The sequence below is a fragment of the Panicum virgatum genome, chromosome 6K (assembly GCF_016808335.1).
Source record: "Panicum virgatum strain AP13 chromosome 6K, P.virgatum_v5, whole genome shotgun sequence".
Taxonomy (NCBI): domain Eukaryota; kingdom Viridiplantae; phylum Streptophyta; class Magnoliopsida; order Poales; family Poaceae; genus Panicum; species Panicum virgatum.
In genome coordinates this window covers 4,043,736-4,114,524 of record NC_053141.1, presented here as the reverse complement: position 1 = coordinate 4,114,524, position 70,789 = coordinate 4,043,736, and the positions used below count along the sequence as shown (strand labels likewise).

General features: G+C 47.2%; 5 protein-coding genes across 7 annotated transcripts in view; 3 read left to right on the top strand and 2 right to left on the bottom strand.

The window, feature by feature from the left end:
* Nucleotides 1–9,434, top strand: part of LOC120711327 (ribosomal RNA small subunit methyltransferase B) — a 10,879-nt gene extending 1,445 nt beyond the window's left edge. For all 3 annotated transcript variants that reach the window (XM_039996809.1, XM_039996811.1, XM_039996810.1), the window contains exons 4-9: nucleotides 437–634; nucleotides 741–976; nucleotides 1,309–1,440; nucleotides 1,621–1,688; nucleotides 1,950–2,011; nucleotides 9,166–9,434. In XM_039996809.1, coding sequence (XP_039852743.1) covers nucleotides 437–634; nucleotides 741–976; nucleotides 1,309–1,440; nucleotides 1,621–1,688; nucleotides 1,950–2,011; nucleotides 9,166–9,299 — 830 coding nt within the window. In that variant the 3' untranslated portion in view covers nucleotides 9,300–9,434. The remainder of the gene's footprint in view (nucleotides 1–436; nucleotides 635–740; nucleotides 977–1,308; nucleotides 1,441–1,620; nucleotides 1,689–1,949; nucleotides 2,012–9,165) is intronic.
* A 27,242-nt stretch (nucleotides 9,435–36,676) lies between these two features.
* LOC120711326 (glycerol-3-phosphate acyltransferase RAM2-like) lies at nucleotides 36,677–40,507 on the top strand. Its single transcript, XM_039996808.1, has one exon. It carries the CDS (start codon nucleotides 38,763–38,765, stop codon nucleotides 40,245–40,247), a length of 1,485 nt encoding a protein of 494 aa, XP_039852742.1. The 5' UTR covers nucleotides 36,677–38,762; the 3' UTR covers nucleotides 40,248–40,507.
* A 2,024-nt stretch (nucleotides 40,508–42,531) lies between these two features.
* On the bottom strand, nucleotides 42,532–47,123 carry LOC120711325 (zinc finger MYM-type protein 1-like). The gene is made up of 2 exons (XM_039996807.1): nucleotides 46,883–47,123; nucleotides 42,532–45,250 (listed from the first exon to the last, which is right to left on the bottom strand). The coding sequence occupies exon 2, from the start codon at nucleotides 44,368–44,370 to the stop codon at nucleotides 43,261–43,263; it is 1,110 nt and encodes a 369-aa protein (XP_039852741.1). The 5' UTR covers nucleotides 44,371–45,250; nucleotides 46,883–47,123; the 3' UTR covers nucleotides 42,532–43,260.
* A 3,953-nt stretch (nucleotides 47,124–51,076) lies between these two features.
* On the top strand, nucleotides 51,077–65,808 carry LOC120711319 (DNA polymerase I A, chloroplastic-like). The gene is made up of 11 exons (XM_039996801.1): nucleotides 51,077–52,043; nucleotides 52,528–52,728; nucleotides 54,953–55,620; nucleotides 56,096–56,510; nucleotides 57,073–57,168; nucleotides 57,605–57,697; nucleotides 57,786–57,980; nucleotides 59,140–59,232; nucleotides 64,669–64,881; nucleotides 64,965–65,054; nucleotides 65,235–65,808. Exons 1-11 carry the CDS (start codon nucleotides 51,294–51,296, stop codon nucleotides 65,394–65,396), a joined length of 2,976 nt encoding a protein of 991 aa, XP_039852735.1. The 5' UTR covers nucleotides 51,077–51,293; the 3' UTR covers nucleotides 65,397–65,808.
* Nucleotides 65,809–69,034: 3,226 nt separating this feature from the next.
* LOC120639322 (non-specific lipid-transfer protein A-like) lies at nucleotides 69,035–69,448 on the bottom strand. Its single transcript, XM_039915290.1, has one exon. The coding sequence runs from the start codon at nucleotides 69,404–69,406 to the stop codon at nucleotides 69,035–69,037; it is 372 nt and encodes a 123-aa protein (XP_039771224.1). The 5' UTR covers nucleotides 69,407–69,448.
* Between the last annotated feature and the right edge of the window lie 1,341 nt (nucleotides 69,449–70,789).

Sequence of the window (70,789 nt, the reverse complement as noted above, 5' to 3'; positions counted from 1 at the left end):
TAGTTATGCCTCTGTCCTACGACATGGCGCGAGGCCTTACAATTTACATGTAGTGTTTGTTTTTCCCAGTATGTGTGCACGTGTTGTATACTGAATTTATTTTGTCAGATGTAACCCCAAATATAGGGTGGTCACCCATGAGACATGGCACTAGCTGCACTAAGCAGTCTTTCTCAAATACTTTTTCTAATAGATTAACTGTTAATAGATTATCTATTCCATTTAAAAGACTGCTAGATTAGTAAGTTCTACATCCTAGTGGCACCCAGTTGCATTCCTATTGTTTTTGGACTAGTACAGTCTCAAGCTCAGTAAACATGTCTAATCGTAATTTTTAGATGGGATTATCTTGCTGTTAGTCTTGTAGTTTGTGTTAGATCTTTCCTTGTTTGTGGTATTTTCACCATGCTGACGATGCCAATATATGATATGCAAGGTGCAAAACTTTGCATGCTTGCAGATATGCTTGGAAGCACGGGTTCTCTGACTGGCATTGATGTTGCAAAGCACCGTCTTTCAGCCTGTCGTACAATGTTGCAGAAGTATTCTCTTGGTGACCGTACTCGCCTCTTTGTTGCTGATGGAACTTTGTTTTCCATTTTGCCTGTGAACTCTAACCTGCGAAGAATGGAAGGTCTGGTTTTAAAGAACTCTTGCTCTTTTTATGTTTTTCTTGTGTTTGGAACACACGAAAGGATATTTCATTGTTGGTTGATACATCTTCACGATATCTGCCACAGGATCAATTGACCTTGAAGAAAGTGGAAGTACATTCTCAGAATGGACTTCAAGGAGGACATGGAAGGATCGACAGAAGGCTAAGAAAGCAAATGCAACTGGTTCACAACATCTACTGGCACCTTCAGAACCTGAACTAATATACTATGGTAAACATTCAGGATTGGTTGGACTGCGTAAATCTGATGTTCTTTGTCCAGCAGTTAATGATGAAGCCTGTACATCTGGCTATGATAAGGTATTGTATTGTAACCTCATAGCATCTTTGGTTTGGGTTATATTACATATTACTAGGTGTTATTGGATCTATGTAATTATTTTGTGACTTCAACTAATGGACTATAACATGATTTGAAGTGGAAATCGTTTGTGATTTAGTAGCACTCAAATTAATATCTTCATCTGCTGAAGGGAAAAATATCTTTTGTGATAATAATAAAAATATTAGAGTATCCTGTAGCTACTATTCTTCATAACTAGAAATAAGAAATAACATGCTGAAACTGGAAATTTGAAGCTCTCATAGCCAAATGTGCATTATCTCACTTCATTTGGATGAAATATATGCAGGTCCTAGTGGATGCAGAGTGTACTCATGATGGATCCATAAAACACATCCAGAAATTTGAGTTCTGGGGATGGAAAACTTTAGATCGCCGTGTACTCGATGCTGAAAGAACTGATAACCTGCTTCAGCTTCAGGTACCTTTTTCATTGATATTAGCATGGTTGGTTGGCACCTGATCCAGGCATCCTGTTAACTATATTTTACATCCAATAGATATCTTAGTATGTGCTTGCTATGAAGTTTCTGTTCCATCACTCTGGAATTGATGCTGTATATACTCAGCAGATAGTTTGATAAACTTCATTTGTATGCAGTTAAATCTTCTCTCCAATGGTTTTAGATTGTTGAAAACTGGTGGATCCCTTGTATATAGTACTTGCAGGTGAGTAATCTCTTCCACTATCAGTGCAACAGTTGATGCCTCTATCCCATCATGGAAGTATAGTCTTACATTTTTTGGGAATCTTGGAACATATTTGTAACTCCTAGAAGTAATTTAGAAAAAAACAATAATTATTCTGGGAATTTGGTCTTATTGGATTCCGACCTTGAAACATTATATATTTCAGTTTCATCAAATTTGTATCTTCTTTTGCATTTTCATGTCATATGTGTAACAACTTCTGCTTCTGCCTTCATATAGTTTGACAGTTGCACAAAATGAGAACGTGGTTCAGCAATTCCTTTCAACACAGCCTTCAGCTGGTAAGAACTACATTGCTCGCTTCAATAATTTCATTATTGTAAGCAATGTAGATTGCAGGGAATGAATGGATTGATTGATAGAGATGCACAAGGGTGTACATATATAGGCGGGATACCCTAGATGGTTTATAGAAACACCACCATCAGGGGGATCCCGACGCCATCTACCAAACAAGGAGGGGGCGGCGCCCCCAGCCAGGGAGGCTGGGCGCCGGCCACCCAAGGCTCAATGGGCCAGTTACTCATAACCCTAATTGCCTTGCTAACACGCCCCCGCAGTCTGATCATCGAAGCCCTGAACGTTCAGACTGGACATGAACTCCTGAAACAGAGAAGTAGGTAACCCCTTGGTGAAGATGTCGGCGTACTGTGCAGACGTCGGGACGTGCATGACACGGACATCACCAAGAGCAACGCGCTCCCGCACGAAGTGAAGATCGATCTCGATGTGCTTGGTGCTATGATGCTGGACGGGGTTGAAGGACATGTAGACAGCGCTGATATTATCACAATATAGCAGCGAGGCGTGAAGGCGCATGAAGCTCCAGCAGAAGTTGGCGCAACCAGGTGGCCTCGGCCACGCCATTGGCCACGGCACGGTACTCAGCCTCCGCACTGGAACGGGAGACCGTGTTATGCCGCTTGGAGGATCCGGAGACCAGGTTGTCTCCGAGGAAGACCGCATAGCCGGAGGTGGAGCGCCTGGTGTCGGGGCAGCCAGCCCAATCAGCGTCGGATTACACTGTCAAGTTAGAACTCTGAGAAGGCTGAAGCAGAAGACCCATATGCAGCGTGCCACGTACATAGCGCAGAATGCGCTTGAGGGCAGCAAGATGCGGCTCCCGAGGATCATGCATGAAGAGACAGACCTGCTGAACGGCATATGCGAGATCCGGACGGGTGAAGGTCAGCCACTAAAGAGCTCCTGCGAGGCTGCGATAATCCGAAGGATTCTGGACGGGCGGCCCATCTGCTGACAGCTTCGGATTAATGTCGACAGGAGTAGTGCACGGCTTGCACTCAGCCATGCCTGTGCGCTCCAGAAGGTCCACCATATACTGGCGCTTAGAAAGGAATAGGCCAGTGCCACGGCGCTGCACATGCATTCCCAGGAAGTGATGGAGCTCACCGAGATCCTTCATAGCGAACTCAGACTGCAGCGAAGTGATGGTGCGCTGAAGGAGTCCGACAGAAGAGGCCGTGAGCACAATGTCGTCGACGTAGAGCAGCAGGTAGATCATATCATCGCCGCGACGGAAGACGAACAGGGAGGTGTCCGACTTGGCCTCCGTGAATTCCAGGGACAACAGGTATGCAGCAAATCGGCTGTACCAGGCACGGGGCGCCTGCTTAAGTCCATAGAGGGACTTGTTCAGGCGGCAGACGTGGTCAGGATGAGCTGTATCCTCGAAGCCGGCAGGCTGAGCATAGTAAACTGTCTCAGAGAGAGTCCCGTGCAGGAAGGCGTTCTTCACGTCCAGTTGATGAACAGGCCAGCCGCGAGAGAGTGCCAGAGAGAGCACGGTGCGAACTGTGGCCGGCTTGACAACTGGACTGAAGGTCTCGTCAAAGTCCACGCCTGGGCGCTGGGTGAAGCCGCGAAGGACCCAGCGCGCCTTGTACCGCTCCAGAGTTCCATCAGCATGGAACTTGTGCTTGAAGATCCATTTGCCGGTGACGATGTTGGCGCGAGGCGGGCGAGGAACAAGATCCCAAGTCTCGTTTGCGAGCAGAGCATTGTGCTCGGCTTCCATAGCAACCCGCCAATTGGGATCGGTGAGGGCGCTGCGGAAGGTCTTCGGAATCGGCGAAAGTGGAGCTGCGTGGTAGAGCGCCGGCTGGCGGAAGCCGGACTTCGCCCTAGTGGTCATGCCGTGCTGGTTCACCAAGGGGGGAACGGGCACGGCTCCCATGGGCAAGGGAGGAGGACCAGCAGGGGGCTGCTGTCGCCGAACGTAGACGTGCTGGAAGGCGGAGAGCGGTCGGTGAAGAGCAGCCGAGCCAGCAGGCTGTGGCTGCTGGCCGGGTGACGGAATGGCCGGCCAGGGCTAACTGGACGGCGGAGTGGCTGGCTAAGGCCGACCAGAGGCCGGCGGTGAGCCAGCCATGGCGACGGGCGACGAAGAAGGCCGGCTGGGGCCGGCAGCTGGCGTCGGAGTTCCGGTGGGAAGCCAGGAGGCGGCCCGGCCCGTCGGGGGAGAGCCGGGGCGCCTGCTGGGAACGTCGTCGGGGCGTCGGGGCCTGCGTGTGGCAGCGCGGGGACGCCGGAGGCCGCGTGTGGCAATGTGGGCGTTGTCGAGGCGCCGAAGGCCGCGCGTGGCAACGCGGCTGCACCGGGGGCCGCGTGTGGCAACGCAGCGGCGTCGTGGGGAGATCCTGTAGAGGAAACAAGAGGTGACGGTCCAATGGGGGCCGGCGCGTTAGTAGTAATATCATCCAGGAACTCAAAGTCTGCCTCGCTGAGAGGTCGGGATGGCCCAGCAAAGGGAAACGAGGCCTCGTCAAAGGACACATGACTAGAGATGATGACCCGATTCGTGGAGCGATCAAGGTAGCGGTATCCCTTGTGATGAGCAGAGTAGCCGAGAAAGACAGTGTAGAGCGCGGTGCAAGCTTATGCGCGGCTGTGGCAGCGAGGTTTGGGTAGCATGCACAACCAAAGACCCGAAGGTGGTCGTATGTAGGCAGGACCCTGTGAAGGGCGAAGTGCGGTGTAACGAACCCTAGGGTTTTGGTTGGGAGGATGTTGAGCAGGTACGTGGCCACGCCAAGAGCCTCAACCCAGTAAGATGGTGGCATGCTGGCTTGAAACAAGAGTGAGCAGATAATATCGTTAGTGGAACGAATAACGCGCTCAGCTTTACCATTCTTGGAGGAGGTGTAGGCAGGGCCGTCTCCAGAAATTTGGGGCCCCGGGGCGAAATTAAAATGGGGGCCCTAAATAGGGCTTCAATTTATATTGTTGCATGCAATATTTATAAATATTAAAGTTAAAAGAAATAAACATTGTATCGATCTCATATTCTACTAAAAGGCATCATTCATATAGTAAATTTTGGAACAATTTATATCATTGGAAATTCCGCAAATTGGTCTATAGGATATTTCTGAATGCTGACAATAGTTAGATGAACTACAGGGGCAATTATAGAAACTAATCAAGTGCTAAAACAATTGCTGAATTGTGTCATTGATTAATCGATCAAGTATCAACTCACTTAACCATGAATTTTTTTAAGTAAACTTACCATGAATCAGTAATGGTGTGTGTATTGCGTGATGCCTTGAGCCCTAGGAATCAAGAGAAGACGAGGAGTGGATAAAAAAGAGAGAGGAGCGGATTAACATAAATTACGCTAGACTGGATCGGAACTCAGGAGTTATGATTGACGCGGCACAGAAGCTCCGGTGACGGGCGGACTGGGTGACTCTCTAGGCGGGCCAAGGAGCAGGCATATGATTTTTTTTCTCTCCAATAAAACTAGCATGGCAGCACACACAACAACATTTAATTTGGGGGCCCCACATTTTAGGGGGCCCTGTGCAGCTGCCCAGCTCGCTCGCCCTCGTCGACGGCCTTGGGTGTAGGGGCACAACATCCGAAGATAGGCGCCATGGGTCAGGAAGAACGTGCGGGCGCTGGAGTTGTCGAACTCGCGGCCATTGTCGCACTGAACTGCCTTGATGGTGGCGCCGTACCGTGTGGTCACATGAACAAAGAAGTTAGCCAGGGTAGAAAACGTGTCAGATTTTAGGCGCAAAGGGAAAGTCCACAAGTAGTGCGAGCAATCGTCGAGAATGACCAAATAATATTTGTAACCTGAGACACTAGCAACTGGTGATGTCCAGAGGTCACAATGAATAAGATCGAAATTATTGGTCGCATGCGGAGTGGATGAAGTGAACGGTAACCGAACATGGCGACCGAGCTGACACGCATGACATAAAGATGTGCTAAGTTCTTTATTACATGAAGGTATGACATAAGATAACTTGGTCATGACTTCGTGACCGGGGTGACCAAGACGGCGGTGCCACGGCGATGGGGCGCCCACAACGAAAGCGGCGGCGGGAGGGAGGCGCAGAGGGTATAGTGGGCCAGCACTATTGCACCTGACGAGAACTCTTCGAGACTCCAGATCCTTCACAGAACAGCCAGCGGGATCAAATTCAACAGAACAATTGTTGTCAGAAGTAAATTGGCGCACAGAAATCAGGTTCTTAATAAGACTAGGTGAAACTAGAACATTATTAAGTGAAAAAGGGCCTGGAAGAGTGGCTGTGCCAGTAGAGGTAACCGGAAGTAATGAACCGTTACCGACAACAATGGATGAGGGATACCGCGAGATAAAATTATGAGTGAGATTGGAAGAATCGGAGGTCATGTGGGAGGTAGCACCTGAGTCGAAGAACCAGTCAGTGGTGGGGGGCTGGTTCAAGGAGACGGTGCTGAAGGCGGAGGCGAGCGATTGCTGATCCCATCCGGCTGGTGAGACGGCTGGAGCCTGGATGCCGAGCGGCCAAGGAAAGTACGCCATCTGGCCCTGCGCCGCCTGCGCCTGGGCAGCCTGCGCCTGCTGCACCGCATGTGCCTGGGCGGCTTGGAGGGCCTGCGCCTGCTGGGCCAGCAAGGCTTGCGCCTGGGCCTGCTGGACCAGCAGCGCTTGCTGCTGCTGCGGCGGTCGGGGCGAAGGGGAGCGGCGTCGAGGGCCACGGGCCGGGCCACATCTGAATGGCCCCGGCCCACGGGTGGAGGAAGGACGACCAGGTGGCGCCACCAGCATCGCCTGTGCTGGGCGCGGAGGCCGGCTTGCCGCCCCCGGACGATCCGCTGCCGGAGGACGACGACCGCTCGCCGGAGCGAGGCTTGCCGCCCCGTCGGCGGCGGTCCTTGGATCGCCCGCCGGAATTCCCGCCCCCAGAGTTGGAGCCCCGTTGCAGGAGGCCTGGGGGGCGAGTGCCTGACGAAGACGGCGGCGGCGCCCCGGATGGGGCGCCCTTCCCAGCGGCGAAGAGGGCCATGGGGGGAGTCGGCGCTTGATGCGTCATGGTGAGCTCCTCCAGGATCAGCTCGTCGACGGCGTCCTTGAACTCGGGGAAGGGGTGGCCGCGGCGAATGTGGCGGACAACGTCGCGGAAGCGCTCGTTGAGCCCTCAGAGAAGGTTGAGGGTCAGCGTGCGATCCGAGACGGGTTCCCCAAGATCCGCAAGCTGCTGCGCCATGTTCTTGAGGCGCCTACAAAAGTCCGTGATAGACAGATCACCTTGGACAAGATTGTGGAACTGGACGTCGAGGTGGAGGGCGCGGGTCTCCCGATTGCCGAGAAACTGGTCCTCTAGGGCGCACCAGACGGTACGGGCGGTGGCGACACGGTCGATCACCATCTCGACGAGGTCGGTGGAGATCGTGCCGGCGATCCAGGACTTGACAACGCAGTCCATGCGTGTCCAGTCCGGGAAGTCGGGCGCGGGAAGGTCGACGAGGACGTGACTCTCCGGCGAGTACTTGCCGATGACGAGGAGGATCTGATCGCGCCACCGGGTGTAGTTCCCGGTGTTGATGTCGAGGAGGACGTGGACGAGGCTCCGGATGTTTTGCACGCTGATGGCCTGAGCGTGCAGGTTAACGAGAGCGGCGGCTACATGGGCCAGGACTGCGTGATGAAGTGTGTTCCCGTCGGAGTCGACGGAGGCGGCGTCCTCCTCCTCCTCGTCGCGATCGGCGTCAGGGGCGCCCTTGGCGACGAGGGTCCGTTCCTTGGCCGCGCTGGCGAGGGCGTCGCTGGCGCGCTGGGCAGCGGGCCAGCGGCGTCGCGCTCCAGCGCGGCGGCGGCGGCCTCCTTCTCCGTGGCCTCGGCCCTGGCTAGGGCAGCCTCGCGCTCCTTCTGAGCAGCGGCAGCAGCCTCCTGCTTGGCTGCGGTGGCGGCGGGGTCGACGATGCGCGGGGAGGAAGGGGGGTCCCAACCATGGTGGATGCAGTGGCAGATCGCCAGCGCACAGGGTTGGGGGCGCAGCCGGAATGGCACGCTATGGCAGCGGAAGGAGCAGGGAAGAAACCCTAACTCGTGATACCATGTAAGCAATGTAGATTGCAGGGAATGAATGTATTGATTGATAGAGGTGCACAAGGGTGTGAGATACCCAAGATGGTTTATAGAAACACCATCATCAGGAGGATCCCGCCGCCATCTACCAAACAAGGAGGGGGCGGCGCCCCCAGCCAGGAGGCTGGGCGCCGGCCATCCAAGGCCCAATGGACCAGCTACTCATAACCCTAATTGTCTTGCTAACAATTATTATTAGTTTGCAGACTAGAAACTCTTTCTCATTTAGAGTTCCATGCTGTTTTATCGTTCCTAATTGAAACTTTGTAAATTGTGTTCAGTAAGGTTCAGTGGAACTTAGTGATATAAAACATGGCTAGTTACATTACAATTACAGACAAATCTAATGTCCAAAGTATTGTTTTTTTTCTTATGTCCTCATGGGGTTGGAGCAAAATCAGCCCAGTTCATGCTCAGGGTAGGTGACCATATCTGGTCAAGCAATGTCGTCCCAACTAACTATGGTGTTCCTTGGCCTGATCCTCTTGTAGCTTGCCTGGAGGAATAGACCAATGTGTAAATAGTTGTGTCCAGCATTTAACTGGACTTGTCTAGAGCAGATTTATCCCGAATGCATTGTGGCTTAAATGATGTTTGACTAATTGACTTATAGCTACATAGCAGTTAGGGTATATATTGTTTAATGTAGGCAAGATTCAATGTGTTAACTAATAGAATAAAACGATATTGTACCCTATACTGTAGAACCAATAAGCAAAAACTCAAGAATAAAATAAAAAGGGGAAGACTATAGATATTTTTTAACTACCGACAACTCTAAAAGTGCAAATGTTCTTAGGAAATTATGGAAATTGGAATGCAAATCAGCTTCTTTTTCTGGTATTGAAATTCTTTCACCACGAATCTGATCTTGAAATGTTCAAAACAAGGTCTCAGTAATTTTTGGTTGGTAGAGTATGAAAGTGCTTTATGTATCATGTGATATTTGTCTTCAATCATTCAAGTTGATGACAAACTTCATTGATAGCCTTTATGGGATATGCTGCTTGTTTTTCCAATATCCCCTGATGTCACGTCTACAACTTGCAGATTTACGAAAACTTGGTTTGGCGAATACTTGGCCCTGCAGAAGTGGTGGCATCCCCAAGACCTTGCGATTTGATCCTGTAACTTCGCAAACCAGTGGTCTTTTTGTTGCCAAGTTCAGTAAACTATCGACATAAAGCATTTTCTGGTTTATCTTCCTGTACCATCTATGTCCTACTTACTCCCCTTTTCACTTGAAACACTGGCTTTCCTTGCCAGCAACAAAAATGATAAAATAGTACAAGTTGGTTTTCATGCTTTCTTTTTTCTGAGATATTCATATTTAACGCATGCCTCTGATTATGAGTGTTATGAAGAAAATAGTTAATTAGTGATCAATTAGTGTAATTATTTATATAAATTCTGTAATCAGTAGGCAAATCCTACTTGGGGAACTTCCACCCCCCAAGGGTGCCTTGAAGGGGCCATCCCAAAGGGACATGTCCCTTGGGATGGTGTCTCTTGGTCTTGTATATAAATAACAATCAATCAATAGGAACAGAAGGATTCCTCTCCATTCAATTTCTCTTTCATTTTACTCTCAACACGTTATCACGCATGCTAGCCTCTCTGCTGAGAACTCGCCGAGTTCTTCCCAATCCCAAACACAGAGGCATGACGTCTTTACGCCCCTGGACATAGACAACTCGCCTACTCTGCACACACAGAAAGCAATGAGTACGGAACTCGGCGTCTTTCTGGGAAACGAAGCCACTGCAAGAGAGTCCTCGCCGGCGTTCCCCGCCAGAATTCCTGCAAGAAGGCGGCAACGAGACCAGAAAACGACTCGCCAAGAACGCAAAAGCAAGAAGGCCTCACGCTCCTTGGGTATGGACTCCACTGAGCTTCAATTTTTTGCACTTGGAGACGGTTTCCTCGTCTTCCCTCTCGTCGCCTGCAATGGTCGTCGCCATTGTGGCCGCCGTGGTGGCCGCTTCCGTGGTGGTTGCGGCCGCCGCTTCTCCAATGGCCACCCTCGCCATCGGAGTCCAGGCCGTCGGCCTGCCCCCATGGCGCCTCCACCAGGCCATCAGCCTGGTCCTTCGACAACCGCTGCAGCGGCTTCGAGCAGCACTAGCGACTCCTCCGAGCGCACAGGGACGGCGCCGCCGCCGTACATGACCGGCATCGTCGACGAGAGGAATGTCGTAGCGCCGACGCCGCCGACATCCGGCAATGCCGGTCTTGGCCTTCAGGCCGGCCCCTCCACCAACATCGGCGGCACCACCATGGCGTTGCACTCGAGTTTCATCGTCGGGACTCGGGCGGCTCGTCGGGGCGCTCCGCCCTTCTACAAAGCCGGCAACCCCTCCACGGCGGCATCAGCGACATCGACGCCGCCAGCATCACCGGCCACGCCAATCGACGCCTCCGCGTCCACGGCTCCCTCGCTCGCTCGTCTTCTTGGCCACATGGCGGCCACCGACCGCCGATCCGGCATCCGCCGCGGCACATGGAGCCCAGCGATGCTGGGGCTCTCCTCCGGCCACTGAAGTGCCGGCCATGGCCGGCGGCCGGTCTACGACTACGATCGGCGCATGGGGCGGGCGCGGACTGGAGAAAAGGGAGAAGAAGAGGAGGCGGCGGTACAGCACATGCCGCGCACGGCACAGCAGCGGCGCACGGAGGCGCTCGATGCCGGCGGAGCGCCGGCGGCGACGCGGCGCGCCCAAGGAGGCGGTGGCGGCGGTTCCTGGGGTGGGGGGTTCGGGTCCCCAACCCTAACCGCCCTCCTCCCTTTTCATCGGGCCGAGCCAAGCCGGCCGCAGCCGAGCCGGGCCGCCGGCAGGCCGACCACTCGCAGGTGGGCCGAGCCGAGCCGAACGGGCCCCTTGCAGGCCGCCAACGGCAGGCCGAGCCGAGCCGCCAAGCCCATCCCGTCCTCTCTCCTCTGCAATTTCACATATAAGGCCCTCAGAACTTTATTTATTTATGGTTTTTAGCATATTCAGTTCTGTATATTTACATTTGAGGCCTTAGATTGTTCTGTTTTAGTCCTTAGACTATTCGGAATTTGCATAATTGTTGTAAATATCTATCTAGATCATCTGATTCGAATTCTAAGTATCATTGTAATATAGATATTATGATTAATGCAGTAATTGTATATATGTGATCCGCAGATTCCACATTGATTATGCAAATACTATCTGAACAATCTTTTTCATGTACTATTTATTTTATTTGAACTACTATCAACTTAGCAGACAAATTACATTCTACATCGTGTAGAAATATGTAAAATTCAAATTAAGGTATATAAATCACGTTTTGGAAAAAACAAGGTAATGGAGTCCTAAGCATCTGCTGCGATAAACTCTTCAAGAATTTATTTGCCCTGAGACCATGCTTTTAGGCAGCAAATTATTTGCCCATTACTAAATGTCTACATCTTATGAATATTACCTATAATGTGTATATCCAAATTATTCAATACAAATTCAATTTGTATATATTAAAACTACCAAGTAAATTATTCCCGCAGGAATATTATAAAATAGTTGCACTATTTAATCAATATACCATAAGTTTTAATTCAAGCATCGTCTTGATTTCATTATTTTGCATAAATTTACACACACATAAATTTTAATTTACCACAGTAAATTAATCCTATACATGATCTTTCATGTAGAAAAATGGCTCATCTAGTAAAAAAGGATTTCATAGATTTTGCAACTATCTATCCTGGACTATACATGTCAAAATATTGCTAACAAGCAAATGTCTTATTGACAGCATCAATGAACCTATACACAAGCCCGTATTTCAAATATAACCAAATATATAACATCATAATTCTTGAGACATCATCTTTACCCTATCTCAAGATATTGGAAAAGGATCACACAAATTTTGGGTTGCACTCAAAGAATATTATGATTAACATAGGGCAACATTTTTCCAGAAGCATGGTGCAAGTGGTCCCCACTTCGCATTATGAACTACAAATCTATCGCAGAATTCAATTCTGCAGTGCCCAAAATTTGTTGCAAACTTCAGTTTTGTGATCAGATTATAGATGATACATAAATGATCGAAAAGACATTATCTATATTTTCCCTTTCAAATAGGTTATTGCAATAGCAATACCGTTGGTACAACTACACCAAATATTCTGATCTCATACTTGAACTACTCCAAGCAGAAAATCACTAAAAGTGCAATAATGCCAAACATTTGGTTGATTTATATCTGAAATCCATTGTAAACAAGTTTAAGGGGACAAGTTTGAAGACCACTTCACTACTCAACCTATTGATATCAGTTGCTCCAAAGATGTTCCTACGGAACACAATAAAGACGTTCTACAGAATATGATAATGAGGAGATCCCATTACATGGAACTACCTATTGAGCACTGACAACATGATCATGAAATTTCAAACCAACGACATATTTGGAGACACAACCTCTGTCGGTACCTCTGGACTAGGGTACCCCCTCTTGCTATGTCAAAACTCGCGTAGATATCCGTAACTACGCCCTAAGGGGCTATGCGGCCGGACCCCTGGGGTCCGGCTCCATCTCACCCGGACGACGGCCCCGGACCCGTCCCTTGCTAGGGAAGGGTCGGGTGGCACCACGTGTCTCGGAAAAGGGAGCACTCAGCCAGAACAGCCGGGGGCCCCGGACCCCCCATGGGGTCTCAGGCCCCCATATACTATCCGGACCCCTCAGCAGGGAGGAAGCAGGCGCCCCGCCTGGGGGGGGGGTCCGGAGCCGCCATGTGTCCGCAGGCGCAGGCACGTGGCGCGGCCGCGAGGCTTTGGGAAGACTCGCCCACCTGCCGCATTCAATGCGGGAGACAAAAGTGCGCTCTGCCACAGTAGAGCCCGAGGTGACTTTTGCCAGACTGTACCTTTGACCGCGCGTTACCAAGGCGCACAGTGCAGCTTGTGGCGCCGCCCACGCCACGCGGGTCAGACTGCAACACCAGTTAGACATGACAGCTCGGCGACGGAGTATCATAACGCCTACGCGGTAGACCCAACAGTCTACGCCGCAACCTACACCGCCTCAACGGGTGCCTCGCCGATGGGACAGGTATCCTCAACCACTATAGCACCATTGATGTCTATTTTGTGGTATACTATACATCCTCATTGGGCCCACATGTCGGGGTCCAACACCTGTGTACGCGCCTCCCTTGCGCTATAAAAGGGAGACGCCCGTTAGAGAAGAACTCAAGTCTGAAAAGGGGCTTAGAGGCAGAGGATAGACTCATCCACGAACTCTAGAGCAATAGAACTCTCAGTGGACGTAGGGTATTACGCTCCGGCGGCCCGAACCACTCTAAATCCTTGTGTGTTCTTGTGTTCTTGCTTCATGAGTAGATCTGAGGAATAGCTTGCACTTTCCTGAGTAACCACCCTCTGGGATTAGGCGGGTGCACTACGCCACCCGGCTGTGGCCCTCCTCTTAGAGCCATAACAACCTCATCTCCATAATCCCCAGAAATTTGATTATCTAGCCATATTTATATTGTGTAGTAAATATTAGTTGTCAAGGATTATCCTTCAGGAACAATCCAAATCAAGGAAGGAATTCATTTAGTGGACATGGTACCACTAACACTATACTCAGGAAAATTAAATATTTTCAAACTCTAACTAAGAGTAAAGGAAAAGTCATGACAATCGCAGGCCGAGATGCCGTGGTTGTTGGTTCAGGACGAGCCATAATAATGCTCCCTATGGGTACACAATTAGTAATCGAGGATGCACTCCTGTATCCCGATTCAACTCGTACCCTATTGAGTTACAAAGATATCCGTCGTAATGGTTTTCATATCGAAACACATAACGACAACAAAGATGAATATCTATTCATCACCAAAAATGACGGATATAACAAGCAATTGCTTGAGAAAATTCCTTCACTATCAACTGGATTGTATTTCACATATATCAAACCCGTACAACATGTTGCATATAAGATAATTTTTCAAAATCTTGATATATTCAAGACTTGGCATGATCGCCTAGGACATCCCGGAATTGGGATGATGTGAAAAATTATTAGCAATTCACTTGGTCATCATATGAATACTTCAAAATTTCCTAAACCTTCAGATTTTGTATGCACCGCATGTGCTACCGGGAAATTAATCTTGAGACCCTCTTATCTTAAGATCAAGGCTGAACCGCTAACATTTCTTGAACGCATTCAAGGAGATATTTGTGGTCCTATTCATCCATTAATTGGGCCATTTAGGTACTTCATGGTACTTATCGATGCATCAACAAGATGGTCCCATATATGTTTGTTATCCACAAGAAATCATGCTTTTGCAAGATTCATTGCTCAAATTATCAAATTAAGAGCACATTATCCGGATAATCCAATAAAATTCATCAGATTGGATAATGCCGCTGATTTGATTCAAATTAGACTTACTGCATACAATACGGTTTCTCCGTTGCAGTTAGTACGTGGGAATCAACCAAGTATTTCCCATCTGCGAAAATTCGGTTGCGCTGTGTACGTACCGATTTCACCACCGCAGCGTACATCAATGGGCCCCCATAGAAAATTGGGGATTTATGTGGGGTATAAATCACCGTCAATCATAAAATACCTCAAGCCTCTTACAGGGGACTTATTCACTGCCCGTCACGCTGATTGCATCTTCGATGAGGACAATTTCCCGGCATTAGGGGGAGACAATATGTACCATAACGAATGCCAGGAAATAAATTGGAATGCCTCAGGTATTCAGTCCTTTGATCCACGTACTATAGAAACTGAACGTGAAGTTCAAAAGATTATCAATTTGCAAAATATTGCAAATAATCTGCCAGAAGCATTTACTGATTATAAAGGTGTCATAAAGTCACACAATCCTGCCGTAAACATACCAGAAAGAGTAGAAGTACCTACTCAAAATCTCCCAAATCAAAATAAGAGGGGGAGAAATACGGTAACAAAGGATAAGCCTCCACGGAAACCAAGGAAGCCTACTTCCAAAACGGTAAATGCAAATCAACATCACGTTGATAGACACCAATTAGATATTGTAAATCCAAATAATATGGATATTCAAGAAATATACCATATACCTAGTACAAATGCGCGCACAAATACAAGTGCTAGGACATCGGAAGACCCAGACTCAATTTTTTTGGGAAATATAGAAGAGTCACAAAGGTTAAATGAAATTTCCACTAATTATATTGATTATGGAGAATCATTCAATAGGAAAACTACAATTGTCGACATTAATTTCGCCTCCAAGATTGCAAGTAACCTCCAACTTGATCCAGAACCTAAGACCATGGCAGAGTGCATCAAGCGCTCAGACTGGATTAAATGGAAGGAAACAATCAAGGTAGAATTGCACTCGCTCAAGAAATGAGAGGTATTCTCATCGGTTATACCTACTCCTCGAAACATTGTTCCTGTGGGATCAAAATGGGTTTTCATCCGTAAAAGGGATGAAAACAATGAGGTGGTGAGATACAAAGCGAGGCTTGTAGCACAAGGGTTCACGCAGAGACCCGGCATCGATTATGATGAAATATATTCCCCAGTTATGAGTGGCATAACATTCCGATATTTAATATCATTGGTTGCACAGAAAGGTCTATCCATGCATCTCATGGACGTAGTGATAGCATATCTTTATGGGTCACTAGATTTGATTATTTATATGAAAGTTCCTGAAGGGCTTGATATTCCGAATAAGAATCTTTCACGCAACATGTATTGTGTAAAGCTTCAGAAATCATTATATGGTTTGAAGCAGTCGGGAAGAATGTGGTACAACCGACTAAAGGAATTCCTTCTTCAGAAAGGTTTTTCCAATAATGATGATTGCCCATGTGTATTCATTAAGAAATCCTTAAGTGGATTCTGCATTATATCTGTGTACGTGGATGATCTCAATATCATTGGGAGTACGAGATATAGATGAAGCACGCAACCATCTAAAGACGGAATTTGAAATGAAAGATTTGGGTAAAACCAAATTTTGTTTAGGCTTTCAGCTCGAACATCTCCCATCAGGGATATTAGTACATCAGTCTGCATATATCTAGAAAATTCTTCAGAAATTCAATATGGATAAATCATATCCATCAAAGACACCTATGGTCGTCAGATCTCTTGACATGAATAAGGATCAATTTAGACCAAAGGACGAAGATGAAGAATTATTGGGAACTGAAGTTCCATATCTAAATGCCATTGGAGCGCTAATGTATGTGGCAAATTGCACTAGACCTGACATTGCATTTGAGGTAAACTTACTAGCTAGACATAGCATAGCTCCAACAAAACGTCATTGGACGGGAGTTAAGAATATCTTCAAATATCTCCAAGGTAAAATAGATCTTGGTTTATTCTATCAGTTTGACCAAGATAAATCAATAATTGGATATACAGATGTGTAACATCCCAGTTTTCATCACTATTAAGGGGGAGTGTTGAAATATACAATGCAAACTTCTAGAAGGTTCTATAAAAATAAGGATAAACCATGGCATAATTTTGTTCACCATGACAAGGTTCTAGAATGTTCCACAAGAATCATAAGAAGACATGAAGCTTGGATATTTTCTTGTCATGGTAAAATTTAGAATTTCTAGAAATAGATATTTGTAGGGAACTTAGATATTTGTAGGAAACTTCCTAGAGTGTGACATGTGTCACTCATCCAAGAGGGTATGGGTGCCTATATAAGGAGGGTGCCACCCCTTGCCATGCCATACTACTCCACTCCATTCCACACACATCCAAGGGCATGGTAGAAGTGAGCATAGGTAGAGTGTGCTAGGTTAGCCACCACAAGGTGTGTGTTCTTTTGTAACTTTGTTGCTCCAATAAGGTAAGTGTCTTTATAAGTGTTAGTCTCCCGGTTAAATTTAAGTACTTAGTGTTGTTGTGATCCATTGAAGGTTAGCTCTGCCACCCGGGATCACAAAAGGGTCTGGGCTTCATCGAAGGTTGGCTCTGCCACCTGGAAGCCAGCTTCATCTATTGGTAGGCTCTGCCTCCCGGAAGCAAAAGGCGGCTCTGCCGTCAAAAAGGACCTGGTACACTAAGTAACTAGAAGCTGATCGACTCTGAAGTGAGTTGGTGTAGATCCTCAACTTAGTAGGGCCACCTCAATTTCCAACAATCACTAAAATAAAACTTATGCTGCAATTAAACTAGTAACGTAAAATAATACTAACGTCATATGAGGTATTACATAAATACTAGGCAAACTATTTTATACTCTTACCTTGCGTTAGTACATTCGTTCCCTCCAGTAACCAGCACACGCATGCTTGCACCTACGACAAAAATCATCTTGTCTCTTTCCATAAAAGCCTCTCGAGTCATCGTACCATGCCATAATTCCCAGACAATCATGAGAGCGCCTACCTCCTTTGCCATAACTTCATCATTCCCTGGAAGCCACAGAGTACCCACACCATTGACCTTGAAATGACCCGTCATGGCAGCACCCACCTCGCTAAAAATCGGGGTCGCCACGCACAGTGCCGGCCGAGATTTTTTCCGCCGAACTGCCTCACCCGCTCGCTCTCGGTCGCGCACGCGCGACACGCCGGCCCCACGACGGGACCGCGCACTGCCGCTGGCACCACGCCGTGCCGCCCACCCCCACGTCCCCACCTCGCCCACGCCGCTGCAGCGCCCTCGCCGGCTTTGCCGCCTCGGCGCTCGCGCCTTCAGTGCTGCCACTATTCACGTTGACGACGAGCTGCCGCAGCCCACACAGTCGCCGTCCCTGCGCGACGCCGCTGCTGCTCTCCTCGCCTATAAAAGGAGCAAGGCCGTGACGAGCCCCATCACCAGCCCAAGCACACCGAGCCGCTTCGCTCCGCTACCTGAACCACTCCTCCCGAGCCCAGCTCACTCATGAGACGAAGCTCCAACAGTTGGCCCTCTTCCTCGAGCTGTTCCGCGCCAAGGTGAGATGGCAGGCAGCTCCCCCGACCATTAACTCCACAACACTAATAAAGGCCCAAAACACCCACCAGGCCGTGAGCACTTAATCCAAATCATTCTACCAACCAATACTGTAAACTCAATATCTCCTTCATATCAACTTCTTCTCACATAACTCTTTTTCCTAAACTCTCCTCAAATCATATACTATCTATTCCTCCTATTTTCATCTCCATTTGAGCTTATTTTATTGCTTGCTTGTATTTGTTTGCCGGTTGTGCCGTTTTCGCCCGTAGATCACGGAGTGACCGAGGAGGAGCCTGCCAAGGAGCCAGAAGACCCGTACCGCGAGCAGGAAGCCGCCGCCGCCGACGCGTACGAAAGCGAAGGCAAGTTTCATCGACCCCTACGTGAGCGGTTGCGTCCATGTGAGGACGTCTAGTTGTAGCCCTGGTTTAGGATCGATTACATATACCGGTACTTGAGTGATTGAGTGTGTTCATACATGCATGAGTAGTTATGCATATCCAGAGTTGAGACTAGGATATGAAGGGATTTGGCTGAGGCTAGGGCAGCTGGGTATGCTGGAGCCGGCGCTACCGTGGTGGTAGACTGGCAGGTGAGTGCTACCGTGGTGGTAGGCTCGAGTTGACATGTTGAGGGATGGTTGCTGCCCTGGTGAACCATAAGGACCGAGTTGTTTTGACATCTCACCTAGCTTACTTTAGTACGACCACAGTTCCGGTATGGGCCGGACTTAGCCTAATCCCACTGGTTAGCCTGACAGTCGCGGGGATGGTTTACGGGTATAGACCATTGGGGTCAGGGCCCGAGGGTTTGTGCGGCCGGGCTGGGGCGTGACTACGGCTGGGTGTCGGCTATGTCGGTTGTCCGTTCGGGCAACCGAGCGTGTGGGTACAGTGTACGACCTCTGCAGAGTGTATAATCCATTCGAATGGTCCGTGCCCACGGTATGGGCAGGCTACAGTGTGGTCCTGACAACTAGTGAGCTACCTACTGTGGGTTGTGTCGGGAAGAGTTGCATACCATTAGTTGCATTGCTATTGCATTGTGCTTAATGTGTGCCGTGCATGTCATTCCCCTCCCGTAGGGTGAGGTGGAGCTTGCTGGGTACTTTTGTACTCACCCCTGTTGATTTTTCTCCAGAGGATCCTGACTTTGTGCCAGAAGACTACAAGTAGATCGTGTCCGCACCCAAGCTGATCGAGTGGAGCCGTGATGGATGAAGAGCTAGTCCTCCATGTCGTCATGCTAGTCGTTATCCTATGGTTGTTCTGTGTAGCTCTGTGTTGTCGCTTTACCCCTCGTGTACATGTTGAATAAAGCTCTGTATGACTCTGGACTCCACTTGATGTAACATGTATTATGCCGGAGACCTTATTCGGTAATTAATACATGGTTTAGCCTTGATCTTCGGGTCGGGGCGCTTCAGGTGGTATCAGGGCCATGCTTGGCTGTAGGACGCGAACCCATAGTAAACGATGACCGTAGGAGCCCTAGGATGGTCAATCCTTGAAAATATATTACTCCTTAAACTTTATCATTGTTATGCTAACCCTACCCTTGAAAATCAGATGGCTGATGACTGGACCACCACCTACTGCATCAACGAAGATGGATTCCCCAGAGTGCTTTATGCTGCCACGGTGCGACTTGGTATTCCGGAACGTCCGGAGTACGTGGGTCGCGATTTCATAGAGCATGGCACCGAAAGCTGTGAGGTCGCCATCCATATTGGCACCAGTGATAAGTACTTAGAGATGCAACCCTGGAGCGTCACCGCCACTGGAGCCCGTATGCCTGACACCATTCAACTTGCAGCTCGCAAGGCGCTGCGGTACCTTTGCCAGATGTTTGAATGGCACTTTGGTTCCACCCCCATGAAGTACTTTCCCCCGCTGGATCGTAACCGTCCTGCTTGGGCGGCGAGGATCCGCAACCTGGAAAGCCCCGCAGGGACAGAGAAGAACCCCACAGTTGTCGCTATGTCTGGCTATTTGCTTAGCCTCGATGATTTGTGTGACCAACTGCATCAGCGTGTGAGAGATTTAATCCAGCGTGCTGAGGGAGCGGAGTCCCATTGGCGTAGGGCTAAACTGGCCGTAGCCCAGGCAGAAGCCCGAGCAGCCGAAGCTGAAAGCCGCCTTGCCGTGGCCGAAGAGAACCTTAGGGAGCAGGCAGATCGCCACAGTCAGCTCCTTAGGGGTGTCTACCTAGGGAACGCCATCCCAGGACTGCCGCGGAGCCGCTAATATTAGAGGGAATTCCGCTGTATCCCTTGTCCCAACCACGCAGGAGGATTGGTGAATCAGTGCCACCCACACCTCCCGCGTCTCCCCGAGATCCCGGAAACAGTGACCCCGAAGATCGTGTTGTAGGGTTCAGTAGTCGAGTCGTTCCGGCCGACCCTTAAAAGTCGAGCCGCGTTATTGTAATCCGTCGTGTCATGGATCCTTGCTTGTTTGAATGAATGCTTGTGTGGTGCTTGAATGATTCATTTGTGTTGTGTGCTATTATATATACACAAATCTACCCCAGCAATATACTAGGGGAGTCACCTAATCTTGCCCTCCTTGACCGTAGATGTCTCGTCGTTCGAGCCGAGTCCAGGGACTCCATGCTCAGGAAGACGGTTGTGACGGCCCAGGTTTTTAAATAGCCCTGGAGCTTTTTAGTGTGGAAAAACAATTGATTAGTTCACATAGTGGCACGATTAATCTCTACCACTCATATACCATACCTTGTATTTGGATCACCTCTTTGCTATCCATCTTTCTCATAATACTCGTCCATGCATTATTTCGCTATCCATCTTTCTCATAATACCATACTCGGAAATTCTTGCTAGAGATATGCTCCTTAGTGGTGTTATTAGTAACGACTGGTAGTACTATGACAGAAACGAGTGAGAGCCTTCTATGAACAACCAACACCAGGTTCTATCACTTGGCATGCGCAGGTGTCGCGTGAGCCTCCCTCAACTCTGTCTTTATTGTCTGTCTGGAGATCTATATATTGGACCTTAAATGAAGTAAGCCATTCTTATGAAGTTGCGAAGAGGATAATCTCCGAAGGAACTAGTAATGGATGTGAATGTGGGAAGACTCCAAGAGGTGGTAGACAAGGGACTCTATTTAATCTGCTCAGATGCTCAAGCAATCTATGCCATTACCATTGGAACAAGAGGGCATAAAACACGCAAAGTTGGACAAGTTACCAATTGGATAAAATTGTAGGAGATATCGTGTTTCTTATACCTTGCTTTCTAAACTTTCTCTAAGTTCTCAATCCTTACCTGCAAAAGATCATATCGTTAACATCAAGATTCTCTATTGTGATTTTGTTCCTACTGGCTTTGATGGTTAGTCTACTCCTCTTCCCTTGAGAGTCTTTCGTACGGAATCTCGGGACGAGATTCTTTTTAAGGGGGTAGGCTGTGACGGCCCAGGTTTTTAAATAGCCAATTTAGAATAATTAGAACCAAAGCATGCATCATTAAATAGGAAACCTTGAATTAATGCGTGTGTATGCATGCATGTCTATATGTATGTGTGTCTATGTGTGTGTTGGAACACAGGGGAAAACACTTAAATAACTTTTGAACCGATGCACGTGTGCGTATGAACTTGATTAGGCGTCTCATTAACATCGTGATAAACCAAAGTTTAGTTGATGTCAAGGGGAGAAAATGAAGTTTTACACATGAAATGACGAGTTCTTCAAATTACAGCTTTTAAACGTTTAAATCATCTTTCGAATCGTAACGAACAGGTATTAAAAATGAATTTTAAACTGTTGCTCCAATGAATTTTTACCCAAAACCAATGTTATGGGTTTTCGAATGACAAACAACTTTCGTGTTCAAAGTTTTTCGAGTTGCCACACAAAAATGGGAGAAAAATTTGAATTTCGAAGCATATAGTATCTTTTCAAATGTACTCAAGTTTCAAATTTTATCTTTCAAACGAAGCCTCAAATGAACTTTTGCCTAAAACGAAAGTTGTAGATCTCAAAATTTTAAGCAAGTTTGGTATTCACAAGTTTTTCGTTTGAGGCCATGAAGAAGGAGAAAAGCTGAGTTTACGAACTGGAATTGGGAACTTCGAGTTATTTACAAAACTGCCCTCAACCCTATCACTCTCTCTTCCTCATGGCGTTCGCACGCCGGCGAACGTCGGGAACGGCGCCGTCTCTGGCCGCCGGCCACGCACCGTGTCCCCGGCCAAACCCGTCCTCGGCGCCCCTAGTTTTGTCGAAACCACCCTCCCTGGCATCTCCCACGCGCGACGCGCGTCCTCGATGACCTGGTGACACGCCACGCCGCCCGCGTGGTCGTCGACGGCCGTCGCTTCGCCGTCGCTCTCCTTGGTCGCATAGCCTTCCCTAGGCAGCACACCCGTGCCCAACTCGTCCTCCTCCTCATGCCCAGCGCCACCTACGGGGCCACGACCCCCTCCCCTCTGCTTGCCCAGGAGCTCGCCGTCGCGCCATGTAGGGCTGGAAAAAAAGCTCGTTAAGCTGGCTCGGTGGCTCGTTTCAAAATTGCTCCGATTACGTTCGTATTTTTTAAAAAATAAAGATTAGTTGATTTGGAAGAAAAGTCAATTTTGGCAGGCTCGGCTCGGCTCGTTATGCTCAATTTGAAGTTGCATATCAAACAACGCGGGAGACTATAATAAATACGAATATATTGATTTCGAAGAAAGCTCGAAAAAAGTCGAGGCTCGGCTCGATTCCACCCCTAGCGCCATGGTTGCCGTCGAGCCACCTCCACGCGGAGCCCCTCCTCCGCTCGTCCTCGCCCCCAACCAAACCCCTAGCGAGCTTCTTCTCGACGTTCCGCAGCTCCTCGGCCCGGCCATCGCCACCCAGACCCACTGGAACGGCCACCGCCGCTCACCATGGCCGCCGCCGAGGCTCGGCCTCCCGTGGAGCACCCCTCCCCGACCCTCCTCCGCCCGAGATAGTCCTCGGAATCGGTCCCCCACCCCACCCCGAAGCTCTCCAACCAGTCCTCGCCGCCCCTCCCTCGCCGGAGTGGCACCGCCACAGGCAACCCCAGCCCCCACCGAGACCTTCTACAGGTGCGGCCCGACCCCCTCTCCATTTTCCCCAACCTAGCCCCCACCACCGGAGCCTCTCCTCGCCGGGAAAAGCCGCACCCTTCCTCCTCTGTTCCTGGTCCGACCAAGGACCCACGCTGAGAAGAAAACAGAAATCTAGGGGTCCAAGTGTAAAAACGCCAGGAACCCAAAACAGCAAACTTTAAAAATTCCTAAAAAATCGTAGAAAAATCATAAAAATACAAATCCAAATGTTTTGGAATCCTTGCAATAATACCTACAACTTTTGTTACATCCACTTTTCCATTTGACCAATAGTTTTATCTCTATATTAAATATTAGTTTTATCCACATTTGTATGTATCTCAAGTTCTACCCATGATCTGTAGCTAATTTTTGGACAGTGTTCTATAACCTAGATGAATAGATTACTGTAAAAATGTGATGACATTTTGACAAATCTAGCTATAGGTTTCATTTTACCTTTGTTTATGCCTTTGTTAAATAGAATTAAATCCACAAGGTTCTACTTTAGTTTTCCTGAGCTGAAATTTTTACAGCAGCCTTAATTTAGTTTCTAGATGCTATATAAAAATGTTGGGAACTTTTAGTAATGTATAACTAGTCCTTTTGATTTATTCATGAATAAACTTTGTAAATCGAAACCCCTAGTTTCCTTCATTAGAAAAATATCATATTTTTACTAGAGCTTGTTTTTCAAAACACGATCATGCCTGTAAAATTTTAGCCACTGAAACTTAGTAGTTTACTCTATAGATTTTTAGTTAGATCTATGCCTTGAAAAAGAATCTTAATTCCTATGCTTGCTGTATAGCTCAATAAATTATGAAAACTTTACCACAAGCTCATCTTAAGGAATCTAACCTACTAGTCAAATTTCATTACCAGCACTTACATTCCCTAGCCTGGAGAATTATGTTTAGGTAGAAATGCTTTTTCTGTACTTATATAAAAGAAAAGCAACACACCCAGCTCTTTTATGAGTTAGTATAGATAAAATTACTACTCTATAAATGATTGCCCAGGAAATGTTAATTAAGAAGTTTCACATCCAAACTCACATCATGTTGGACTACAACTTTATCGTGAAGGAAAAATAATAACATTTACATTGTTGAGCAACTCGAAACTGCGCATTCATACATATGCATTGTTGCATTTCATTTAGGTACGATAGATGAATCACGTGAAGGACGCGACGTTGGAGTCGAGCCGGAAGACGGTGAATGGTGGACACATCCAGAAGATGGACGGATGGATCCCGATGTACACGACCGAAGGAAGATGCTCGCCGAGCACTTATCCTCTAACTAACACTGACTTAGTGTTAATTCCAGGCAAGCCTCGGAGCATGTCCTATCTATTTTAAATTTATGCAACTTATTATTATTCCTATCTACTTGCGCATTTAAGTTTATAGGAGTTGCTTGGAACTTTAGTTGCATGATCTTAGGTACCTATGCTTGAACACTAGTATGTGTAGGTCGCTAGTTGGCTAGGCTAATGGTTCGGTAGAAGTCGAGTGATTTCCTGTCACTCGCGAGAATTATAGGAGTTGAATGTCTACTACATACTGCAACTATAAGGCTCACGGACGGGGTTGTGGTACTTGTGATACCCCGTCTGTTTAGTGAAAATGGATAAGACCGCAGTGTGTGGTAGTGGTGGTTAAGCTTTTGAACGTACTAACCACATGCCGAGAAATATGGTAATCGGTAAGCTTAAGTGCTGGATTGCACCGAGGCCAGAACATACCTCCCCACCGTCTTTGAACGTTGTTCTCATGCGGCCACATGTGGGTGCAAGGAGGCTCACGACCCGGCGTCATACCGTTGCGTGGATTCTTGTAGTCGAGGGCGGTGGGCCTGTTCCGTGTAGCGGGAATTGAAGGGAAAAGTCGCGTGGGCGAAGCGAGATGTCGATCCCCATGCGTGTGTGTTAGGTCTGCCTGGCCAGGTTAACAAATTCGATTCGAATCGTCCGCTTCTCACGGTTTGGGGCTGCTTAACCCTTTTGCCACATAGAGTAAAAAAGTGAAAGATGGTGATGATGATGAATATGGTTGGTTGGTTGATGAAAGATAATTGCTTCCACCATGTATGCTATTGGATAGATGCTCACCTAGAATGGTTAATTGAACTAGAACCTGAAAGCTAAAATATGAAATTAAGGATCTACTCTTTATTGCTTTTCGGCAAACAAACCCCTCAAGCCAAAAGCCTTGCATGTCTAGATAAAGGGCTAAGTATACCCTTAGTCGGGTAAGCCTTGCTGAGTATTAGTATACTCAGCCTTGCTTGTGGCTTTGTTTTTCAGGTAGTACATTTGAGGATGGACGACGTCATGTACGGGCTTCATCATGACGTCTTGTTTCGTCGCTAGACCATCGTTCGTTTTCCGTTACTCTTGAACTCTGTTATACTTTTATAAATTCAAACTTGGTTTGTAATAATAATTCAATTTCATACTCTGTGATGTAAAATTTGTGGAATGTCGCATTCTCTGGACTGCTTTGTCGATCCTGTTTCAAGTGGTTTAATCGGGATTTTACCCGACAGCACTGTCGGATTACTCCATTTTAAGTGCGTGTTAACCCTGATTATCGTTTTGATGATGGTTAGCGCACTTAAGCCGGATTAATTTAGGCGGGACTGTCACAATGGTGACGAGGTCAATCCGAGAAACCAAGCCCCTCTGAATGTAGCCCCAGAAGCACCCGAAAATAGACACCTACCTCCGCCACCTCCCCGTACCCCAGCACCCATTGACTTGGCAGCCATGTTGCAGCAGCAGAACCAACTCCTTCAAGTTCTTGTGACCACTCTCACAGCTCAAGCTCAATGCAATCTTGGCAACAATAGACCTGCAATGCATCATAATGGCAATGGCAGCAGAATTGCAGATTTCAACCGCTTGCAGCCACCTAAGTTTGGAGGATCTGATAACCCTATTGAGGCAGATGATTGGCTGCGAGAGATTGAAATGAAGCTCGAAGTGGTCCATGCAGATGACAGAGATAAGGTTTTGCTCGCAGTACAATAGTTAAAGGGACCAACCCTTGCTTGGTGGATGTTGGCGCTCCTTAAGTATCCATTTTATCCCCTGTTTAACTTTGATAATGGCATGAATTTAATATCAGAATCACTACCCATCCTAACCTCGGCCCAATTATTGGTCGTTTTCGCGTTTGCACATATATTATGGAGGTACTTCGTTTTTGCAGGTTTTTGACCAATTTTGGAGCATGAAATGGCGAGGCCCACGATCACGCGATGACACGAAGAAAGACAAAGGCCAAAGCCCGAACAAAGGGTCGAAGGCCATGATGATTAGAGGCCCGTTCATGCACATCCACCCTCCAATGAAGCCCAAAGGACAAAGCCCACAAGATAAGATCAAGATACTTCGGGGCTAAGCAAAGCAAAGAGATATTTAAGGAAGGATTTTCCATCCTATCCTTTTCCTCGAAGAAATCTCGAAGATAACGACGTCTAATGGGGTGCAATCGTGAAAGACATAAACTCTAGAAGATTCCAGGAGACTTGGGGAGAAAGAAGAACACGAGACGGCAAAGGAATGAGCTAGGCCGGCCGGCCTAGGCCCATTGGGCCGGCCGGCCTAGCCCTTTTTTAGGTCGGTTCGACCTCCCCTTTGACCTAGGGTTCCCTGAGGCTATTTAAAGACCCCTCCCCAAGGTTCACGAGAGATCAATTCGGGAGACGACGCCAAGGAGCAGAGAAGATAGAGGGACACCTCTCGGAGAGCCGAGGGTCGTGCTAGTTGTCTAGGGTTTGCCCTAGCCGACGTGGGAACCTTGCAAGGAAGACCACGTCGGAGTTCTGGAGCTAGGGTCATCAAGATCAAGGTAGGGCCCCGGTTGTGATCTTGTGATGTACAATCATTCATGGTGAAGTTATTTGTGATTCCGAATGTTTAGCGACCATGTTCTCTCTTTCGATTTCGTTCTTTTCTTTGGGTTTGCTTCATCCTAGATCTATTATCGAGATAGATTGCTTAGCATGATCTTGTAGTCATGGTGGCTAGAGGTTCATGGCGGAACTACCAAAGGGAGTTCGACTTGCTTCAGGGTACTTTTGTCGAAAGGGGTGGCGTCGTGATAGGCCGTTGCCACTAAGTAGGTGGGGTATCGAGGGATCGGATTGGAGATTTTGAGTTTAAAGATGCTTTTCATTGAGATTCACATCTATCTTACTTCACTACATCTAGCTGGAACTACAATATATGCATGAACTAGGTGATCTAGATTGGTTATCTCTAACTTTCTCTTGCTACCTTCGGTGTTTGTCGTTTTTAATAGATTAGATTCGTTTTTCACCACATCAACACAAATAAATCTCTATGCTAGTAGATTGTTTCTTGTCTCTTTGGTTCCGTGGATTGATAACCTTGGGGGAATACTCTGAGGGAAAAGCTACACGAAACCGTGCGCTTGCGGTATATAAATCGGGGGCGCTAAGGAGCGTCAACAGTGGCAGAGTTACCGGGAAATAAATGAAAATGCTAATGAGATGGTATGGGCTGACTTTGTCAAGATCTTCAGAGAACATCACATTCCCAGCAGTGTTATGAAGCTCAAGAGGGATGAGTTCAGAAAGCTTCGTCAAGGTGGTATGACTGTGACAGAGTATCTTCATAAGTTCACAGAGCTGTCTCGTTATGCACCAGAAGATATCAATGATGACGAGAAGAAGCAAGAAGCTTTTCTTGGTGGGCTTAACCCTGAAATCAGGACCTTGGTTGAAGTCACCACCCACAGTGATTTTAATGCTATGGTCAACAGGGCTATCACCACTGAGAGAAATAGGAAGGCAGAACTCAGTGAGTGCAAACGTCGGTTTGAAAGCAAGAAACCCCAGCAGTTGGAGAAGTTTCAGAGGATTCAGTATCCGGCTCACTCAGGCCCGAGGAGCCAGAGTGCCTTTTCATTCAAAGCACACCCCGGTTCTTTCCAGAAGCCAACCCAATCAGCTCCTGTTATGAAGACCCAGAATACCTTATGAACCCAACCGTCGGGTGGAAGTCAAGTGACCAATGTGAAGACCTGTTTCTACTGCCGCGAAGCCGGACACTACAAGGCCAACTGTCCGTATCTCAATCAGCCCGCCCCTTCTATTTTCTCCAACTCTGTTCAAGGACCAAAGCAGCCGACTAGAGCCAACCGTGCAACACCAGCTAAGAGCCAGCAACAGTCCTTCGGCAAGGCAAAAGTGAATCATGTGAATGTTGAAGAAGCAGAGGATGCACCAGGAGTGATTCTCGGTGAGTTTCTGGTCCAATCAGCTCTAGCCTCAGTGCTTTTTGATTCTGGAGCATCACATTCCTTTATATCCTCCCACTTTGTGGAAAAGCATGATATACCTACTATAGCCCTTAAGAGGCCACTAATGACCTGTTCCCCTGGAGGTCATATACCCTGCCACTTAGGTGTCTTAGATATCCCTATAAACCTAAGTGGGGTAGTATTCCTTGCCGACCTAGTAGTCCTTACTTCCAAAGGGATAGATGTCATACTCGGTATGGACTGGCTCACCAAGCACCGCGGAAACATAGCCTGTGCTGAGAGAGCAGTGACAGTCACCAACCGCCAAGGGTTAACAGTCACATGCCAAATCCAGCCTAGCCTGTCAGACTCCATGGTGGACCACATCCAAGCAGAATCCCCCGAAGATGTGCCAGTAGTTCGGGAATTCGCAGATGTGTTTCCAGATGAATTACCCGGTATGCCTCCAGAAAGAGACGTAGAGTTCACTATTGACTTAGTCCCTGGAACCAAGCCTATAGCAAAGAATGCCTATCGATTAGCAGGCCCAGAGCTTGCCGAGTTGAAGAAGCAGCTTGAAGAGCTTCAACAAAAGGAATTTATTAGACCCGCTGCTTCTCCATGGGGAGCCCCAATGCTCTTTGTGAAGAAGAAAGATGGAAGCATGAGACTTTGTGTGGACTACCGTGATCTGAATGCAGTCACCATCAAGAACAAGTACCCTCTGCCTCGGATTGATGACCTATTTGATCAGCTGAAGGGAGCTAAGTTCTTCTCCAAGATAGATCTAAGGTCAGGTTATCATCAGCTCAGAGTGCGATAAGAGGACATCTCCAAGACAGCCTTCAGGACCCGTTATGGCCAGTATGAGTTCACAGTGATGCCTTTTGAGCTGACTAATGCCCCTACCTTTTTCATGACCCTCATGAATAAGGTGTTTATGGAAGAGTTAGATCGGTTTGTCGTGGTATTCATAGATGACATACTGGTCTACTCTAAGAGTGCTGAGGAGCATGGACAACATCTTAGAGTTGTGCTGGGAAAGCTCAGAAAACACCAGTTGTATGCCAAGTTTAGCAAGTGTGAATTCTGGTTGCAGAGAGTCAGTTTTCTGGGTGATGTCTTAACAGCTGAAGGTGTTGAAGTGGACCCAGAAAAGGTAAAGGCAGTATCAGAATGGAAGCAATCAACCTCAGCCTCGGAGATCAGGAGTTTCTTGGGATTAGCCGGCTATTACCGGAGATTCATAGAAGGTTTCTCTAAGATAGCCCGGCCTATGACCGAGTTGCTCTGGAAGGACACGAAGTTTGTCAGGTCTGAAGCTTGTGAGAGAAGTTTTCAAGAGTTGAAGAGGCGACTAACTTCTGCCCCGGTGCTAGTCTTGCCAGATAATCAGAAGAACTTTGTCGTTTATTGCGACGCATCCCGACAAGGATTGGGTTGTGTGCTTATACAAGAAGGAAGAGTTGTAGCTTACGCCTCAAGACAGCTGAGAACACAAGAGCAGAACTACCCCACCCATGACTTGGAGTTAGCCGCAGTGGTGCATTCCCTCAAAATTTGGAGACATTATCTAATCGGGAACAAGTGTAAATCTACACGGATCATAAGAGCCTGAAGTACATTTTCACCCAGTCAGATCTCAACCTTAGACAGAGAAGATTGTGACACCCCGGCCTAGGGCTTAATAGGATTAATAGGATACTTATACCAACAAGTTGCAACTTCTTTTCCGGAAGCCGGTCTCCAAAGAACTCCGAGGTTAAGCGTGCTTGGCCCGGAGAAATTTGGGGATGGGTGACCAACCGGGAAGTTCTTACCGGGTGCGCACGAGTGAGGACAAAGTGTGCAGAAAAGACTGGTGTTGGTCTGTGAGGATAGTCTATGTCCTAGAAAGCAGCCAGATGTAAGCGGGCCCGGCCTCGGGGAGGCGGGACGTTACAGAATGGTATCAGAGCCGACTCTCGCGGTTTCACGGGCACGTACGGACGTAAGTGCGGAGGCATGAGCACGGGCGCGTGGGGGCGCAGATGCCACCGGCATGTGCACGGGCGCGTGGCGGGTCAGTGCGCGGGCATCTGGGATGCGCCGTTGGCATTGGACGCACGGACGTGGCACAGGGACCGTTGGCACTGGACGCACGGACGTGGCACATGGGCTGCTGGCACTGGACGTACGGGACGTGGCCAAGAGAGGACGTTCCTGGCTTGGGATTGACCGACGAGGACGTCGGTCTCTTAAGGGGGTGAGCATGTGACACCCCGGCCCAGGGCTTAATAGGATTAATAGGATACTCATACCAACAAGTTACAACTTCTTTTCCGGAAGCCGGTCTCCAAAAAACTCCGAGGTTAAGCGTGCTTGGCCCGGAGAAATTTGGGGATGGGTGACCGACTGGGAAGTTCTTCCCGGGTGCGCATGAGTGAGGACAAAGTGTGCTGAAAAGACTGGTGTTGGTCTATGAGGACAGTCTATGTCCTAGAAAGCAGCCAGATGTAAGCGGGCCCGGCCTCGGGGAAGCGGGACGTTACAAAGATGGTTGGAGTTGATCAAAGACTATGATTTGGAAATTCATTACCACCCTGGAAAAGCTAATGTGGTTGCTGATGCGCTCAGTCGTAAAGCGTATTGCCATCACCTAGTTACGCAAGCCCCAGAGCTGAGTGAAGAAATGAGGAAGTTGAACCTAAGGGTTATACGCCGCTCCTACAACCACAATCTTAGTGTTCATTGATTCTGGAGATAGAGGCACCCAGTTCACTTCGAGATTCTGGAGCAGGTTACATGAAGCACTTGGTAAAAAGTTGGACTTCAGTTAAGCCAATCATCCTCAGACTGATGGCCAGACTGAAAGAGTTAATCAGATCCTTGAAGACATGCTAAGAGTCTGTGTTCATACTTATGGCAAAAATTGGGAAGACAGTTTGCCATATGCGGAGTTCTCTTACAACAACAGCTACCAGTCTAGTTTAAAGATGTCGCCGTTCGAAGCCCTCTACGGGAGGAAGTGTCGCATACCTCTCATGTGGACCGAAGTCGGTGACCGCATTATTGAGGGCCCAGATTTTATTAAAGAAGCAGAAGACAAGATAGCAGAAATCAGAGAGAATCTAAAGGCAGCTCAATCCCACCAGAAAAGTTATGCCGATAAAAGAAGACGTACTCTCAGCTTCGAAGTTGGAGACTATGTGTACCTTAAAGTTTCCCCAATTCGCGGCACACGCAGATTCCAGGTACGAGGAAAGTTGGCTCCACGTTACATTGGACCTTTCCCAATTATCAAGAAAGTGGGAGCGGTAGCCTATAAGCTTTAGTTGCCAGCAGAGATGTCAGATGTACACGATGTATTCCATGTGTCCCAACTCAGAAAGTGTCTGTGAGTACCAGAAGAACAAGTGTCCCCAGAGACAATCAACCTACACGATGATCTCAGATATCAAGAGGTACCAGTAAAAATTCTGGACACTGTGATGCGAAGAACCCGCAACTCAGAAGTCAGGATTTGCCGAGTTCAGTGGAGCAGGCATTCGAAAGTAGAAGCAACTTGGGAGAGGGAAGACGCGCTCCGAGCCGAGTTCATCGGGGACGAGATTCAACCTAAGTGGGGTAGGTTTGTAACATCCCAGTTTTCATCACTATTAAGGGGGAGTGTTGAAATATACAATGCAAACTTCTAGAAGGTTCTATAAAAATAAGGATAAACCATGGCATAATTTTGTTCACCATGACAAGGTTCTAGAATGTTCCACAAGAATCATAAGAAGACATGAAGCTTGGATATTTTGTTGTCATGGTAAAATTTAGAATTTTCTAGAAATAGATATTTGTAGGGAACTTCCTAGAGTGTGACATGTGTCACTCATCCAAGAGGGTATCGGTGCCTATATAAGGAGGGTGCCATCCCTTGCCATGCCATACTACTCCACTCCATCCCACACACATCCAAGGGCATGGTAGAAGTGAGCATATGTAGAGTGTGCTAGGTTAGCCACTACAAGGTGTGTGTTCCTTTGTAACTTTGTTGCTCCAATAAGGTAAGTGTCTTTATAAGTGTTAGTCTCCCGGTTAAATTTAAGTACTTAGTGTATAAGTTGTGATCCATTGAATGTTGGCTCTGCCACCCGGGATCACAAAAGGGTCTGGGCTTCATCGAAGGTTGGCTCTGCCACCCGGAAGCCAGCTTCATCTGTTGGTAGGCTTTGCCTCCCGGAAGCAAAAGGCGGCTCTGCCGTCAAAAAGGACCCGGTACACTAAGTAACTAGAAGCTGACCGACTCTGAAGTGAGTTGGTGTAGATCCTCAACTTAGTAGGGCCACCTCAATTTCCAACAATCACTAAAATAAAACTTATGCTGCAATTAAACTAGTAGTGTAAAATAATACTAACGTCATATGAGGTATTACATAATTACTAGGCAAACTATTTTATACTCTTGCCTTGCGTTAGTACATTCATTCCCTCCAGTAACCAGCACACGCATGCTTGCACCTACGACAAAAATCATCTCGTCTCTTTCCATAAAAGCCTCTCGAGTCACCGTACCATGCCATAATTTCCAGACAATTATGACAGCGCATACCTCCTTTGCCATAACTTCATCATTCCCTGGAAGCCACAGAGTACCCACACCATTGACCTTGAAATGACCCGTCATGGCAGCACCCACCTCGCTAAAAATCGGGGTCGCCACGCACAGTGCTGGCCGAGATTTTTTCCGTCGAACCGCCTCACCCGCTCGCTCTCGCTCGCGCACGCGCGACACACCGGCCCCACAACAGGACCGCGCACTGCCGCCGGCACCACGCCGTGCCGCCCACCCCCACGTCCCCACCTCGCCCACGCTGCTGTAGCGCCCTCGCCGGCTTTGCCGCCTCGGCGCTCGCGCCTTCAGTGCTGCCACTATTCGCGTTGACGACGAGCTGCCGCAGCCCACACAGTCGTCGTCCCTGCGCGACGCCGCTACTGCTCTCCTCGCCTATAAAAGGAGCAAGGCCGTGACAAGCCCCGTCACCAGCCCAAGCACACCGAGCCACTTCGCTCCGCTAGCTGAACCACTCCTCCCGAGCCCAGCTCACTCACGAGACGAAGCTCCAACAGTTGGCCCTCTTCCTCGAGCTATTTCGCGCCAAGGTGAGATGGCAGGCAGCTCCCCCGACCATTAACTCCACAACACTAATAAAGGCCCAAAACACCCACCAGGCTGTGAGCACTTAATCCAAATCATTCTACCAACCAATACTGTAAACTCAATATCTCCTTCATATCAACTCCTTTTCACGTAACTCTTTTTCCTAAACTCTCCTCAAATCATATACTATCTATTCCTCCTATTTTCATCTCCATTTGACCTTATTTTATTGCTTGCTTGTATTTGTTTGCCGGTTGTGCCGTTTTCGCCCGTAGATCACGGAGTGACCGAGGAGGAGCCTGCCAAGGAGCCAGAAGGCCCGTACCACGAGCAGGAAGCTGCCACCGCCGACGCGTACGAAAGCGAAGGCAAGTTTCATCGACCCCTACATGAGCGGTTGCGTCCATGTGAGGACGTCTAGTTGTAGCCCTGGTTTAGGATCGATTACATATACCGGTACTTGAGTGATTGAGTGTGCTCATACATGCATGAGTAGTTATGCATATCCAGAGTTGAGACTAGGATATGAAGGGATTTGGCTGAGGCTAGGGCAGCTGGGTATGCTGGAGCCGGCGCTACCGTGGTGGTAGACTGGCAGGTGAGTGCTACCGTGGTGGTAGGCTCGAGTTGACATGTTGAGGGATGGTTGCTGCTCTGGTGAACCATAAGGACTGAGTTGTTTTGACATCTCACCTAGCTTACTTTAGTACGACCACAGGTTCCGGTATGGGCCGGACTTAGCCTAATCCCACTGGTTAGCCTGACGGTCGCATGGATGGTTTATGGGTATAGACCATTGGGGTCAGGGCCTGAGGGTTTGTGCGGCCGGGCTGGGGCGTGACCACGGCTGGGTGTCGGCTATGTCGGTTGTCCGTTCGGGCAGCCGAGTGTGTGGGTACAGTGTACGACCTCTGCAGAGTGTACAATCCATTCGAATGGTCCGTGCCCACGGTATGGGCAGGCTACGGTGTGGTCCTGACAACTAGTGAGCTACCTACTGTGGGTTGTGTCGGGAAGAGTTGCATTGCTATTGCATTGTGCTTAATGTGTGTCGTGCATGTTATTCCCCTCCCGTAGGGTGAGGTGGAGCTTGCTGGGTACTTTTGTACTCACCCCTGCTGATTTTTCTCCAGAGGATCCTGACTTTGTGCCAGAAGACTACGAGTAGATCGTGTCCGCACCCAAGCTGATCGAGTGGAGCCGTGATGGATGAAGAGCTAGTCCTCCATGTCGTCATGCTAGTCGTTATCCTATGGTTGTTCTGTGTAGCTCTGTGTTGTCGCTTTACCCCTTGTTTACATGTTGAATAAAGCTCTGTATGACTCTGGACTCCACTTGATGTAACATGTATTATACCGGAGACCTTATTCGGTAATTAATACATGGTTTAGCCTTGATCTTCGGGTCGGGGCGCTTCAAGATGTTGGCTATCTTTCTGATCCCCACAATGCCAGATCTCAGACAGGCTTTATAATTTTCCACGGTGGAACAACTACATCTTGGAAGTCATCAAAGCTGACTCTTGTAACTATATCCACTAATCATTCTGAAATAATTACATTATATGAAGCTTCACGTGAAATCTATGGCTTCACAGAATGATCAACCACATATAACAGTCATGTGGCATTGGTTCAATCATGAAACCAACAATTATCTATGAAGATAATTTGCTTGCATTTATGCAATAGAAAGCAAGCTATATAAAGGGCAATATCACTAAATACATTGCTCCTAAACTATTTTATGGGGAAATAGAAACCTTGCAAACCAAATCATGAGATTTGCAAGGCTCAGGGGGAGATTCTCTCTGAATCATTACTTATACAACCAACCATAATCAACAGATTATATAATTGTACTCTTTTTCTAAATGAGTTTTTCTATCAAGGTTTTTCTCATAAGTAGGTTTTTAATGAGGCAATATTTTATGTCATATCTCAAATTTTCCACACCGGGGTTTTTAAAGGGATATTCGAGACATATTACATATCATATCTTCTATTTTTCTCATCAGAGTTTTTTAAGAAGATATTCAAGATATAATTTCTTCTCATATTTTCCCAATGGGTTTTGGGGGATAATAAGTTCAAACATGATCAACAGATCATAATACATTCAAACTTACTTATGAGTTTTTTCTTTCGAGGTTTTTCTCATATAAGTTTGCAATCAATGATATTCCATATCATTTTCTCCTTATATTTTTCCCACTGGGTTTTAAAGGAGTTTTAATGGAATACCAACACACATATGTTATATCAACATTTTCTCATATTTTCCCAAAAGGGTTTAAGGAGTTTTTCCATGACATATACATACACAAATTGGTTTCTCCTCAGATTTTTCCCACAGGGTTTTTAGAGGAGTTTTTCCATATAAAGATCAAACAACGATTGATTACAAGACTATAAGAAGAACACATTGATTACAAGACCTCAAGAAGGACAAATTGATCAAGGGGGAGTGTTATGAAGAAAATAGTTAATTAGTGATCAATTAGTGTAATTATTTATATAAATTCTGTAATTAGTAGGCAAATCCCACTTGGGGAACTTCCACCCCCAAAGGGTGCCTTGAAGGGGCCATCCCAAAGGGACATGTCCCTTGGGATGGTGTCTCTTGGTCTTATATATAAACAACAATCAATCAATAGGAACAGAAGGATTCCTCTCCATTCAATCTCTCTTTCATTTTACTCTCAACAATGAGGAGACAAATTCGTGCTCCACCAGTCGTCTGGCTATGGATTGGATAGTCAAATACTCAAATGGTAGCAACTGCCAATTACCCAAGTCTTAACTCAGGATGTGGTAGGTAAATATTAGGTCTCGATTCTTTTGACAACAATTCATGCCGTGCTGCTTGCTAGTACTTGCTGGTACACCCTCATCTAGTTTTAAATGATTTGTACAATTCCTCTAATTTTAAATGCTCTGTACAATTCCTCTGATGTAAAATGCTTTGTTCAATTCCTCTAATTTTATATCCTTTTTGGGTCCTGGTGGGTAAAAAGTTGTTTTCCTTCATCAGTTTCGTGCTTCTTGCTTTCATGATATCCATGATCTCTAAGCACGAATGAACGCCAGGGATTCATGGTAACTTTGCATGAGGTGTTCGCCACCCTCTCTTGCTGCAACTTTTCTTTAAAAAAGAAGAAGATAATATGGAGCGAAAAAATCCCAGCCTCTGCACTGGGATGCACGCAGCTATCCTCCTGTTGTGACGGCTTGTGAGTCCAAAGGGTTACCTTGGCTTGTTTTGCTTCCTGATTTGTTTGGCTTCATAGGATTAGCGTAATAGTTCGCCTAAAGCCCTAAACAAATGAATTGCCTCTAGTTGTTGCATCACGTTGTAAGACAGGAACAAGATGACAAAAAGTTTGACCATCCGTCGTGATGGGCAGCTTGTAAAGTAACATGGAAATGGATATGCAGCAAAGTAGGTCTAATCTATCCTGCTTGCAATTAACAACTGAAAACAGTAACCATCTCCTGCTGCATGATGTAAACCTATGGTTAGGGCAATAACATAGGTTTCTAAGTGTATTACACCTAAATCGCCTTTTTTTAAAAAGTTATTGAATATTTGTTACTGGACCAGGTAGCTTGGAAAGTTTGGAACTTGTTTGAATCAAGGACATTTTTTAAGGAATTTGACTAATATTCCAAAAAAATTCCTGAAAAGAAGATCTTAAGCTTTAGCCACTAAGTTTGACTAATATTTTCTGATGCGCTTGATTTATTTTCATAATATGTCTGTACTACTACGCCTGGTATTTCTTGAGATTTATCCTATTTCTTAGTTCTCCACATTTACACTTTTAAAAAAAATCCCAAGAAGTCTAGAATACCAAACATGCATCATGCATGCATTGGCGTCCAGTAGGTCCAGTGAACTCAATGCTTATATTGTTATCAATTTATATATTTGTCATGAGAAACCTGTTGGATCATGGATGTGTGTATACATATGACTGAACTCTGACTTTATCTTTTTATTTATTTGTTTTCATCGTTTTCTTTTCTACCTTATGTTCTCAGAAGTTCCATTCTCCATCACATTAGCACTGGAACAAGAATCAATAGACAATTCAGATTGCCAAACATTCAGGTCGTTGGTAGGTTATAACTACTAGCACACTGCCCATCACTTTATTTTTGTCACAAGGAACTTGCTGGATGTGGGCATATCAAATCAAATCCTAGCTGCATATCTGGATGCACCATATCTTTCTATATCGCCCATGCATGACTTCCTTATGGCCTGCCGCCTTCTCCATTGCTGTTCTCTACCAGAAAGACCTGTTTGCAGGTATATCTGGCTGCATGTTCCTAAAACCCTTTCCAACCATTTTAGTTCATCCTGGTATCTCGAGATGCATCCTCAATGCTCGCAGCACTGAGATAGCTAGAGGTGCAAATGGGAGCCTCTCAAATGAGAGCCCGCTTTGGAAACTAGTATAAACTTTTGAACTAAAGAGGGGCAACGGATATCCTTACAGGCACCCATTTGCACTCCTAGAGAGAGCTGTGTGGGAGAAAAGATTTCCCCCACATGTTGAAATAAAGCGAAGAAACCTTCTCCCTAAAATAAAAAAAAACTCAATGCTCGCCACATCACAAAAAGGTGAAAACGTAGTATTTGTAGGGCAGCTATATGTCCTTTTTGTTCTTATTATGTCATGTCTATCTTGTGTGCCACAAATTACCACCATTCGCTATATTCCGTACCATTGAAATTACACTCCTTAATATTTCCGCATGATCACATGAAACTACTTCAAGTATTTGAATATTATTTCCTTGTCCCCAATTCATTTTACCTATGTTTTCAAAGATGAATTTTCATGTATAATTTTCATGCTACCAAACAAAATAATTTGAAGTCGAAGTTCGACGAGTTCAACCGGACATGTCCAAAATGCCAAGCATTTGTGAGCCAATGGAGTATAAGCATATGTTCATTTTTCAAAAAGGCGAATTTACACGTTACGCGTATAATCTTTTTTTTAAAAAAAACGAATCCCATAATCTTACTGTAGATGTTTGACTAGCATTGGCTGAAAATTTGAAATTGTAGTGTCCAGCATATTTATGCATAGACAATTAGACAAGCATGTCGTACCCAACACTGATATTTAAGCTTACCTTGGCTGCCAAAGTGAGGCTGCAACTCCACTCCACCCATGGCGTCCGATTCTCACCGGCGCGCCAGCGTCGCCGCCGAGATGGAGGGCACGCTCCTCATCTCCGGCAGCCTCTTCCCATACTTCCTGCTCGTCGCCCTCGAGGCCGGCGGCCCGCTCAGGGCCGCCGTCCTGCTCGCCGTGTACCCTCTCGCCGCGCTGCTCGGCGCCGCCTTCTCCTCGGACGACCTCCCTCTCCTCGCCATGACGTTCCTGTCCACCGCCGGCCTCGGCCTCGGCGACGTGGCGGCGGTGGCGAGGGCCACGCTGCCCAGGTTCTTCCTGGCCGACCTCCGGCGCAGTGCGTTCCGGGCCCTGGCGCGCCACGCCGGCGGCGAGAGGTACGTCGTGACGCGCCTGCCGAGGCTCCTGGCGGAGCCATTCGTCAGGGAGTACCTCGGCGCCGACGTCCGCGTCGCCGGCATGGAGCTCCGGGTGGTCGGGAGGCGGTTCACCGGGACCGTGGCCTCGCCGGGCGTGGCGGCTGGAGCCGACCAGAGCCTGCAGGGAGCTCTGGCGGCCGTTCTCGGGCGCGACCGGATCGTCGACGTCGGGCTGTGCTCCGGCGACCGGCAGCCGGCATTTCTGCAGCTATGCCAGGAGCGCCGCGTGGTGTCCACGCCGGAGGAGGCGGCGGCGACGCCGCTGCCGCGGAGCGAGTATCCCCGGCCGCTGGTCTTCCACGACGGCCGCCTCGTCCGCCGGCCCGAGCCGCTCGCGTGCCTCGCCGTCTTCCTATGGGTCCCGCTCGGCGTGGTCCTGTCCGTGACCCGCCTCCTCCTCGGCTTCCTCCCCCACGGCGCCGGCCTCCTCCTCGCCGCCGCCACCGGCTTCCGGATACGAGGCGGCGGGCTCGGCGGAGCGACGGCGGCGAGCCGCCGGCGTGGCACATTGTTCGCGTGCAACCACCAGACGCTGATGGATCCGGTGATCCTCTCGACGGTGCTGCGGCGGAAGGTGACCGCCGTGACGTACAGCCTGTCCGGCTTCTCGGAGCTGATCGCGCCGATCCCGACGGTCCGGCTGACGCGCGACCGCGGCCGGGACAGCCGGATCATGGAGTCGGAGCTGGCGTGCGGCGACCTGGTGGTGTGCCCGGAGGGGACGACGTGCCGGGAGCCGTACCTGCTGCGGTTCAGCCTGCTGTTCGCGGAGATCGCCGGCGAGGTGACGCCGACGGCCGTGCGCGCCGGCGGCGCCATGTTCCACGGCTCGACGGTGCGGGGGCACAAGTGGCTGGACTCGGTCTTCTTCCTCATGAACCCGGCGCCGTGGTACGAGATCCGGCTCCTCGCGCCGGTGGCCACCGGGGGAGGCGCCGGCGGCGGCACGTCGAGCCGCGACGTGGCGAACGGCGTCCAGCGCATGATCGGCGACGAGCTCGGGTTCGAGTGCACCGGGCTGACGCGCAGGGACAAGTACCGGATGATCGCCGGCCACGACGGCGTCGACGCGAGGTCGGCGGCGGCGGCAGCGGCGTCGTAGTGGAGCTCGCTGCTCGCGCGCGGTGTGTCACGCACGCAACGCAAGCAATGCATGCAGGGTATCGCGGAACGCGTGTTGTTTGTGGAACTTGGAACTTGGAAGCAGGGTCTACATTTTCAATTACTCTCCATTTGTTGTGAGCTTTGAAATTTGTAATCGTGTTGGGTGATACTTTTAGTTACAAAAACATAACAGGGTAGTTCCCAATTGTATATTTTTGGTTGGGTAAAGAAGGAAATATAGAATACAATCAAGAGTTCCACCTCAAAGGATTTTCAAATTTGTATGCTAACCTAAAGTGATTTAAACTTTTGTTTGTCAAACAAACCTCCTAATAAACTTTTGTTTGTATGCTAACCTAAATTAAGATTCCTCTGCAAATCCTAATCTTTATTAACAATCGAAATTAAGCTGGGTTATTCCCTGAGTTCTTATTTGCTCTCATCATCATTTTTTTTCTACCGTCGGATTCAAATCGCCGGCTTGTGACGCAGCACGAAAAGCAGGCGATGGCCGGGGCTGAAGCAACAAGCAGTGGCGTAGCAGAGAGACGAGGAGCGGCGGCGTTCAGCTTGAGAAAGGAAATCTTTCAATGCTATTTTAGGGACTAATGAAAAATTAGCGGTACTAGTAGGGTGCACGTGCGATGCCGCACGTGTCTAAAAAACAATGTTGCGAGAAAAATAGCTACATTAAATTTAGTTGCAACAAGTAATTTTAAGAAACTATATATGCTGAAAACAAGCAACGAGGTTTCAATTGTGGTGAAAATAGACAAAATATTCGAAACAAGAAAAAATATATAATTATAAAAATAGGTAAATAGTATGTATAGGATAGTATATAATGGAATGTATGCGTACATAATTATAAAAATATGTTCGAAACATGATACCGCTATGAACACGATTGCTTTTCTAATAATAAATTGTGTTCTATTCACTGCATAGTAGAGATGGTCGCACGTATTTAAAGTCAAATTATTTAAAAGTAAAGTGAAGTGTGGTCCCTTTCTAGTGCCTTCTCGAGTGTTCCTAGGTGAACAGTGGAGAGAGGCGATTTTCCTCATTTCCGCTTCATTCTTCCACAGGATTGGAGCTGGGGATTGGAGGAAGTCTGGCAGAGCTTGTCCACGGCGTTTTGATTGCAGATCGGCTGCCAGTTAGTTCCCTTTCTACTTGTTTGATTCCCTGCTGGGACTAGTCTTGATTCGGGACGATTAAGGGGTGATCTTGAGCATCACTGCCCGTCCTTGATCAGAAGTCAGTGCCTTGGGGGAGAGTGCGGTTAATGGCGCAGAGACAGAGGAAGTGCAAGACGGATGCAGTCATGGAGAAGGGACAGGGATCCCTTTCAACTCCTGGAGCTGGAAGTGGAAAGGAAAAAAATTGTGGAAGACGGGTTCAATGAAGTGGAGGAGCAAGTCTCGGATCTATTTGGTAAGCTGAATCTGACAACAAGGGAGAAAGAAACGCTAGTGTTACAGGATAATGAAGATTTAGATTTGGCTGGGGTAAAGTATGCAGTGATTGGAAAGGTACTTTCGCCCAACCTTTTACATTTGCAAACCATTATGTCTGCAATGCGGCCAGCTTGGGGTAATCCAAGGGGATTAAGGTGAGAATGGTAGAAGATAACCTTTTTATTGCTGAGTTTGAATCTGAAGTAGACAAGAATAGAGTTCTTGATGGTTCACCGTGGTATATAGGCAGGCAAGCTGTAGGGCGACAGGTTGTAATTTTGCAGGACTTTAATTATGACCTCCGTCCAAGTGATGTAAACTTTGACGAAATGGCTATTTGGGTGAACATCCTGAACCTACCTCTTGGGTTACAAGATGGAAAATGGGGATTTGAACTGGCAGGTAAAATTGGTAGAAGGGTGTTGAAAGTTGATGTTGATGAGCACAAAAGGGCAGTGGGTAAAGATTTAAGAGCAAGGATAATTATTTCGTTAAATGAGCCTGTGTCGAGAGGTGTGTCTGTGTTCTCATCTAGAAGAAAAAGAAAGGAATTGTATGATGTTGTTTATGAGAGAGTCCCTTTCTTTTGTTTCTCTTGTGGCATTATTGGTCACTCAGAAATTGAATGCCCCACGCCAGCTACCCGTGATGAAAATGGTTGCCTGCCATACAGCAGTGGCGAAGGGTGAAGCTAATTGTAGGGGGGGCGATTTGAGAAAGCAAGTGAAATTCATTTCAATAGTTCAGAAATAACGGTTATATATACATATATATTATAGATATATTTGGTCATATATCACAAAATACAAGTGGCTATGACAATTCACATTGTCATCTTGTCAGACTACCATAACCGTACCAAAATACAAGTAAACCATATGGAGTAACACTAGCTATGTAATTAAGTCATAAAGAACATATGACCATATATACCAAAATAGACGCAGAACATACTACCACCACCTAAAGGTCTGCTCTTCTGTCCTTCATATCCTTGAAATCAGCGATTATATCTTCGTAGGTGTAGTTTCCTACAGTTTCACCTTCGACATGTACTAACAAGCTGTTAGCAAGGTATCCATCATCCATTTTGTTGTGTAGCCTTGTCTTGAGGATCTTCAGGATAGAGAAAGCACACTCAGCACTAGCTATTGAAACTGGGAGAGTAACAAGCAAACGTATCAATCTGTCAACCAAGTTCAGGATCCTATGTCGTCCAGTCTGAACAAGGCATTGACAAAGCTCCACTATGGTTGCAATATTTTTCATATCTTCACTCTTGGATGCATCAGCAACAAAATGTTTCAGCTGACCCTCTAATCCAAATATTTCTTGTTGATTGAAATCTGCTGGGTAGTACTTCTCAACCACTTTTCATATCTCTGTTGCTTGGAAAGAAGCAAAACTATTTTTTGGTATCAATGTAACACTAAGGGACAAAAGATCCATCACCTTCTCATTGAACTTCAAAGTTAATTCAACCAGCTGAGTGTCAATTGTTGCACGAAATATCTCCACCCAAAAATAATTCTCATTGGTAAAATGATTAGGCTATCGACGAGCACGACCACCCCGCAAAATGTATGTTTCTTCCATGTTTGGAACAACAACATCATGTTCCATGCAAAACTCAAAAACCTTGAGGTAGAAAGTTTCCCATCCATCATCTGATCTCATTTGCTCAAGAAGAATCTTTGTGGATTTCACAAGCCAAATAGCATTTACTATGTCTTGTGATTTCTTCTGTAAAGCTTGACCAAGGTGTTCAGTTATTTCAAATATTTCCCTCATCAGGCATAGAATAAATAAAAACTCAAATGATGTCAGGTACTTGAAAGAAGTATCTCCATCTGCACGGTGTGTACCAGCTGTTGAATCGGCGGCTAAGTTCTGTAGAACTGAACTCACTGGATTGAACATGTCCATAAGACTAGAGACAGAACCTAAGTGAGAACCCCACCTAGTCTCTCCTGGACGTTTCAGTGGTCGAATCTGGTTTGCTCCTTGACCTGTCTCAAGTTCGTCAATAGCTAGCAAGCGTGCAAGCTCAACCATTTGGGCATCATGGAGCTCATCATGACGCTTTGATGATGAGTCAACTGTGTTTATAATAAAGAGAAGTTTCTGAAAAAACTGGGTAATAGGAACCACATCCTTTGCTGCAGTGACAAGAGCAAGTTGCAACCAATGTGCATAGCAGTGAACATAATATGCATAAGGACATTCTCTTAGAAATAGTGCTTGCAATCCATTGAATTTGCCCTTCATGTTACTGGCGCCATCATATCCTTGGCCACGGAGGTTCTGAACATCGAAGGAATACTTGGACAATAAAGAAGACAATTCCATTTTCAATGTTAGTGCCTTGGTGTTCTTTACATGTATCAAGTCGAAGAACCGTTCTTGTAAAACACCATCTTTATCAACAAATCTGAAGACAACTGCCATCTGCTCTCTTTTTGCCACATCACATGTTTCATCCACAAGAATAGAAAACTTAGAATTGCCGATTTCATCACGAATATGCTTCCTGACTTTCATCGCAAGAATACCCAAAATCTCCTTTTGAATATCAGGTGAAGTGTACTTGCAGACTTTTGGAGCGTTCTCCAGAACTACACTTGCAATTTCAGGATTGAACTCTGCAAGAAGTTTTATCATCTCAATGAAATTACCTCTGTTTTTTGACTGAGGTGTCTCATCATGACCTCTGAAAGCACAAGACTGAAATGTTAGCCACTTAACAGCTGCAATTGATGTTTTCAGCCGTAGACGGTTTCTTTCCTTCTCCCTTTCAGTTATCACTTCAACAATATTTTCTATATGATTTGGTTGATTCAGTATAGCTTGACATTCTGCCACTGCATTGTTGTGATGTGAGCAAGGTTCAGATCCTACATGGATTAAGAATGCACACTTTTTTCCATCATTAACTTTCTTCCAGGTGTCAAAACCTTGTGCAGTGAAGACATCAAAACCACCTCGTTTCTTTATGTTTCTGCTGCACAGGAAGCAGAAAAAATAATATGCACGGGCACTACTCTCTGAGTATTCCAACCAAGATGGAAATTGAATAAACCAGATGTATTGGAAGCGGCGTCGATGCCCTTTCGGCCCAGAAGGCTTATATTTCTTTAGTAATGGCTGAATGGGTCCTAAGTGCAAGTATGCTCGCACCACTTGATCTCTCTGATTATTTGGGTACTGCCAAATTTGTGGACGAAGTGCAGGATCCCTCTCCAAGAATTCAATGCCTCGAAAAATGACAGGTTCATTTGTTTGATAATCTTCGCCTTGTCCCTATTCTTCTCTCTTCTTCACACTGAGCTGTTGCTGCTTCTTGCCTATGGGGTTCCTGATCACTGAATCGAACTTCTTCTTCTTGTTGCTGCTGTTCTTCTTCTTCCTGTCTTGCAGGTTGCAATTCAAGTAGTTGAGGCACAGAAGGAGCATCAAATAGATCTTGCCCTTCCCCATCAATCGATTCATCTCTTTTTCTTTTGAAAAATAAATCCAGAGACTTCATACGAACCATTGCTACCTAATTCAGAAATTACATCTAGTCAATTAACTATGATTTTGCTAGTTTCATGGGGATTAAAGAAATTGTAACGAACATGGCACCATTGATGCCATTTCGAGTGATTTTGGTGATCGAATGACAACACAACACTTGGACTAATATGATTGTTAAGATGATCATTCTCAGGCTTTTAGGTTCAAGTGATGACAAAGAGAAAGAGAAAATAGGCGTAGCAAGGCCCGAAGGGCAGCCCCTACGGGGGTTCCGCTACCCGGTTAGCGGACGGGGGTCGAGGGGGAGCCGCCCCTCGCGGGTCTCAGGGCAGCGCCCTGAAAGCTCTTCGATTCAGGAGCACCGGAAGAACCGACGCCAGGGCATCGGAGCATCCGATGGTAGTCGGAAGAACCGACGCCTTGATACTTTGGTGCAGAAGGGAATCGAAGCCAAGTCAGCCTATAGGCACCGGTTGAACCGACGGTCTAAAATAGGGCATCGGTGCAATGGCCGTCCTTTGTACCAGAGACGATGTCAAGTGCCCAGAAGAAGTTTCTTCAGCACCGGTTCAACCGACGGTGCATCGGTGCATACCACCGGTGTAATGACGTCAGCGTCCAGGAGAAGATTCCTTCAGCACCGGTTGAACCGGTGAGGCATCGGTGCAAAGCATCGGTTCAACCGGTGGTCTCTGCGTCAGCCATCAGGAGTCCAACGGCTACTTCGTGTTATGAGTGACCGGATGAACCGACGCTACCCTGCCAAGAGGCATCGGTTCTTCCGGTGGTACGCAGATTTTCAGCTAACCGTTGGAGCAACGGCTACAAGACTTGGTGGCCTATATATACGCCTCACCCCGGCCATTTTAAGATTGCTGGAGTTGCTGGACATCCCACACACACCCAAGAACATCTCCAAGCCATACAAAAGCATCAAGATCATATCCTTAGCCCTTAGCACACTTTGAGAGTGTTGTGTAAAGGATTAGCTCTTAGTGAGTGAGTTTGCAAGGCTTAGAGCCTTTGTGCTGTGGTTCATTAGTGAACCAAAACAAGAGCTTGGTGCGCCGGCACCTTGGAGCGTGGAGCTCGCCGGCAACGTCATCGACCCTCCGACTTGGTGTGGAGCGGCGACGACACCTTTGTGCGGGGGACGTGGAGACCCCCATCCTTTGTGGAGAAGCTCCTTAGTGGAACCCGGGGCCAAGGTGACCGTGATTGTGTTCACGGAAGAGACTTGGTGGCCGAGTAGCAATACTCTTAGTGAGTGCTACAACAACGTGGATGTATGTGTGCCTTTGTGGCTAACCGAACCACGGGATAAACACCCGCGTCAAGAGTTTGCTATCTCCTATCCCGCTCTTTAAGCTTCCGCATTTCATTCTAGTAATTTATATGCCTTTACTTTCATATAATAGTTTCTTGATAGGAAAGGCTATAGGTTGCTAAACTCTTTTGGGATAGGGGTTTTACACTAGAACAACCTAGTTGCACATCTAGATAGCTTGTTTTAGTTTAAGCTTTGTGCAAACTAGTTGGAGCCATAGGTCTAAGTTTTTATTAGTGCCTAATTCACCCCCTCCCCCTCTTAGGCTAGAGCACCCGATCACTTTCAGAAATTAGGGCAAGAGATTGGAGAATGGGGATTGAAGAAAACCTGTAGACTGTAGTCAGTTTTGAGGCTTCGAGGGGCTCCTCCTTGCAATGGCGGAGCCCAGTAGAGGCGAAACTAGGCTCCAGCCCCCCCTTGCCTCGGTAGAACAGACGGAGCGGAGATGTGGAGGTGGAGCCGCAGCTGCCGCAACACGAGGTCCGCCACCGCCGCAACGATGCGGAGACGCGGAGCCGCTGCGATGCGCCGACGCTGTTGTGGATGCGTGTGTTGGGCAATTCCTATGCTTGGCCTTGGGCTGGTACTGGATCTAGGGAATTTCTACCGAGGCAAGGGGGGGCCGGAGCCCAGTTTTGCATCTACTGGGCTCTGCCATTGCCAGATAAGCCAACACTTTATTGTTGAATTACAGAGCTTCACATGCTACATAGTGTCACCTATTGCGGAATTAACTGGCGGTTGATACTCATTATCCATGGTGTGTTTACCAGAGATGAAGGGGCGTTTAAAAAAAGAGGGAGGAGGGGGGGCACCATTAGGTCTAGAGCAGATGCCAAAACAAGCAAGATCAAGAGAGCATTCAGTCAACCAAGCAACAAGAAACTCAACAACATAGAATTTTCTTATTAAAAAACAAGCTTCTAGCAGGTTGCATCTACAACAGTTTCCCAACCAATGACATACTAAGGCCTTGTTTAGTTCCCTTCAAAATTCTAAAACTTTACAAGATTCCCCATCACATCGAATCTTTTAACGCATGCATGAAGTATTAAATGTAACTAAATAAAATAACTAATTACACAATTTGTCTATAATTTACGAAACAAATCTTTTGAGCCTAGTTAATCCATGGCGGGACAAAAATTACCAAATACAAACAAAAGCGCTACAGTGCTTTACACCCAAAACTTTATGCATCTAAACAAGGCCTAAAGTTGAGATTTGGGAATCAGTCAATCAGCACAGGTAAAATGTGATTGGTAGCTCTAGCTCCTATAAGGACACAAGCTCAGTCACTCAGAATTATATGGCGAGAGCTGGAAATAAAATCTAATGGGCAGCAAACAAGACAATACCTCCAAATTTGATGGTCGCGCTTTAATGAGTTGAACTCAGGCTGAACAAATATGCAAAAGGAATGCAGTAGCATAGCGGTAGGATCACAGTTCTTGGAGACCCCTGTTGAGGAGGTAAGCAACTTCCTCATACAGGCATACTTATTTTTGAGTAACTACAATACCTGAGGTGTCATTTTTTCTTCACAAATATTTTTTACTCACATGGAGGTTAATCACATAATCTATCCCCTTCCGATCTAGAATTCTAAAGATATACATGGGAAAGCTTCATTCCAGCTAAAGCACTTAATCAATCAGATCCATCTCCAGGAGCCAGATAAACATATGAACAGAGTTTAATCACATAAACTATTTCCTTCCAATAAAATAATTCTACAGACATAAAAAGAAAAAACTTCATTCCAGCTAATGCACTGTAATCAATCAGATAAACCTCTAGGAGCCAAAATAAACATCTAAAATTTTGAAGAGACAGGCATGGCCATCAGATAAAGTTATCGTCATTCAGGTTTTACAAGTACTTAAAATATAGGAGGCCTAAATGAGAAATCAGATTAAACAATGGTTATTTTGTTTTGCTATAATAAAGTGTTAGAAGAAACGTAGCACCGCAATCTCACTCCCAAGTCCCATCTTAGGACATACAATTTCTGACTAACCAACAAAATGCAAAGATTATGCAAAGTATTTCAGCTTTCTAAATCAAACAATAACTGAGTGCAGAGGTCAAAAACAGATCCTGTAAATGATGAAGCAATGGTTTTCACTTTTCATCAGGCTGTCCTTCATGGCAATGGACCATCACAAGCACGAGTACTGCTTTTTGGTCTGCCATCCATCCATGGCAATGGATGAAGAAGATAGTTCTCACATCACACTACATGATCTCACTGAAATTACAATCTAATATGATGTCCTGGCAGTAGCACCAGACCTTGGCCCCTCCTTGCCATGACATCTGAAAAATATTGCTCTGGATATCCAATACAGAAATTACTCTAGGTGGCAAGAAAGTATGAACTAAATTGACCAATCATCATTGTAGTGCTTAATTTAATAACTCAAGCCTATATCTGATTCAGAAAGCATTGCATATCTGAATGAAAATTCCTTTTAAAAAACATTGATGACCCAAAAAATCTATAGTAAATAATAATTTTACACATTAATAAGAAGGTCAACAGCTAACTCAAAGCAAGTTAACAAGTGTATAATGTGAGATTATTAAACTGGTAAATGAACAGTCAATTACCTCTTCGTTTTCCTCTCGACCGGTCAATTACCATCATAGGAAGATGCATGTTAAAATCTTTTGTATCTTACTGACTGAACATGAAGCAAGCATTATTGTTTGCAGTTCATTTAGAGTGGCTGCAGCTGTGAGGCATTATGTAAAAAATGTGTCATGCAATCAAACTTTCCTCAAATATCTCTACCCAACCTGCTCATAAAAACTGAAGTGGTCATCTAAAAAATTGAAGCAGATTATTGAAGACCTTATCTACTTCAATTAAAACCTGAAGAGGCACACTCATCATGGTTTCTCCCATACCCCACAGCCGATCCTACCAAATGCTCTATCGTGGACACCACAGTACATAGGACCCATCAGCATTTGTTTGTAGCAACATATCCAAGTGCTGATGGCATAGGAAATTACCACAGTTTGATGGCACAAAAATTGGAAGATCGAAGTAGAAGTCCAAACTGTATAGATGAGAGAAGGAAATTACCACAAATGGTTTCCTAGCATCTCCCATGTTTGACAACCTGAAACAACATTAATAAGCACAAGGAGGTCCATAGCTTAGATTTGTGTTGTGACTGAACCTAGCAGGCACGGCGCAACAGATAACTCTACAAGATTTGGTTGGTAACATGAACAGTTCGGAGTAAGAAATATATGAACAATATAATTACGGGAGAAATCAGGATCATTGTATAATTATCTGTCCAACTATGGGTAAAGCTTGCACTAAGTCTAGGAGTGGATTGGAAAATGCAAGTCAAAACTGTAAGTTCAGATCAACTATATACATTTTCATTTCAACTATACAGCACAATGCAATGTATTACTAAGGCTCATTGTTCAGTGCAAAAAAAGCATGCCAAACTACAATAAATGGCAATACCTTACTGGAAAAATTTCAGCATTGCAATAAGCATTCTACCATGAACAAAAAAACAAACAAGATGAACAGTGCTGCTAACCAGAATATCTTCATTGTTGAGGATTCTTTTGGGTTGTCGGAAATGGCCTAAAACCTGCTGATCACTCATAACACATTTCGATCCACAACAGGGACAACCTGTAACACTAGAAAAAGGAATTGAGATTCCACACGCACACACTCATTTCACAAGTTGCTAAACTGTGAACAACCTCATTGAAGGCTATGGAAGCGATGGCTCTCGCCGTGTAATCCACGATTCCACGAAGGGCTGACACCGTGTGAGGAAACTCCCTCTTTTCGACAATCTGTTTTGCTCCCTGTTTCCCCAACACAAAGAACAGCCATAAGCCACAGACGAAAGTCCTCCCTCCTTGATTCGTAGTACTAAATACCACAGGATTCCTAAATTAGGGTAATCCTACAAGCTGAAAAAACTACCCCCCCCCCCCCAAAAAAAAGAGAGAGGAAGGTCATGTAAAGACTAAATTCCTGACAAACTACCCAAAATGTCAGATCACCAGGATTGTTTTCGGCATGCCACGTTTCTGTAAAACATTTGGTGCTTACATGTGGGTTTCAAAGTAGGGGTTTATGAGGTGAATACGGAGGCTAATTTTAGTGAGAAGTGTTTCAATTATCATGGATCCTTATAATATTGATTTTTCAAATGTAGTCATCTTTTGATGCTATTATAATAGGGAATATATCAGATACAAACCATGTAAACTTCAATCTAGGCCTTCGGATCAACATAGGGGCGTAGGGGGTGGGATGGAAGATTTGCAAAATTGTGATTACCCTTGGATCTAAGGGTAGACAGTTAATTGTAAAATTATTTAATTTCTCATGCTCCTTGGATGTTGATCCAGTAACTCAGATTGAAATTTGCACAATTTGCATTAAAAGAGTGATTTGCACTTGATATGTTTCTATTATAATAAGACCAATTTTGCCTTCCTCCTCTCTCCCCCAAACCCTCCTTCGCCCCCGCCTCCAATCCCCCCGGCCTCCACAGTAGACGGCTCCCTGCACCGCGCCGGCGCCCTAAAGCTCTCGCCGTCCTCCTCCCGCTAGTCCGCGCCCGCGGACTACCGTCCCCTCCAACTGCTCGCTCTCCCGCCCGCTCCTGCGCCGCGGCCTCGGTTTCTGCTTGGCCGGCGGCGGCGGTCTTGCGGGGAGGAGGGGGAGCCGGCCGGGTCCAACATGAGGCGGTCCGTGGCAGTTCGAGCAAGCGGCGGCGGTTTCAAGCTTCAATTTTACCCCAAATTAAACGTGAGGAGTATTGCGCACGAATGGGTTCAAGAGACCTGGAGGCTGTTCAATCTCAAAACTGCCAACAATGTCGCAAATAACATCTATAAGCGAAGCGCTCTACCATTGTCTGAAATTGTACAAGATGATATCTCTGAAGATCGCAGGGGTTTGAACTACCCTTACTTGCAGCAGGACCTGAGAGAGCGTGTAGCATCCCAACCGACTGTGAATGGACATGGTGATGATCAACACCTGGTCGGGCATAGGATGGTGAATCAGCCTGTGCAATCAGTGCCAGCTCCAATAGTAAGTGTTGTTAATGATAGTCGTCCCAAGTGTTTGAGCATGCCTAGAGCCTCTAAGGTGACAAATCTAACACCTTGGCGTGACTATGCACCGGCAGAGGATCCTCTGCTTGATAAATCTAATACAGAGGTAATTTTGGAGCTCGATGATGATGACAACAAGGAGAAGAAACTTCGGTCAAGAAAAAAAAGGGAGAAGAAACTTGTGGTGAAAAAGGTGGTTTCACCTTTGCCAACTAAAGCAGCCTTCTCTGAGGAATCTTTGAAAGCAAGGAAGGCACTTGCTAGCGTCTACGACAAAGTTTTGCTAGTTGACAATATCGAGTCAGCTAGGAGCATTGTTAAACTGCTCACTACAAAGTACAAGAGCTTTATTCATGCATGCCACACACAGGTAAAAAGGAACCCTGCTTGGCTGCTGCTTGATTTATTTGCTCCTATGGAGTGGTCAGGTTGTCCATCCTTATTCATCTAGGCAAAACCATTTCTTTCACAAAAGCACAAAATGTTCCATTTTTTGTAAGTATTAGGTTTAGCTGAGTGATATCTTTTTTACTGTGAGTTGTCATCTGTCATGAATTACTTTAGTGTTTGTTCCAATTCCATAGTTGTTACAAGAAACTTCTGATGGTGATAGATTTTAAATCCTGGGGCTCTGTATGCTGAACCATGTGTTTGGTATATGTTCCTCATTAATGTATCAAAACCTGCCATAGGCAATGCATGAGTTGAAGTCAGATTTCATAATGCTGAAGGTTGTAGTCTGTATCAGCTTCCTTAGTTTAGTGAGCTAATATGCTCACTGTCTACTTCTATGATGGAAAGCAATGCTCAAAAGTGAACTCCAGTGTAGTTATTTGAGTATAATGTTTCTGCAGGTAGCAGATATTGATGCCAAAGAAATGACACCAGTTGGTCATGGAGAAGTAATATGCTTTAGCATCTATTCAGCAAATTCTGATGTACAGGCAGCTGATTTTGGAAATGGCAAAACTTGCATTTGGGTTGATGTTCTAGATGGTGGAAGGGGTGTCCTGATGGAGTTTGCTCCTTTCTTTGAAGATCCATCCATCAAGAAGGTGCAATAATTTTTTATTTTTCTCTGCGTATCATTATATTGAGAAGAATAAAGGAGTGGGTTTAGAAACCCATAGAGCCACACACACCCTTTTACATCTAATGGTGTATCACTCTCACTTTTCACACTTGACCCGAGACCACTAGAGAGGAACTCACACATTGGCTGGCTCTAGAGCAAGGAGATTGGATATTCCCCAATCTCCGGCCAAATGAAACTCATCTTTTACTGAAACCAGAACACTATTTAGGCCCAGTTGAATCCCATCAAACACACAGCAATTGCAGTGATTCCAAATGGACCAAACTCCCAGAATGATGATGGAATTAAGGCCTTTTTTTAATCTGGTCATCAACACCAGAATTTGTGCTTGCCCACCATCCATCAAAGGAGTTGTTATCAGGCTGGGGGGAGAGGTCCTGCAGGTCGACCTTATGTAGAATGTTGTACCATACTTGCCGGGAGAAGACACATGAGATCAGTAGATGTTCAGTCGTTTCCTCAGCTTGATCATAAAGCAGGCAGCGTCCAAGATGGGGCAGACCTCCTTTAGCAAGACGGTCTGCAGTCCAACACCTATTGTGTGCCACTAACAACATGAAGAACTTGCATTTGCCTGGTGCCCAGCTCTTCCAGATTCTCTCCCAAGGCCCAAACTGTACAGCCCCAATAAAAAATCCCTCATGCAGATTTAGCAGAGTACACTCCTGAACTAGAGAATTGTCATATATGATCATGATCTACATCTAATTCATGTTGCAAAGTCAAATCCAAGAGAAGGTCACAAAACTTCATATTCTGTCAACACAGGTACTGTAATGGCACCCCGTATGTCCTGCACCCATTTCATCTCGGTAATGGCTTCATACACTGTCTTTTTCCTTGTTTTGTTGTTGACTGATCCAAAAAGAGTAGGCACAGTTAGAGCGCCCCACCTAGCCAACCCGACCATAAAACCCAGGTGTTATAGTGGGAGGGGTGGGGGCTTTTATCCTCAGTCCAACATTCCCCCTACTGCGTGCGAGCCGGGCAAGCCGCGGGGCTGTGCCACCTGTCCGGTCTCAGCACTTCGGTCTCAGCGAACACAGCCAGGGAAATCGCGCAGCGGAAATGCGTGGCCGGGAGGGATCGAACCCAGGACCTCGGCTCTGATACCAAGTTAGAGCGCCCCACCTAGCCAACCCGACCATAAAACCCAGGTGTTATAGTGGGAGGGGTGGGGGCTTTTATCCTCAGTCTAACAGGCACTAATTGATCCAGGCTCTGGCCATGCAGCCACCTGTCCGTCCAGAAAATTGTGTTCTTGCCATTGCTGACCTTCGAGACAATGGCCACTCTAAAGAAAGCTTGGACCGCAAGGTGCACTTGGATTTGGACAGCCGCCCAGGGCCTTAAGGTTCAGTTTTCTGCAGCCACAACCAAAGCATCTGGAGAGCCCATCCCAGCTCCTGCAGATGGGAAATCCCAAGGTCTCCAAGTTCTGGTAACCAAGTAACCTTAGGCTAGGCCAACGGCAGTGTCCCCCCTTTGCGTCCCTTCTGCCTCTCCAAAGAAAACCTCTTCTAATTTTATCGATAGTTTTTAAGATCCCAGGGAGGAAGATCCATTGCCATAGCCAAGTATACCAACATGGAAGTGAGCACAAACTGAACCAAAATCTTTCTCCCAGCCTTTGTGAGCAACTGCGCTTTCCAGCCCGGAAGTCGATCAGCGATCCAATCAATGATTGGCTGAACTTGCTGCTTTGTCAGTTTCCGCAAGGAAAGCGGGGCTCCAAGATATTTGCAAGGGAAATCTGATAGCTGACACAGGAGATGTTCTTGTATGGTGATTGTATCCTCTGAACACTGGATGGGCAAGCCATTGCTTTTTTGCACATTTGTTCTCAACCCCGAGGCATCTCCAAAAAGTTGAAGAATATCCAGCACAATAATTTTCCTTTGTGGATCAGTTCCATGGCTATTTTTCTCCTTTGTTAGTTGAAGTTGTACTCTACACTTCTTTTCTTACTGCTCTATTTACTCTTACAAACATGAAACAAATTGGATGTACTTCACTATTTTATCCTTGTCAGTTTCATGAGATCATCAACATGACAAAATTCCAAGCTTTGTATTGGTAAAATCATACCTGGTTGATACCAAATTAATCGCATGTGAACTACTTTTAGCTTTGTTTTTCTTGAATTTTCTGAAGTCAACATTCATGTTCTCTTCATAATGTAGGTTTGGCATAACTATAGTTTTGATAGCCATGCCATTGAGAATTATGGAATCAAAGTTGCTGGGTTTCAAGCTGATACAATGCATCTTGCACGCCTTTGGGATTCATCAAGAGAAAATGATGATGGATATTCACTTGAAGGAATTACAAATGACCGTAGAGTCATGGATACTGTTCCAGAGGATTTACCTAAACTTGGAAAGATATCAATGAAAACCATCTTTGACAGGAAAAAAGTTAGAAAAGTTGTATCTGAAGGGAAAGTTCTATCTTTTGAGCCAGTCAAAGAGTTTCAAAGGGAAGGCAGAGAGTTATGGATTTGTTATTCTTCTCTGGATTCAATGAGCATACTGAGACTTTATGAGAGCTTAAAAAGCAAGCTTGAAACAAGGAGATGGGTCTTGGATGGTTATCCTAGGGGCACCATGTACGATTTCTATGAACAGTATTGGCGACCCTTTGGTGCCCTACTTGTGAAGATAGAAACAGAGGGCATACTTGTTGACCGTGGTTATCTTTCAGAGATAGAAAAGGCTGCTACTGCTGAATGGCAACTAGCTGCAGATAAGTTTCGGAAATGGGCATCTAAATATTGTCCTGATGCCAAGTATATGAATCTGAAAAGCGATATTCAAATTCGCCAACTTTTCTTTGGTGGCATTGAAAATAGGTATTGCCTTTCACTGATTTCTTTATTTAAGGTTTGAAAGCCTTCTCTGTTTCCATATACCTTTTCTCTGTGGTATCTTCCTCAGTGCACTTCATGTATCTTTAGGAAAGGGCGCCAGAAATTATGGTAGTGGTTTGGTGTAGAAGACATTAGTTTGACCGCAAGTCATGGCGTCATGCACAATAGGACACATGGCCCAAAGCCTGAAACTTGATAAGAATTTACTTTTATCTATTATATAAGCAAGAGCCAAAATGGGAAATGGAAAATAAATTTACCTTTGCCTTTTTTGCATGCTTACCATTTTGTGTATGTAATATCCTAGGCAGAAGTGCATTGAATGTTCTTGGTTTTCTTTTGTATCTTCTAGTAATTTGATTGCGTATATGTCCAAGGAAACTGGAAACTCAAACTTTCTTTCAAATCGTTTCCGTACAAATCCTAAAAGAGTTAAACTTTGTTACCTTTGTAACAGTCGCAGACCTGGGGATATTTGGCCACGGAGTAAAACTTTTGAAGTGCTAAATGAAGAAAATGTTGCTACAGAGGGTAAGAAGACGTCAAAGTATCGTACTATTGAACTTTGCGGTATTGTTGAAGATCTGAAAACTAGGCCCACCAAGAGTGGCTGGCAAAAAGCCGATGTGGATGCATTGAGAAGTTTGGCTGGTAAAATACCTACAAAATATATTTACACAATGGATGATACCCAAGAGGATGATGAAGATACAAGTGGTTCAGAAAACCCAGATGGAGATTTCTCTTATGGAACAGCATATGAAGCGTTCGGTGGAGGAAAAAATGGAAAAGAAGCATGCCATGCAATTGCAGCTTTATGTGACATATGTTCTATTGGTCCATTGATATCCAATTTCATTCATCCGTTGCAGGTTAGCTAGCCAATCTTGTTATTTATCGTTCCTACCTTGAGACAGCATGCCTGGCATTTGCTGCAATGCAAATCGGATTTTGCTGATGTTATATATGCTCACAGCACAAAATTCTTCTGTTGTGTGCTGAGGATGCATCACAAAACTTGCTGATTTGTTAGGGCTTTTTTTTTCTTTTTCTTCTTTTGTTGAGAGGAAGCATGAGGTTTGCTAAATTTAGTGTCTATCCGCACCATCAAGTTTTAGTTTTTGTTGATTTGGATCATGTAGTTTTAAAATTTTGCTCTTAGCAAAATAACTGTTAAATTCAGTTCTTGTGATTGAGTGCTTTCCCCCTCCACCATGATCATTCATTTGTGGTGTGCCCCTTGAGATATCTTTGAGGTCTTTAAAGGTGCTTAGATGCTTAATGCTCACATTCAAGCATGCAACGTGACTGAGGACATTGCTACTAGGTGTTTCTGCTGGCTTTTGTCAGCATACTGATTATGCTTAGCTAACTGCATTTGTCTACAAAGTGTTTCCATGTCATGTATCTGATAAATCCCTTACTCCATGGTAGTCAGATCATATATCATGTGCGGAGGGGCGCATTCACTGTTCATTAAATATCAATACTGAGACAGGGCGCTTGTCAGCGAGAACACCAAGTCTACAGGTATGCACATTCTTTTGTTTATGTGGGATTTATATGGAGCTTCTTAAATCACCTTCTCTGGCTTGTTATTAAGTGCATGATATATCACTAATTCACTATACAAGAAGAGGGAAAGACAAACATGTGTAGTTACATTTGTTTTTCAATAAAATAATTGATGACATCACATCTTTTGTTCACTAGTATGTAAATGTTGCTGCTTCACAAAGTCATCGTACAAGATGGATGTGGTTATGATTAATGTCTGCTGATTATAGACTGAGGCTTCAGCATTATCCAGTGGCACTGGATAAATATATTTAGCTCCAAAAGTGGCAAATGGTTTAACTCTAGTTGCAATACAGTTTAGATCTGTTAAATAGTGCTTGCAGCTAAAGTACCACCCTATTCTTTTGGTCAATACCATGTATTCAAACTCAATACGTATCCCTTGCAGAACCAACCTGCCCTCGAGAAGGATAGGTATAAGATTCGCCAAGCTTTTGTTGCAGCTCCAGGGAATTCTCTTATTGTTGCAGATTATGGTCAGGTGTGTGATATAGTGCTCAATAGTCAACATTTTTGTCCTTGAATAGCCTTTAATCTTAATTTCTTATTAAAGGCATGTTTTAATGTAGCTGGAGCTTAGGATCTTAGCCCACCTTACTAATTGTAAAAGCATGCTGGATGCTTTCAAGGCCGGTGGTGATTTCCATTCTAGGACAGCCATGAATATGTACCAACATATCCGTGATGCTGTCCATGAGAAGAAAGTTCTTCTTGAGTGGCACCCTCAACCTGGTCAAGAGAAACCTCCAGTGCCGCTATTGAAGGTACTTCAAGTGCTACTAGTTTTATTTACAGCTTTGGCGTTTCTTAGTTATTTTTATTTGTTTTAACTGTTCATATACATATATTAGCCTACCCCAACTTGCTTGGGACTGACAAGCTATGTTGTTGTTGTTCATATACATATATTAGCCTACCCCAACTTGCTTGGGACTGACAGGCTATGTTGTTGTTGTTCATATACATATATTGTACCTACATTGGAATTATAATCCCTTAGTGCTAGTAGTTTGTAGTTCATTCAATCAAATTCCTACTAAATTTTTTAGAATGATAGATAGATACATGTATATCATTCTTGTGATTTTGGGATCTGTGAACTTTTGAATGCTATTTCATTTGTCGAGTGGTGTTGTTCCAGATTATTTATTGGATTGACCATTCCATTGCACTTTTTTATGAATTTGAGTCTGCCATTATGGATCCACAGTCCACACACCCTAACACTAGACATTCCTCGAAGGCTTGAGCTAAGGAATGGCATGATTGTATTGCATGCGTGTGTTGTTCAACAACATTTGTACCACTAAATATTTTGAACTCTCACATCTTCAGTATCGAACCTTGAATAACAGTATTAAATTGCTGCAATGGCTGGTACCCTTGTACTGATTACATTCCATACACAAGGGCATAGTTTGTATTTTAAATAAGATGCACCCATATTTTTCATCAATTGCTATTGAGCAGTAATATTCCTGTATGTACTTTTAGTTCTCTAAATGCTTCATGCCCTGATGCTCATATTGTATTCCCTTCTTCCTAAAATAACTGCACATCTCGCTTTTCAAGGAGTTAAACTTTTTAAAATTTGATGAAATCTATACAAAAACATACTAATATTTATGATGTGTAATAAGTACCAGCAGATTTGTATTGAAATATGTTTTCGGAATAAACATATTAGAAAAACCAAATGTTGATAATGTTTCTATAAACGTAGTCGTTTTTTAAAAGTTTTAAAAGATGATTCTTCAAAAAGAGAGAAGTGCAGTTATTTTGGGACGGAGGGAGTACTATATTATGTGATTAAGGAAATATATGTGCATTGTATTTTACAGAATCACATAAACATATAAATAGAACTACCAATGGTAATTATGTAATTATGGAGTTGAATTAAGTTCAGTGTTTCCACTTTAGGATGCTTTTGGCGCAGAGAGGAGGAAAGCTAAAATGCTTAATTTTTCCATTGCTTATGGAAAGACAGCTTTTGGGCTATCCAAGGATTGGAAGGTATGAAGCTTATTGCTACCAAAGTACCAACCTAGATCTGCATTTCAAACTAGGATTTTTGGGTCAGCAATCTAATAAAAAGTATGCAGGAATTGATCATTTCTTTTTAGAGTTGACTTTAGTGATTCTTTTATCACCATTGTTGAGGCTACGTTGAGGCTAGATCGAAACTCCGAGAAGGTCGACGAGGGCAGCCCCTTGGTGAAGATGTCAGCAAACTGGGAGGTAGTCGGGACATGGAGTACCCGAACATCGCCGATGGCGACTCTGTCGCGCACGAAGTGTAGGTCGATCTCCACGTGCTTCGTCCGCTGATGCTGGACGGGGTTGGTGGAGAGGTACACAGCGCTGACGTTGTCGCAGTAGACGAGCGTGCTCTTGGCGAGCGGGCTGTGAAGCTCCGCCAAGAGCTGTCGTAGCCAGGACGCCTCCGCCACGCCGTTAGCGACAGCCCGGTACTCCGCCTCGGCACTGGAGCGGGAGACAACCGGCTGCCGCTTGGACGACCAGGAGACCAGGTTGCCGCTCAGGAAGATGGCGTAGCCGGAGGTGGAGCGACGAGTGTCCGGGTAGCCAGCCCAGTCAGCGTCGGTGTAGACCACCAGCTCAGCAGAGGACGAGCGGTGAAGTACCAGGCCGAGGTCCACAGTGCCACGGACGTACCGGAGGAGACGCTTCAGCGCAGCAAGGTGTGACTCCCGGGGATCATGCATATGGAGACAGACCTGCTGAACAGCGTAGGTGAGGTCCGGCCTGGTGAAGGTGAGGTACTGCAAAGCACCGGCCAGACTCCGGTAGGCAGTAAGATCAGCCACCGGATCACCCAGATCAGCAGACAACTTCGCCTGAGTGTCGACTGGAGTGGAGCAGGGCTTGCACTCAGTCATCCCAGCCCGCTCCAGAATATCGAGGGCGTACTGCCGCTGGTGAAGGAGAAGACCAGACGGGCGAGGCTCAACAGTGACGCCCAAGAAGTGGTGGAGCTGACCGAGATCCTTCATAGCGAACTCCTGCTGCAGAGAGGAGATGACACTCTGAAGCAACTGCTGACTGGAAGCTGTGAGCACAATGTCATCGACATATAGCAGCAGATAGGCAGTCTCATCCCCACGGCGGTAGATGAAGAGAGACGTGTCAGACTTGGCCTCGGTGAATCCCAGTGTCATCAAGAACGTGACGAACCGAGAGTACCAAGCCCGAGGAGCCTGCTTCAGACCATAGAGAGACTTGTTGAGCCGGCAGACCATATCCGGACGACTCGAGTCCACAAATCCCGCTGGCTGAGAGCAGTAGACAGTCTCTGACAAGGTGCCGTGAAGAAACGCATTCTTCACGTCCAGCTGGTGCACAGGCCAAGTGCGCGAGAGTGCAAGCGAGAGGACCGTGCGCACCGTAGCGGGCTTCACGACCGGGCTGAAGGTCTCATCATAGTCCACACCAGGTCGCTGAGTGAACCCTCGAGGACCCAGCGAGCCTTGTAGCGCTCCAATGTGCCGTCAGCCCGACACTTGTGCGTCCAGATCCACTTGCCAGTCACCACATTGCAACCAGACGGACGCGGCACGAGGTCCCACGTCTGATTGGCAAGAAGAGCCGCGTACTCCTCTTCCATCGCGCGACGCCACTGAGGATCCGCCAAGGCGTCGCGGACAGAGGAGGGTACCGGAGAGACCCACGGCTCTCCCTCGGTGGCGGAGAGAGTCGCGGCCTGGGATGCTATCCGCCGAGTCACCATGGGATGGATATGCCGAGGATCCCGATGGATGACCGGCGGGTGGTACACCTCGGCTCGGCTCGAGAGGGAGCCGGAGGTGGCGGCGGCGGCGACGGCTCCGGTGTCGGCGTCGCAGGTGCCTCTGGAGCAAGAGGCGGCGCCGGTGTCGACGCCGAACGACGCCGGTACACCTGCACCGGCTCAGCGTACCGTTGCGGTGTCGGGGTCGGCGCCGAGCGGCGCCGGTACACCTGCACTGGCTGAGCGTACCGCGCAGGTGCAGGGGAAGGCACCAGGGCCGCGCGTGGTGCAGCGGGTGACACCGGTTCCGCGCGCGGCACGACCGGAGGTCCGGAGACCGCGCGTGGCGCGACTGCGGGCATCGGGGCCGCGCTCGGCGCAGCAGGGATCACCGGAAACGGTGCCGGCGTGCCGGGAAAACCTGCAGGAAAAGGACAGACAGGTAACGGTGGCTGAACCACCGGGTCAGTCGGAAACAGAGACTCCAGCTCGGGGTCAGGAGAAGGTGTAGAGGAGGTGGAGTAGGGGAAATCCGACTCGTCGAAGACGACGTGTCGGGAGATCAGGACGCGGCGAGTGGTGAGGTCAAAGCATCGGTACCCCTTGTGGTCAGGGGAGTAACCGAGGAACACACAACGAGTCGAGCGGGGCGCCAGCTTGTGAGGAGCGGTGGCGGAGGTGTTAGGGTAACACGCACACCCGAAAACCCGAAGGTGGTCGTAGCGAGGAGGGGTACCGAAGAGAGCGTGGTGTGGAGTGGGAGCAGGAGAAGCAGTGGACGGAAAGCGGTTGAGCAGGTAGGTGGCGGTGTGGAGACAGGACATACACAGCTGAACACCCCGAGACAGGAAGAAGGAACGGGAGGTGGAGTTGTCAATTTCCTGCCCGTTGTCACACTGGACGGCCTTAACGGTGAGGCCGAACTGAGTGGACACCCAGGCAAAGAAGTGGAGTAGGGTGGGGAAGGTCTCAGACTTGGCGCGCAAAGAAAACGTCCAAGAGTAGTGCGAGAAGTCGTCGACCACCACCAGATAGTACTTATAACCAGAAAGGCTAAGTACAGGAGAGGTCCACAGGTCACAGTGAACAAGATCGAATGCACGCGTCGCATGCGAAGAAGAAGAGGAAAAAGGGAGCCGAACATGACGACCGAGCTGGCACGCATGGCAGAGGGGCTGAGCAGGAGCCCTAGTACCAGGAACATCGGTACTACGACCGAGCTGAGCCAGAACGTCGCGGCCAGGGTGACTAAGACGGCGGTGCCAAGTGGTGGAAGACGGCGTCGCGGCAAAAGCGGCAGACCAAGACGGCCAGGGCGAAGAAAACAAGAGTGGTGCAGCGGAAGAAGGAAGGCGAAGGGTGTAAAGGGGCCCCGTGCTGTCACACCGGAGTAGCGGACGTCGAGAGGCCGAATCCTTTACAGTGAGGCCAGAACAATCAAACTCGATGGAACAGGAATTGTCAGCTGTGAACTGACGAATGGAAAGAAGGTTATGAACCATCTGAGGAGCAACAAGGACATTGGGAAGGAGAAAAGAACTAGGAGCAGAACCCACGGCGGTGACAGGAAGGCAAGACCCGTCACCAACTATGATGGAAGAAGGACAAGAGGGGTGTGGTGGTCGGACAGAAGAGAAGATATCGACATCTGGGGTGGTGTGGAAGGAGGCACCCGAGTCGGCGATCCACTCGGTGCTGACCGGCGTCGTCCGCCCCATGGCGCTAAAGGACTGCGCGAACAGGGGAGCAGCTCCGGCAGTAGCAGCACCGGCGGCGATCGGCTGCCTGCTAAAAGCGTTGGCGGCGAACGGCGCGGCCGCGGGGGGCATCCCGAACGCAGGCCTCGTGGCGGCGAGGGAGGCAGTGGCCCGCGAGGAATCCCTAGGCGGAACGGCCTGCGCGGCGTGCGCGGCGACGAGGGAGGCGGCGGCCCGCGCGGCCTGCGCGGCGGCGAGAGAGGCAGCAGCCCGCGTGGGGTCCCTGTGCGCGACGGCCTGCGCGGCGTTCGCGGCGGGCGCAACGGCCTGCGCGGCGTGCGCGACAGCTAGGGAGGCGGCGGCCCGCGCGGCCTGCGCAGCGTGCGCGGCGGGCGCGACGGCGGCCACAAAGGCGGCGGTGGCGGCGTGCGTGGCGCGGCCCGCGCCCTGGAGCAGAGGAGGCACCTGTGCGGCGGCAGGCCAGGGGGCGGAGGTCCACGGGTCCTGGAGCCACGGCCGCGCCGCGGGGGGCGTCTCGGGCGCAGGCCAAGGAAGGAGGGAGTAGCAGCGCCGTGGGCGGCGGCCGCGGCCCTGGCAGCTGCGAGCGGCTGCTGCAGCAGTCCCATGGCCCCGACGGCCCCCACGCCATGTCCCCCGCGCTCGCGCCCGCAGGGGTGGCGGCAGGGGCGGCAGTCGCTGCAGGGGCGGTGGGGGAGGCTGCATCAGCGCTCTGACAGGCCGGGAACGCGGCCCGGGCGGCCCGGGCGGCGGCGGCAGGCAACACGGCGACGGCAGCCGCGGCGCGTGCCGCGTCTGTGGCACCCACGACGGCCACAGGAGGCAGTGGCGGCCCGTGGGGTCCCGGCCCACGAAGGGGCGGCCCATCAGGCACACCCCCAGCAGCCTGGTCAAGCCCCTCCGCGCCCTCATACGCGCAGGGAGGCCAGGGGCGCGGGGCAGAGGAGCAGTCGGCGTTCCGGGGCGCGGCGGTGACCAGGGGCGCGGCGATGGCGGCGCGAGGAGCAGCGGCGCCAGCGGCGTCCGCACCCCCCGTGGCGGCGGCAGTGGCCGGATCAGGCGCGGGCGCACGGCCCCCCGCAGGTCCAGCGGCAGCAGCAGCCTCGGCGGCCGCCGCGGCCCCTGTGCCGGCGTCCGCGACCCCCGCACGCGCGCCAGCGGCGGCGGCGGCGGCTGCGGGGTCGGGCAGCGGCGACAGGGCGTCAGGGCCGCAAGAACGGCGGCGGGAGAGGGCTGCGCCGGCCGGATTTGCGGCCAGGAGGTCGGCGCAGTCGGAGCAGAGGAAGCAGGGGACCCCGGTCCAGCCGGCGCGGGCGGCGCAGGCGAGCGGGGTGGCGGGCCAGTAGATGCGCGCGCGGGCGGCGGCGTCGGGCTCGGCGGACGCGAGGCAGAGGCAGCACGCCCCCTGCTGCTGCGGGAGGAGGCGGCCCAGGCGCCGGCGGGCTGCAGAGCAGGGGAGGAGGAGAGGTAGGGGAAGGAGGAGAGGGGAGGGAAGGGCGGCGGCGCCGGCTGCCGGCCGGCCATGGCGCCGGCGGCGGCGGCGGCTACAGGAGCTAGGAAACCCTAACTGATACCATGTAGAGTAGAGGCTAGGAGAGAATAGTGGCTTGTATTCCTCCAAACCCTAGAAGGGTGGGATATATAGTTCCTATACATGGGCCTCTGGATGGGCCTCTATACATGGGCTCAATATACTCCAACAGTTGCGTGCTATGGCAGTTTTCATAACTTGATCTGAGTCCTGCTACTAAGGAACGAGGATGCTTTGCTCCTTAATTTCTTTCCTTTCCTTTTTTTTTTTGCCAATTTGTGAGATACATGGCATATTATCTCTATTTAAATTTCTAGCATGTTAGGTACTGGTAATTGTCAACTCAATTCTTATGCAGTGTATCCTAGATATCTTTCCCTTCATGTTTGTGCTCTGTATGGTACAAAAGATCTTTTCAAAAAGGTGTCATAACAAGCTCCAGAGTTGTGGCCCAGGTTCCTATTAAGGAGGCAAGGGATACATTGAAGCTCTGGTATAGAGATAGACAAGAAGTGTTAGCTTGGCAAAAAAGTCAGAAGAAGCTTGTACTCGAGAAATGCGAAGTCTACACTTTGCTTGGGCGGTCGCGCCATTTTCATAACTTGACTCGGTTTGATCGTGATAAACGAGGTCATATTGAGCGTGCTGCTATAAATGCACCAGTGCAGGTACTGATTACTAATTGTGGCTCAATGGTTATGCTTCATTGCTTCTAAAACTTGACCTTCAGTGTGGTATCTCTGATCATCAGGGAAGTGCAGCAGATGTTGTTATGTGTGCCATGCTTGAGATAGAAAGGAATGCCCGCCTTAAGGAGCTTGGTTGGAGGCTCTTGTTGCAGGTTCGTCTTCTCTTCTTTTTTATAATACAATGCATTCTGGCTGACAAATTTATTACATCTTAAAAGATGGGCAAGCCAGTATTTGTGTTTCCTTTGATGTAAACAGAAGCGAAGCTGACAGATAACTATATATTCGATAACATCATTCGGATAACATTGGTTGCAATGTTTTCATGTCAGGTGCATGATGAACTGATACTGGAAGGGCCTTCGGAATCTGCTGAGTTGGCCAAGGCTATAGTGGTGGAGTGTATGTCCAAACCTTTCTACGGAACCAACATTTTGAAAGTCGACCTGGTTGTTGATGCCAAGTGTTCAAAGAACTGGTATGCTGCCAAATAGTCTGAGCACACGCACACACACATGGAGACTGCAGGTCCAGGAACATGAGTTTGAAGTAGTAACCCCAGTCCTGATAAAAAAAATGGTGGACTCGGTTGTCATGGAGACTGCAGGTCCAGGAACATGAGTTTGAAGTAGTAACCCCAGTCCTGACAGGATCACACGCCCATTTCTTGGCTGCAGCAAAACAGCGGAAGTCGTAGACTCTGCTGCCATGGTATTTCCCTATTTGCTTGAACTTATCAGCCATGGTACAATTTTTTTCTTAGAATAAGACAGCATCAGTTGGCTTATGAACTGCATAAACCATTAACCGAGCAGCCTCGGTATCATGTGCTGCATTGCTCCTGCTGTGCTATACTGCTATTCGTCCTGTGCTGTGATGCATGTTACCGACTTACCGCTGCTGTGATGTTGACATGTGCATCCTCTCCTATTACCGCTATGTGCTACTGGTACAATAACAAAAATAAAACTCTCCTATTGCCGTTACTGATGTTATTGTTTGAATAAAAATAAAAATACTTATGCGCATAAAAATGAAAGTATTAGTGCTGAAATTTATAGTTCAACGATCAATCTCACATGAGTGCACGAATAAACTGAAAATACTAAGGTGCATACCAGTTAAATTATTTGTCCTTCTCTCCCAATCACTCTTCTAGCTAGCAAACTGTTGGCAATATATGGCATTCATATTTTGATCATCATCCTGGTATTTGCACCATTTCTTTGACATGTAGACAGCTGCAATAAAATCTCCCGCGTCATCTTTAAAACCCTAAAACAAGAACGCTTGATTACATCGTGAAGAGATGAGTGTGTATAATTGAATAGCTCCTTTTTCCCCACTTTATGTTTACGAGCTAAAGTTCTAGCACATGAAAGTCGAAGTATATATTTTAGTCGATACAAAGTCAGTTTTTTCGAAGATCCACTATGATAATGAAAAAGATTTCTACATGTCCGACCAAAATGATCAAGAATATCCCAATCTGATAAATCAGTCCAAATGGGTTTACTAATATGATACCCCGATCCATTAAAAAAATTGAACTTTTGATAAGGATCCAACTAGGGGAGTTGCAAGGATTGTGGTATCTTCGCTCATCGCATTATTGCAAATTCCAAAAATGTAATTTTCCATATTCCTAGTTACGTATTTACTTACGGCGATGAAGAATAAAACTATCATTATTTTTTTCTTTTCCAAGTTCTTGTTCCAAGCCCAAGATAACCCCAAGGGGTTGTGGGTTCTTTTTTCTACCAATAGGGGCTTTCCCTTCACCACCCTCATGGGGGTGGTCCACAGGGTTTATAGCTACCCCTCTTACTACAGGGCGTTTACCTAGCCGATACTTAGATCCGGCTCTACCCAAACTTTTTTTTGTTCTAGGCCTCGTAAATACTCTAGAAAATGATACTTCAGCCCCTTGCACGGCGCAAGATAACATGGTTGGTTACGATCGATCCCTGAGTCAACGAGACAAACTTTCCTAAAAAGCAGTTCACGTTAGATAACACAAATGACAATGGTAATAGGAATCTTGACAAATGAGACAACATGTGTAATTGTTAGGGCATGTACAAAGGTCCAGACAGCTACTGTCTGTTTGTCACACATAGATAGCTAAACAAACAGCTTGTACAATAGGTTGTCTGTTTAGCTATCTGCTATGTATTTAATTCACTCTTTGACACATAAATTATGGTGATCTAGTGCATAATTTGATCTTTGTAGCCACAATGTTGCATACATGGAAGAATACACAATATATCAAATAATTAGTATGCATGACTCTTAGAATAATAATGTATACAATATATATTTATATGGATAGGAATATATGACATGATATAATAATAAAGTCATCGCCCGCTTTGAACATGTTGCTCTAGTTTTCCGTTCGCCCATAACGATACCATATGTGCTCAACTAAATCATTCTTGAGTTGCATATGTGTAGATCGAGCCCGTATAGCCGAGTTTCTTTGAAGCACCTCCACAAAGCTTGGATTAGAGTTGTCATTTGTACTCACTTCCAAGACAATGGTTGCACTCCGATTCTCATTCAAATTCAATGGAATTGTAACCAACTCTTTTTCATCTTCGACTATCATATTATGAAGGATAACGCAAGCTTGCATTATGTTAACAACATCAATCTGTTTCCAAAACCGTGCTGGACGGGTGACAATATCAAAACGGGACTGCAACACCCCAAATGCCTTCTCAACATCCTTTCTTGCCCCTTCTTGATGTTGTGCATATAATTTATGTTTCTCTGTTTGAGGCTTTGATATTGTCTTCACAAAAGCAGCCACTCTGGATAAATTCCATCAGCAAGATAGTACTCTGTGTCATAGTGGTTTCCATTTACATTATAATTAACTCTCGGGGCTTCTCCTTTTATTGCATCAATGAATAGTGGTGACTTGATTTCATTGTTAGACCCAACGGTATAAAAAAAGCATGCCATATACGAAGATCCCGAGATGCTACCGCTTCAAGGTTCCTATACAGGTCCAAACATCACCCGAAAACACCACTGGTAAGTCGTGACATGCATGTTCATCTGTAAACCCTAAACCCTAATAACACATTTGGTCCATTACCACAAACCGTGCTCGGTTCGCACGCGGTCAGAATGTATCCTGATCCTGTTCAAAGATTTCTCTTCTGAGAACTTATCATTTTGTACATAATCCTAGACTTCAAAATTTTACCATTTTGTGAACAGTTTGAATAAAAAAACAGATGGATGGATGAATTGATACGGACTGGCCGGCGATGTGATGAACTGGGGATCGTCGCTGCCACGCCTGAACAAGTAGTGCTCATCCCTGGCCAGCGCGGTGCCGAATTGAACACGCTGCTATATATGCGCTGTTGTATGTCGATCGTGTTATTATGTTGCTCCATATAACAGTTTGTTCTTCATGGTGTTCATGGTAGTTTAATTAATTTATCTGGTCCATGCTCAGCAAATTCAGTTGAGATGATGATGTATCCAACGGGGATTAATTAATTAATTGGAGCTTCATCAGTTCAGTGTTAATGTGATAATTTCCCAAACATTATCCACTACTTGAACGCCATTATATATTTATTTAAATATTGTAAAAGGATGGCAACAGATTTTCCATGGGTTTTATTAGACGACATAAAGAAAAGACAAGCAGCTAGAGAAAAACAAGTGCAAACAACTGAAGATCATCACCAGTGTTGATGAACAACTCGAGACAACTCCTCTCCACGCAGGGAGAGATGCGAAACCACACCACAAAAGCATGGGGGACCAATACCATTATTCCATGGGTTTTATTAGTACATGTACAAAAGCAAGGGCCTTATTGCAAGAGCAAGCAGCTAATACTCTAGTAGTTCATTTAGAGTGAACCCGTCTAGCAGATCTTTCTCTCCATTTTCAGAATGGCCTCTTTGATTCATGTCTTGTTTATCAGCTCATGGAATTCTGCAATGTCAGGAACCAAAATGAAAAAAAAAGAAGAAGCACTAATTAGTTTATGTATGGTAATAAAAAAAGCTAGCTAATTACTTAATTAGTATATAATAATTATCTATATGCTCATAAAGTTAGCATATATATATAGGTGGCGCTTGCTTTTTAATTTGGTTTAGACGACGTACGTGGTGCAGTCGAAGTTGAGGGTGAGCGGGAATGGCAGCGGCGAGCCGCACTGCGCCGGGAGGACGCGGATGGCGTCGGCGTTGAGCCCCGGGAACCTCGCCGCCGCCTGCTTCACGCACTCGCACGCCTGCCGCCGCTCCGCCGTGCCCGACGGCAGCGCCCGGATCCGCCGCACGCCGGCGCAGCACTCGGCGGGCGGCGCCGCCTCCTTGCCCGTCACGTACCCGACGCAGGGGCGCAGGTTCAAGTCCACCTCCGCGCACGTCACGGCGCCCTCGGCCGGCCTCGCCGCCGCCAGGACCAGGAGCGCCGCCAGCGCCACGACCGCCGCCGCCGCTGCACCGCCCTTCCTCGCCATCTCGACGAATCTCTCTAGCTTCCTTGCTAGTGTTGCTGCTGCTCTAGCTGTTTGGTGGTGGTGGTGCTGCTGCTGCTGCGAGCTGCGATCATGGAGTGGCTCAGCAGCTGGGGATTTATAGGGCTCAGGATCGGCGAGGCCGTTCAGCTTTCTGTTGGGACTGTTGGTGCTGATGCCAAGCTCATAAATGGCAGCCGCGAGAGTGATGATGCATTGGTATGCCAAAAATGGACGGCAGATATGGATAGGGTTCTATGGCCATGCCGACATGCCGTGCATGATCTCAAGGCAAACGGTACCGTTTCAACAGTTTGATGCTCATCGACAAGTGATCTTAATTCTTAAACATGCATCTCAAACTCAAATTAGGCAGGAAGAATTTGCATTATTTTGCGACCGTGCCTGAGCACGTTTTCCATTAAAAAGAAAGAATTTGCCTTTAATTCATCGTTAAGAACTTGCATTTATTATTATTATTTTGCGACTATGTCTGAGCATAACTCCGCCTATGCTGACTGGAAGACTCTCTCTCCTGAGTCGTCTCAGCATAGCCGGTCCCAAGCCCGGGTAAAGGAGGAGGGTTGCAGTAGGTTTTGGCAAACCAGCATAAAAATAGCCACTCTAATGGATTTGAAACCCACAAGAAACTCGTTGGGGCGTAACCCTCTTAGCGACGCGCTACATCGGAACCCGGGTGTGGTGATAAATGGGCAAGGGCCGGGTCGCCATCCCCCCAAGGGCGCGTCGTATCATGACCTGGGTACGATGATAAGTGAGCAAGGGTCGGGTCGTCACCTGAATGGCGCGCTACATCTACGCCCGGGTGTAGTGAAAAATGAGCAAGGGTCTTCGCACTTTCCTCGACGGGTGCGAAGGGTAAGGAAGCTAGCCGAGCCAACTAGGATTCGTATAGGTAGCTGGAACGTAGGGTCCCTAACGGGTAAGTTGCGAGAGCTAGTTGATGCAGCAATTAGGAGGCGTGTAAATATCCTATGCGTTCAGGAGACTAAATGGAAGGGCCAAAAGGCGAAGGGGGTTGAGAATACTGGCTTCAAGCTTTGGTACACGGGAGCAACTTCGGGTAGGAATGGTGTAGGCATCTTGATTGATAGGAGCCTTAAGGATGGAGTCGTAGAGGTTAGAAGGCAAGGCGACCGGATTATCCTAATCCGGTTGGTAGTTGGAGATTCGGTTTTGAATGTGATCAGTGCCTATGCCCCTCAGGTAGGCCTTAGTGAGAGCACCAAGATGCAGTTCTGGGAAGATCTAGATAGCATGGTTAGTACCGTGCCTACCAGCGAGAAACTCTTCATAGGAGGAGATCTCAACGGCCATGTGGGTGCGACTAATGTAGGGTTCGAGCGAGTGCACGGGGGTTTTGGG

Excerpts from the sequence above, each read along its gene's own strand:
- LOC120711326 (XM_039996808.1), top strand. The coding sequence starts at position 38,763 with ATGGCGTCCGATTCTCACCGGCGCGCCAGCGTCGCCGCCGAGATGGAG.
- LOC120711325 (XM_039996807.1), bottom strand. The coding sequence starts at position 44,370 with ATGATAAAACTTCTTGCAGAGTTCAATCCTGAAATTGCAAGTGTAGTT.
- LOC120711319 (XM_039996801.1), top strand. The coding sequence starts at position 51,294 with ATGAGGCGGTCCGTGGCAGTTCGAGCAAGCGGCGGCGGTTTCAAGCTT. Across the intron at positions 52,729-54,952 it reads AAGATCCATCCATCAAGAAG|GTTTGGCATAACTATAGTTT; the intron begins GTGCAATAATTT and ends TTCATAATGTAG. Across the intron at positions 65,055-65,234 it reads GTTGGAGGCTCTTGTTGCAG|GTGCATGATGAACTGATACT; the intron begins GTTCGTCTTCTC and ends TTTTCATGTCAG.
- LOC120639322 (XM_039915290.1), bottom strand. The coding sequence starts at position 69,406 with ATGGCGAGGAAGGGCGGTGCAGCGGCGGCGGCGGTCGTGGCGCTGGCG.